This window comes from Solanum dulcamara, chromosome 5 (genome assembly GCF_947179165.1).
Source record: "Solanum dulcamara chromosome 5, daSolDulc1.2, whole genome shotgun sequence".
Classification (NCBI taxonomy): domain Eukaryota; kingdom Viridiplantae; phylum Streptophyta; class Magnoliopsida; order Solanales; family Solanaceae; genus Solanum; species Solanum dulcamara.
The window spans coordinates 11,594,741-11,666,829 of NC_077241.1; the positions used below are offsets into that span (position 1 = coordinate 11,594,741).

Consider the following 72,089-nt stretch of genomic DNA (forward strand, 5'->3'; position numbering starts at 1 on the left):
CGATAGTGGCGCGTCGCGCCCTTACAACGCCATGGCCATTATTCTGAGTTCTTGGAATTTGGCCTGAAAAACACTTCACAACTTTTAGTGGCGCATCACGCCAGGGGCCAAACTACTGAGGCATGATACACAGGTGATCATGATGATAATGATGATAGTATGTATGTCTTTATTTTATAGATGCAGTTATGGTGAAGAGCTAAACGTTATACTTTCCCCTTTCATCCCTGTTTTAACTGTAACTTCTTTATAGTATTGTATGCTTATATACTCAGTACATATTTCGTACTGACCCCCTTTTTCTAGGGGGGCTGCGTTTCATGCCCGCAAGTGTAGACACAGGTTTTGGGAGTCCACCAGCTTAGGATTCCGCTCAGCCAATTAAGAAGAAGCTCCATTATATCGGAGCCTAGTTTTTGGTACTGACCCTTGGTGTATATATTTACTTTTGTTTATTCAAAGGTACGGAGGGGGTCTTGTCCTGCCATATGTTATCGTCACTACTCTTAGAGGTCTGTAGACATGGGAGTGGGCTGTGTATATATGTGTACTTAATCGTGTTTGTATGAGGTATGTTTGGGATGTTCCCTCTATCGTGGAAGCCTTGTCGTCTTGGATGTATGCATATAATGGGACAACCCAACATGCTATGATAGCCTCATCGGCTTATGTGTTATGCTATCTGAATAATAAGTTGTAGCCTCTCAGGAGACAGGTTGGGCTAATACGTGATCATACGACATGCTTACTTACAGTTTACAGGTGTATATGTGAGTGTCCAGCTTAGGCACCCGGTCATGGCCCATGGGGTTGGATTATGACAAAAGTGATATTTGAGCAGTTCATCCTCAGAGTGTCTACAGACCGTGTCTAGTAGAAACTTGTTTATCAGTGTGTTGTGCACCACACCCATAAACAAGAGGCTATATGGCATTTAGGATGTTGTCTTTCCTTCTTATATTACATCATGCGATAGAGCTGCAATATTAAGATAATTTCTCCTTAACAGTTCATCATGTTTACAGCAATGCCTCCAAGGAAAGCGACCACTGCCTAGAAGGGAAATTCAACAGCGGGAGAAACTAGTTAGACCCTGAGAGTTATTAAGGCTCATGCCCAATATATGCCAGGGATTTTGCTGCAATCGGCGAGCTCTACTACACCGCCACCTTTAGAGGAGCCTAGAACAGCAGCAGCTGTAGATTCTGAAGCTCCAATGCCTGAGCCTCCAACTCCACAGCCAGGGTCAGAAGATTGGGCCATGAGGGATGCAGTATAACTACTGACTAGGATACTGGCAGGGCAGGCTCAAAGGTATGGGTTAGGAATAGATAATGTTGATAGACACAATAGTTTGAGGGTTCGTGACTTCTTGACTTGTAACCCTCCAGAGTTCTATGGGTCGAGGCTTGTAATGACCTACAGGAGTTTATTTGACAAATGCAGTGCATATTGAGAGTAATTAGGGATTCTGAGGCTGAGTCTATTGAGTTGGCTTCATATCGCCTACATGACGTAGTTGTTAACTGGTATGAGTCCTAGGAATTATCGAGGGGCGAGGGTGCTCCTCCAGCAGTCTAGGATGAGTTTGTGGAAGCCTTCTTTGGCCATTTTCTACCTCCAGAAATAAAACAAGCCAGATTTGATAAATTCTTGTAGCTGAGGTAGAATGGTAAGAGCATTAAAGACTATAGCCTTGAGTTTGACCCATTGGCGAGACATGCACCCACTATTGTGGCCGATATGGATAATATGGTGCATCGTTATGTGATGAGACTAGATCATCACTTGGTTGATAGCTGTATGGACATGGCTTCTCAAGATATTGCTCGGGTACAAGCGTATACATAAGGAGTGGATGATCGGCATAGAAGATGTTAGACCGAGAGAGATTTTGATAGAGGCCAGCGTAAGAGGACTAAATCAGCTAGTTATTATGACAGTTTTTAAGGCGGTCAGCCTCAACAGTATGGAAGATACCCTTCCCAGCCAGCCTAGAGTGCACCCTCACAATTCACAGGTAGGAGGTTTGATAGCACAGGGTATTCAGGAGTTGGTCAGAGCTCTAGGGTTTCAAGCTCACAGATGAATAGGGATTTGCGACAGTTGCGACCACCTTTGACTTAGTGCTCTCATTGTGGTAGGTCTTATTTCAGGGAATGCCGTGTTGTTCTGGGTGCTTGTTTCACTTGTGGACATCAAGGCAATTTTATGAGAGATTGCCCACTTAAGGGTAACCGAGGTGGTGCAACCCAGCCTACTAGGTCAATTGCTGGTTCTTCGTCTTCGGTGACTATGCACCCTATGGGGCAGGATATTCAGGTACCAGAAGGCTGTGGTAGAGGACGTGGTGGAGCTTCCAATTCTAGTGGCCCTGCAAATCGCATTTATGCCTTGTCTAGTACACAGGACCAGGAGGCGTCGCCAGATGTGGTTATAGGTATATTATCAATCTGTTCTTGGGATATATATGCATTAATAGATCTAGGTTCCACTTTATCATACATATCTCCTTTTGTTGCGAGCCGAGTCAGAATAAAACCTGAGTCATAGATCCATTCAAGGTGGCTACCCTGATAGGAGACTCTATTATAGTAGAGCAAGTGTATAGAAATTACTCAGTGGGTGTAGGTAGTCATCATACCTTGGCTGATTTACTGGAGTTAGATATGGTGGAGTTTGATGTTATTATGGGTATGGATTGGTTAGCTTCTTGTTATGCCAACATTGATTGTATAAACAAAGTAGTTCGGTTCCAGCTCCCAGACGAGCCAACTATCAAATGGTTGGGGAATATGGCATCGCCGAGGGGTAAGTTTATTTCATACCTCAAGTCAAGGAAAATGGTTCGAAAGGGGTATATTTACCATTTGGTATGGGTGCATGACCTGGAAGCAGAGGTACCGACTCTTCAGTCAGTACCAGTGGTCAATGAGTATCCAGATGTATTCTTAGATGAACTCTCAGGTCTTCCTCCTGAATGGGAGATCGAGTTCACTATAGATGTGTTACCAGATACTCAGCCTATATCTATCCCTCCTTATAGAATGGCACCTGCAGAATTGAAGGAATTAAAAGAGTAGTTGAGGGACTTGTTAGAAAAAGGCTTTATTAGTCCTAGTACATCACCTTGGGGGGCACTAGTACTGTTTTTGAAAAAAAAGGATGGGTCTCTACAAATGTGTGTTGACTATAGACAGCTGAATAAGACAACAATAAAGAACAGATACCCTCTCCCCAGGATTGATGATTTGTTTGACTAGTTGCAGGGTGCTAAGTGTTTCTCAAAGATAGACCTGCAGTTAGGCTACCATCAGGTACGGGTAAAAGAAGTAGCTATTCCAAAGACTACATTTAGAACCCGTAATGCCGGATGGTACTTAGGGTGGTTCAACACCAGAAATTGTATGCAAAATTATCTAAGTGTGAATTCTGGTTGACCTCGGTATCATTCTTGGGGCATGTTATCGGGGCAGATGACGTTCAGTAGATATACAGAAAATTGAGTCTGTAAGGGCGTGGCCTAGACTGATGACTCCCAGAGAAGTACATAGTTTTCTGGGGTTAGCAGGATATTACAGGAGGTTCGTAGAAAACTTCGTTTTAATTTCCGCACCTATAACCAGGCTAACTCAGAAAGCGACCAAGTTCTAGTGGACCGATACATACGAACGGAGCTTCTAGTTATTGAAGGACAAGTTGACTACGATCCCAGTCCTAACTCTTCCTGAGGGACCAGATGGCTACATTATTTATTGTGATGCCTCCGATATTGGGCTAGGTTGTGTGCTAATGCAGCATGGTAGAGTCATAGCCTATGCCTCCCGTCAGCTCAGGAAACACGAGAAGAACTATCCAACCCATGACTTGGAGCTAGCAACAGTAATTTATGCGTTGAAAATATGGAGGCACTACTTATACGGCGTACATGTTGATATCTATACAGATCATAAGAGCCTCTAATACATTTTCAAGTAGAAAGAACTGAATTTACGACAAAGGAGGTGGCTAGAATTTCTGAAAGATTATGATGTCGATATTCTATACCACCTAGGGAAAGCAAACGTGGTGGCTGATGCACTTAGCCATAAATCAATGGGTAGTTTGGCAAATGTACAACCAGAGCGTAAAGAGATAGTCCGCGAAATTTGCCAATTAGCTAGCCTTGGAGTCCGGTTGACCGCGTTGGAGGATGATAGAGTTTCACTTCGAAGAGTTGCCGAATTCTCTATAATGGAGGAGGTAAAGTGCTTCCAGTACAAGGACCCTGTCCTGGTACAGTATAGAGACGCAGCTCTTCACAAAGAAAAGACTCCATTCGAGATCACGCCAGGCGGGGTACTAAGATGTAAAGGCCGAATCTGTGTACCTGAAATTGTGGGGCTACATCAGCAGGTGATGGGGGAGGCACACCATGTCCACTACTCTATTCATCTAGGGTTGACCAAAATGTATCATGACCTCAAATGTCTGTATTGGAAGGATGGCATGAAAAATGATATCGTTGAATTCGTGGCCTAGTGCCCAAATTGTCAATAGGTTAAGATTGAACATTAGAAGCCTGGCGGGCTGTTACAGGAGATGGAAACCCTGACTTGGAAGTGGTAAGTAATCAATAAGGATTTCATTACAGGTTTACCTCGCATTCTGCGAAAATATGATTCCATATGGGTTATTGTGGATAGACTGAAGAAATCAACCCACTTCCTCCCAGTTAGGGCTACATACTCAGCTGAGGATTATGCGACATTATACATCAAGGAGGTGGTAAAACTTCATGGGGTCCCCATATCGATTATATCAGATAGGGGAGCTCAATTCACCGCTAACTTCTGGAGATCATTTCAAGAGGGATTAGGGACACAGGTAAATCTTAGTACAACTTTTACCCTTAGACGGATGGGCAGGCTGAATGTACCATTCAAACATTAGAAGACATGTTGTGGGCTTGTATTATTGACTTTAGAGGCAGTTGGGATGATCATCTACCACTTATCGAGTTTGCCTACAATAATAACTATTACTCTAGCATTCAAATGGCGTTGTACGAAGCTTTGTATGGCAGTAAGTGTAGGTCATCGATTGGCTGGTTTGATATTGGCGAAACACAACTAATAGGCCCAGATATGGTTCAGCAAGTGGTGGATAAAGTGAAGCTTATTTGGGAATGATTGTTAACAACTCAAAGTCGACAAAAGTCATATGCAGATAATCGACGTCGACCTTTAGAGTTTCAGGTGGATGATTGGGTGTTCTTGAAGGTGTTACCCATAAAGGGAGTATTGAGGTTCGGAAAGAAAGGGAAGCTTAGCCCAAGATACATTAGTTCTTATTGGATTATCTGAAAAATAGGCAAGGTTGCCTATAAGTTGGTCCTACCATCAGATCTGGAAGCAGTACACCCGGTCTTTTACGTATCGATGCTTTGCAAATGTGTTGGTGATCCTTCTAGAATATTCCCTGTGGATGATATCTAGGTGACTGGGGAACTCTCGTATGAGGAACGCCCTATAGCCGTACTGGATCGCCAAGTCAGGAGATTACGCACCAAAGACGTGGCCTCCGTCAAGGTGCTATGGCGAAATAAAAATAGAGAAGAGATGACTTGGGAAGCTGAGAAGAAGATGAAGAATAAATATCCGCACTTGTTCTAGATGTCTACAGGTAATCTCAACACCTGAAACTATTACATTGATTGCTTAGAAAAAAAATCATTTATGATTGTAGTAAATAAAAGTTCTCTGTAATCTGTCTAAGACCTTGAAGAGGGTTTTGCTTAACATTCGAGGACGAATGTGCTAAAGAGGGGGAAAATGTTATGCCCCGTACTTTTGTACTGTGAAACACTTCTTAAACTTCTTAAAAGATGCCCTGTGACCCAGATTATCTACAACCCTACCAAATAACTACAAGGAAGGGAGAATATGATGCCCCATAAGAGGGAAGATTAGAAATAGGTCTAGAGGGACTTGGAAGGAGTTGTGGGCCAAATAATGAGTTGTGGTACGCAATCTACTTGCGTAAGTTATCAACTTGGATGTACTACGTACTTAAATTACTTGAGTATACGTCAAGCTTAAATAGTGAGGAATACATAAGCTCCTAAAGTGAAATGAGATTACGAACCCACAGAAGAGGCAAAAAGAGGCGTAGCCCTAATTGGAAGCAAGCAGGTGATGCACCTACTTGGGATGGGTCTCACATGGACACATGGCAGCCTAGGAGAGGTTGCATGTTTGAGGTGGCCCAATGAGGGATTAACACGTGTCACCCTTAGGGGATGACACGTGTCACCTCCTAAGGAATAATATATACATGTCATTTGAATACTTATGTTCATTTAACTTCAGATTTTAACTTAGAAAATAAGAGAGAGTTGAGAGAAACCTAATGGAAAGAGAAGAGGGAGCTACGGGTTAAGAAAAACAAAAGGGTAAGTCCCAATTTTGTTTCATGAATTAATTATTTAAGGTATCCTACAGTGATATAGCAGTGTTTAATAATATAAATTATTGGTTTGGGTCAGCAAGGAAAGGTAACAAATGGTCCACTAATTTTCAGTCGTATTAAGGAACTTTCGAGGCTAGTATTTGCAAGTTTTGAACAAGGTAATTTCTTCCCTTTCAAGGTGGAGTTAATCATGTTGATATGGGGTGTATTACAGGTGTTAAATGAAGTTGAAAGTAGGAAAAATATATAAGTATGCTTGGTGTTAGAAACAAACTAAATTGAAGTCGTTCTAGCCAAATTAAAGTTGTTAAGGTTGTATAGTGTTGTTGTGATTGTGGCGTTGTCTTTGGAGATTGTTTTATGGCGTGTTGCAGGGATGGAACGTGGGTCAAAATAGGAGTGGGTACTGCTGGTTGCATCCACCTAACCCTCCATTCTGCGTGGTTAAAGATTTTATGAATTAACAATTGAAAACCTTATTTTGGTATTGTAGTTTTAAGCGAGTTGTGTAGAGTTTGTGCTGCGTAAAGTTGAAGTGGTTTACTTATATATGAGCTACTTAATGTTGTTGTTGGTTGTCTATAATAATTGAGTATGTAGTTGAAAGTTCGGATAGGGCAAGTTATAGGGCAAATGTTACTCGATTTCCGTTAACTTCTTAACCAAGTAATAAACTACGTTAGAAAGGCCTAAGGAAATAATTCCTATGGATACTTGGTTATAGTTTGAGAAGCTGGAAGGTTATTAATATTAGTATTAGCTTCGTGTTAAATATGTTCAGGAGGCAACGCGTCAAGAGTTGTTACGATTACTCGATAAAAGATATGTAAAGCTTATCTCTTCCTTTCTTTTGGCATGTCTTCAAGTTAAGTTATGTATGATATGAGCTTGGAGGTCATCCCATTCCTAAGTTCTGTATATAACTTATGACTCGTACTACTCGTGAATGTTAAAGGCCCTATAAGAGTAAAAGTCTCTAATTACATAAACTATATGGCATCGCCTTAACACATGTTTTTAATGCTTGAGCCTTCACTCGATATGATTTTTACTGACCGTTAGAGGGTACTTAAAATGACTACTACCCTGATCTTCAAGTGATGGTTCGCTTGATTACTCGATTGGGCCTCAGATAGTAATTTAGTTACATATGATTACACGCTGCCTTGCTCATGCATACTGTAATACATCTTACACTGAGTCCTGGGCAGGCTATAATATATGTGTATACGATCATATGATATGTGGATCAGGCCATCGTTCCTCGGTACTATTATTTGATATGTATGTATACGGATCGACCGTCGTTCCTCAGCACTAATATATGAGATACGAGTCGGGCCATCATTCCTCGGCATTATCATACGATATATGGATCGGACCATCGTTCCTCGGTATGTATTTGCTATATACATAGATCGGGCTGTACGTCCCACAATGCTAATAATACACAGGTGCTCATGATGACAGTGATGATAATATGTATGTATTTATTTTATAAATACAGGTATGGTGAAGGGCTAAACTTTATACTTTCCCCTTGCATCCCTGTTTTAACTGTAACTTCTTTATAGTGTTGTATGCTTACATACTCCGTACATATGTCGTATTGACCCCCTCTTTTCGGGGGGGGGGGGGTTGTGTTTCATGCCCGCAGGTGCAGACATAGGTTTTGGGAGTCCGCCAGCTTAGAATTCCGCTCAGCCAATTTTGAAGAAGCTCCATTATATTGGAGCCTAGGTTTTGGTACTGACCCTTAATGTATATATTTACTTTCGTTTATTCAAATATATGGCGGGGGACTTGTCCCGCCATATGTTATTGTTACTACTCTTAGAGGTCTGTAGATATGGGAATGGGTTGTGTATATATGTTTGCTTAATCGTGTTTGTATGAGGTATGTTTGGGATGTTCCCTCTATTGTGGCAGCCTTGTCGGCTCGCATGTATGTATATAATGGGACAACCCGACATGCTATGATAGCCTCATCGACTTATGTGTTATGCTGCCTGAACAATAAGTTGTAGCTTCTTAGGAGACGGGTTGGGCAAATACGTGATCATACGACAGGCTTACTTACAGTTTACAGGTGTATACGCGAGTGTCCGGCTTGGGAACCTGGTCATGGCCCATAGGGTTGGGTCGTGACAGCTACCATCCTTCTTCTTTACAAATAATACTGGAGCACCCCAAGGAGGGGTACTCGGTCTAATAAAACCTTGGGGTGTTCTATAAGATGGAATGGGAATAGAGCGAGTGTCGGGCTCCAAGTCGATACAAAAATCTATATCCCTATCGGTGACATATCAGGTAAGTCTGCAGGAAAAATATCCATAAACTCACGCACTATTGAAATAAAGTCAATCGATGGCACTTCAGAACTATCATCCCTAAGATGTGCTAGGAAGGCTAAACAATCCTTACTCACCAACCTCTTAGCACAAAGAAAAGAGATAATCCGAACTGGGGCGGGAAGATAGTCACCCTCCCACACCAACCAATCCATCCCAGGCTTGGCTAATGTCACAGTCTTAGTATTGTAATCTAAGATAGAAAAATTTGGAGAGAGCCAAGTCATACCCAAGATTACATCAATGTCAACCATCTCTAGAATAATCAAATTTACATAAGTTTTGCTTCCCACAAAAGTCACAAGGCAGGACCTATACACTTTCTCAACTAGCACAAATTCACTAACATGAGTAGAAACATGAATAGACATGTCAAGTAAGTCATAATATAAATCGATTCTATCAACAAATGCGGAAGATACATAAGAAAATGTGGATCCAGGATCAAACAATACGAAAGCCAAGTTATCGCAGACTAGAAGAGTACATGTGATAATAGCATTGGATGCCTCTACCTCTAACCTCTCGAGGAAAGCATAATAATAGGCTATGTCGCTTGTCTGATCATTTCCCTTGCCGGGCCATGCTCCAATAGTTCCAACCTTCCTGCCATCCCGATCGGACTGGCAACCACCACGACCTTGGCCACCACGTCCTCCAGAATGACAGACCCCCAAAGAAGACTGAAGATAACCCCCGAAATTAGAAAAGGGCTGACTAGTCTTTAACGGACCCCTATCTAAAATCTGCAATTAAGAATGAATAGGTCGGGTCGAATAATCTCTAGAACTCTGTCCTCTGAAGTAAGAACCACTAATCTCTCCTCTCTTATGAAACTTCTTGAACATTTTCTCTTTAGCGAAGTTATCTGGCTTCACCCCCTCCACCTCTATCACAAAATCAACCACATTCTGAAAAGATTTTGTTAAAGCAACCACCTGTAAAGCTGGAATCAGTAAATCTGACCTCAATCTCTTCCTAAAGCGTCGAACCCTCTCTTCTGGACTGAAGCAAAGTTGAGTAGCATATCTGGCTATGGCACGAATTTGGCCCCATAGGTGGAAACAAACATCCTCCCTTATTTTATATTTAGGAACTCATCTCTCCTCCTGTCCCTCAAGGTCCGGAGAATATACTTCTCCATGAAACAGTCAAAAAAAGTTGTCCAAGTCAGAGGTGGTGCCTCTACTAGTCGGCACTCCACATGAGACCGGATTTGACCCGCACCCTCTTTCTTTTTCTTTAAATAGAGAAAGTGGTGGCTAGATTCGCGTTCCCTTTCTAGACTATCAGTCCCCAAGTGAGCGTCTTATGGGGGGCCGTCAAGCACATACGGCAAGGACCAAGGGAGATCTCGTTGTTGCATAGCTCAGGTCGGAGCGGCTGGAAACAATCCTTATGGTTTGTTTTGATATCCGGGCAATGCAAGAGCCAAGAACGAAGCTAGAAGGTCCAAGAAGCTATCCTGCCGACTTTCCTAAGGGACGGAGTGAGTTGGTTAATCGCGATGGACCAGTATTTCGAACTAAAAGAGATTTCGGACCCGGAGCAGGTACGTTTCATTACCACGAAGTTGAAGAAAACAAAAAAGCAGGTTTATGGTGAGCACATGTACGACAGAAGTGCCGCTGTGCCAGTGGAAATCTACCAGTACCCGTTGAAGTGAAATCCGCTTCAGCATCATCAACAGAGGCAGAAAAAATAGACAAAATCTTATTTGTGGACTCGCCTCAGGATGGAGGGGAAGCTAGTCTATCAGAAGGCAGTTCTTGAGCAAGTGAGATTGGTTTTCACGCCGCCCGCCTTAAACAAATAGGAGGCGTGGGCCACAGGTCGCACATAAGCCGCCGGGTTGCACGACAGAAGAATACCCAACATAAAGATGCAGGCGGGAGAGTCTCAGTCCGTGTTCAACGCCTGCTTGACTAGCTCAAAAGGAAGCAGCTGGAGTGTGTAGATGGGCTTTGAATAAGAGTTGGGTGATTTTTTTCCAATAATGCCAACGATGGATAATATTATGGATTAATTGCCTGTCGGGAGCGTGTTACTTTTCAAAGCTTACCTTATATTATTAAAGAAAGGGGTCCCTTGGGCCACTTGACTGACTTCGCCGAGCCGACTAGCATCCCTTTCCACTGTGCATTTTTTGAACAAAGAAGACGACTATAGGATCGAATTCGCTCTTCAAGAAACTGCTCGTCCCATACCTTCTGCCTGTCTCATATGTGTGGAACCTGGTCTTTTTCGGTTCCAGCCTCTCCCGCAGTCGTTACACCATTCGTGCAGGTCGCTACTTATGTGACAAGGAATTTCGCTACCTTAGGACAATTAGAGTTACTGCCGCCGTTTACCGGGGCTTCCATTCAAAGCTTATAACACTTCTCCTTCCGACCTTCCAGCACCGGGCGGATCTTCTTCAGTGGATCCCTCTTGTTCCTGTTTAGTCCCCTTTATTTCGGAAGCTCTTTCTATTTCTACATCTCGGAAAGGATAGAAAAAAGCTCTATACGATACGCAAGTTGTTGGTGGAATACGAGTAAGGACTTTGTTTGCCGTGAAGTCCTTGGAGCATGTGCTATTTATTCAGGATCCTTATCAAGAAAGAAGTAAGTCCCTTATTCTTTATTTTATGTTAAAAGGTCTGGACTCGAAGAGCAGCTCGGCTAGATCAAAGACTGCCGTAAGTTGCATCTTGAGTCTTAAGAATTGGGTCCCTTAGCATAACTCTTTGCTCGCTTGCAGCGCCTCTTAGTTTTTTATTTTAGCCTGCCTTGTGAAGATCTGCATAAATCTTATCTTCCAGCCCAAAGGAGGATAATCTCTTTTGGCAGCTCAATCCTCACGGTAATAATTATGTGGATTCATACCCAACCATTCCTTATTCAGTAATGGACTAAGGCTATCTCGATCCACAGAATAGGTTGGAAAAATCGAATCTAGAAAGCTTCGCCCAAAGGTGCTCATTGAGCCGGTCACCGTTGCATCGGTGGATGAAGAATCGTGAACATAATAATTTCTAGTTGACCATGTTCCCAGAAAAAAGATACTTTCGAGAAAGGACGGATTTGAACCTGTGACATTTTTTACCAAAAAACCACATTTTGGCGTCTCCCTGAAACTAGTATATCACAAACTCAATACCAAATTGCTCTACTATATCCATCTTATGAAGAAGCTCATGATAATCAACAAGGAAATCATAGGCATACTCAGATTCAATACCCCTAAAGACTAGGGGTTGCAACTTCAAGAATTTAACAAAGAGATCATACTGGTCACTAGTCATTACCGACCCTGTAGTCAATCGAGGAAACATGCATATTCCAGAAGATGTAGTCATGCGGGGAGCTACAACATCTGTATGTTGAACTCCTGAAATATGAGGTGCTGGAGAGATTTTTCCTAATCGGATAACCCACTTAGATAGGTGAGAACCTGGTGGATCATCTCTGGACTAGGCTGGGGTGGTGCTTCTGTCTCATGAACCTTCTCGTCTTCCACCTCAACATCCTCTCTAGCTACCTCATCATCCGGTGGAGGGGTCGCTGCTCTTTCCCTAGCTGTCCCCTACCCCTAGTGGGCTTTCTCCCGCGACCTCTACCACGGCCTGTCGTTGCTATTCCTACTCTGGATACAGCCCCAATGGCTGGCTCAAGTGCTGCCGTTGCTCTAGTTCTAACCATATGCGAAAATAAAGTCAAGAAAGTCAGATACCAATTTGTATCACTTAGATACCAATTGGATTCAAGTAATAGTACAAAAGAAAAAAGGAATGGAGTTTTCTTAAAGTCCCATAGCCTCTCAAAGAAAAGTAAAAGCCTCTCCGTACTGTTCTGTAAGACTCTACTAGACCTGTCCTTATGTGATGAGACCACCGAACCTAAAGCTCTGATACCGAGTTTGTCACGATCCAAAATGGCCATGAGTGGCACCCACACTTAACCTCCTAGGTTTGAGAACCAACGATACAAACTCCAACTTATAAAATATGACAATAACACGGAAGCACAATTTATGAGAGTAAGAAGTAATTAAATCACTAAAGTCTATTAGGTACGTTTTCCCAAAACCTAAAAGTCATCACTTCAAGGACATCTAATTCTAAAATACTGAGTCTGAAAATATCAAACACCAGAGTAAATAAATAACTTAATGTGTCCGAAAATTAAGGATATCATGCCATGCCCGAGAGAATCCAACACGAGCTAGAAGGATGTACTGGAGACTGACTAGAGCTGAGGTCGAGTCAAAGTTGATGGAACACTCGCTGCACTCTACAAAATAAAATAAAGAAAAATATAAGTAGGGGTCAGTACAGGGCAACATGTACTGAGTAGGTATCATCGGCTGACTCAAAATAGAAATCAATATGCATAAAGTAATGGAGGAAAATCAGCCATAACACTTAATAGGTGAAAACCAACAAGATCAAGATCAAGTGACAATACAATGAACAATTTCATAACCAGTCAACAATATCAAGATCATTTATAAGGACTCAGACCTCCACATCAGGCTCTTTATGGGAAATGAGTTATTGGAGATTGGGTAGGATTAAGTCATTTTAATTTGTTTTTCTTTAATATTTTCGTGCCAGAATGTGATACCCGATCCAAATATACCATGCCAGAATATGACACCCGATCCAAATATACCATATCGCAATATGACATCCGATCCAAATATACCGTGTTGGAATATGACACCGATCCAAATATACCATTTCAGCTCATGACACCCGATTCAAATATAATTAATTTATGATTCTTTATTATTATAATCCACTTCATTAACAATATTTCATCAAGCCTTCTACATTCAAGACACCTTTTTTGATAGGGCAAGTTCAAGATTATGGATTTCACGATCTCGAAATTTCAGACCAATTACAATAACATATCAACCATCCATACCACAATAATTAAATGTATAGTGAACTTCACACATTACTCAATGACTATCAATCGTTATTAAGAGTCTATCTATGATATAGAATAAAATCAGATCTACCTCGACCGAAAACCGAAGTCGCACAAGCTAATTCACCAACGCTTTTCCTTTCTTCAATGTCTTAGAGTGTTCCCAATCTAACAATTATACAATATTCGTAAGTAAACGAGTTCGTAGACATACATACTATATATATGTTTAACCTAGCCCTAACGAATCACCCACATTTATAATCAATTCCCTAAAACTTAAGCCTAGAGTTAATTCTCAATTTCCCTAATGACATTAATCTAATGATATTCGTATAATATGATATCTTAATATTTAATTTCCTATCTAATTATACCAAAATTTAGAGTATAATATGCTAAACCGCGAGAAGTTTTCTTAACCGGACCATATGCTCAATACCTTAACTATGTAGCAATATTCTGTACCTTTTTACTTTCTGCAAATCTAAAGATTCCATCTATGATAATGTATAATTTCTAATAATTTTGTTCCTCAAGTGCCATTGTCAATTTGTCATCATTAGTTAATGATAGTCATTAACTAATTTGTCCACCCACAAAATTATAAACATCATAAACTGAGACTTAAACCCAAGTATTTCAATTATGTTTTCCTTTCTTTTCCTCTTTTTTTTTGCCACCACTCAAACAATAATTAAATAATTAATGATAATGGTGTATACCCCTACAACTAAGCATATAATTCTTGATTCTTAAATTTTCAAACAGGCAAGGAGATTACTACCGGTGCACACTTCTCCTAATTTCCTTATACAAGAATAATTTCATAGTAACAAAATGATACATTCATAATCAATAATTTCCTTAAAGAGTGAGATATCTGAAGCAATTTTTCTTTCTCCATTGAGGAGTACTCACGAATGCAACAACGTTGTGGGGTAACCATTATCAAATCCCTTTCTACTCTATTTCAATAATTATAGGATAAGTGGTATAGGGTGTTAACTAAATTATCACTTTCGCCCATTAATTAAATTAGCTATTTAAATTTACCCATCAACTAAATAATCATGGTTGTCGAATAGTCCAAAATATCCATTAAAAATTTATAAAATGAGTGTTTTATGATATAAACAATTCTAATTCTCAAAACGACTTAATGGGTCGTTACATATTTTGATCAAGAATCAAGAGAACGCCTAAATAGTTACTTGAGGGTCCGCATCTAGCTTAATTAGTCCGAACTAATGCACCGATTTGAGATGGTCCTATTCTAAAGTAAAGTGTATAGTGGTTGGATATAATAAGTCTAGCATATGCATCGGCTCCGAGAAATTCAGAATCTAATATATCGGTTACAAATTAGTATATGTAATATACACAACGTGTAGATAAAAGTTAAACGGTATGATAATGAGTTAGTAATTGCATATTTTAATTAAACATTGAACTTGGTGAATCATAACCATGTACTTTGACTGTCACAGCTGTATCGAAATCAACGCCTCCAGCTCCACAAGATAAAAGTAAGACTTCATACATATTATCTTCTCCAAATCTTGTGAGATTTCATTAAATTTATTATTGTTTCTTTTTATTTCTTGAAACACCTAAAATGATTCGCAATTACTATCTTTCAAGTGCACACAAGATGAATCCACTCTTGTGCAAGAGTTCACAAACCACAATTTTTGTTAATTATTATTATTTATTTTTTTATAAAGGACAAATATAATTAATGAGATTTTGTAATTAGCCTAGCTAACCTCTATAAAAAGGGCTTATTTAACTACATCATGTAATATCCTTAGAATAATCAATTATTCTTTCTCTTTCTGTCCATAAAACATTTGAGTGGAGATGGCCGACAAGGGAAATAATAGGAGCCGTGCAAGCTACCGAACGGCCGGGGTGCCAGTATCGTCGCTTCTGACCTTTTTTGCACATTTATTGTTCATAGCAATCACAACCCTACTGTTGGTCTGGCTGCTACACTTCAGAGAGGGACTTTCTTTCACTTCAAGCAACAAGCTCAAGCTTTTCAATGTAATGTTTCTAGTTTTATTATTATTCTCTCCGTCTCAATATGAATATGTTATGTTTCTTTTTGGTCCATCAGAAAAAGATTATCTTTTCATATTTAGTAAGTTTTTTAATTTTAATATAAATTTAAGATCACTAGATTGAAAGGACTAAATACATAATTAAGATCATAAAATTCAAAAATATTCATTTTTGGTTTTTAAACTCTGTGTTCAATCAAATTTTACATTCTTAAAATTTTGTTGTTTACTCCCTCCGGTCCTTTATTTCATTTTATTATATGGGACGCAAAATTTAAGGTAAACAGAAACGGCTTTCATGACATAATAAAATGTACCCTTTGAACTTGCTATCTTACATATTTCGTGAAGTTTTGTAGCATAAAAGTGTCAGTGTGGATTAAATAGAAATTTTTTGAGTTAAAAGAGCTTCTAAATATAAAAGAGATATTATTTTGGAACAGATAACTTTAAAAAGAAGTGCGACATAAGATGAAATATACTTTTTAGTATTGTACTTAAACTAGAATATATGTAGAGAAAGAAGGTTTTTTGAAAGAGTTAGACGTGAATTTGTCAGCTGCTTTTGTTGAGTTTTAGTGCTCAACGTGGAGTGAATTTTTATTTTTTAAAGTTTTGTGTGTTTAGTTTATTATTTAGGCCTGCCTCTTTTTGTCGTTAGCCAAATTTTATTAACAAAAAATTAGTGAAAGAAGGATAAAAGAAGGAATCAAACTTGATTAAAGATAGAGTGAACAAAACAAACATATCCAAATTTAAAAATAAAATGAATATACCACTATAGGCCAAGGCCTAATGGCTTATGTTTTTTTTTTTTTATTAATAATCAAAACAAAGAAGAAGATATTTCATCATGTTCAAAATATGAACTTGCTAAAATAAGTTAAGCTATGCCTAATATGGAGGAAGTACTCGAAAAAAATTCTAACTCAATCAATGTTCTATACAAAACTAATAATAGATAAGTCCTAACATTTATCTGTTGTACAATGATGCAACATTGAATATCTCTCTCTCTATATATATTAACAGTTCCCAGTATCCAATGAGTTCTGATTCTTCTTGATTCCATTAGGTTCGTCTTTTTTATCTTTATCAGCTGATCTTTTTGGCTTTAATCCTCGAAGTTGGGCAAGTACTTATAATCCATGTTAAAAATCTTCCTTTCCAGTAGAGGCAGTTCTGTAAATGATTTGAACTTTAGTGAGTCCGGAACTTAAATAATAGGAAAAAAAGTCTAAATAAACCAAAATGATCGGGTGTGTTTGGTATGAAGGAAATTGTTTTACATGAAAAATATTTTTCTTGGAAACAAGTTAGTTTCTAACTTATTTTTTTATTTTAGTTGGTTAGTGGAAAAATACTTTCCAGAAATTATCTTTTATTATTGGCTAGAGAGTAAAAAATACTTTTTAGAAAAAAATAGTTTCTAACCAAAAAACCAACCCCGATAACCAATCCAGTATCCGACTCCAATACCCGAACTAGGACACGACCTTGATAACCAATCCGAGATCTGATCCCGACATCCAACCCATGACTCAATATTTAATTTGGGACCCGATCTCGATACCCAAATCAGAACACGATCCCGACGGTCGATCTGAGATCCGACCCAGGACTTGACCCCAAATCCCGACCTGAAACCTGAGATTTGAACTGGGACTTGACCCAGCCCGACCTTGACACCAAAATCAGAACACGACCCCAATGATCTATCCGGAATCTGACCTAGAACCAGACCCAACTCCTGATTCGGGATTCAACATCCGAACTAAGACCCAACAATGACCTCGGCACTCAAATATGGACACGATCCAGACAACTGATCCAGGATCCAACCCATACACCTGATTCGAGATCTAAAATTCGAACTGAAATAGATAAGGACCATGACCCCAACACCGATATTCGAATCTGATGACTAATTTGGGACTCGATCCTAAAACTCGACCCGAATGACTAATTTATGACCCAATTACAATCCTGAACCTTTGCCTGGAACCCGACCCCGACCCAATATCCGACACCCAAATAAGACCCGACCTTGACACCTGATGGGGCACCTAACTTCTGAACAGGGGCTAGATCCAAATAACGGATTTGAACTCGATCCCGACTTCAAATCCAGGACTCGACGTTCAAAATGGGACTCGACCTTGAATCTGACTTAGGATCCAACTTTTCAACTAGGACCCAACACCCAATTTGTGACGCGACTTTCGGATGAGATCCAACCCCAACATTCAATCCGAGATCCGAACCTTACTTCTGATTCAAGACCCGACTTTCAAATCGAGATCCAACCTCTATTCTTGAATCGGATCCAACTTTTGAATTAGTACCCAACTCAAACACTTAATCCGGGACTCGATTTTCAAATTGGGATCTGATTCCTCCTTCCAACCTCGACGATTGATCCGACACACAACTCGACACTTGATATGGGAACCGAAATTGACTCTTGACTCAATACCTAACTCTGACACACATCTTGGAACTCCACCTGACATCTAACTTGGTACACGACCCCAACAACCAACTATGAATCCTTCTTCAAATTATGATCTGGTACTTGATATCTAAACTGGGATACAATTCTGACTTGACCTAAAACTCAAGAGTTGGATCTTAAATCGAGGTCGGAAGTCAAGTCCGAAATTGAGAATTATGAGTAGAATTTCAGATTAGCATAGGAAATCGGCATTTGAGACTTGAGTTAGGGTGAAAAGTTGAGGTTTAAAGTTGAATAAAGTTTTGAAAAAAGTTTTCCTTATTTTTTTGGAGGTAAGTCATTTTTCTTAAATTTGAGAAAAATAAGTTGATTTGAAAAAAATTTCTAAAAAAATTAAGCCAATCAAACATGAGAAAATATAATAATTTTTGATTTTCTCAAGTTTGGTTGGTTTAAATGATTTTCAAATAGACTTATTTTATCAAACATGAGAAAAGATAATGATTTTTGATTTTCTCAAGTTTGGTTGGTTTAAATGATTTTCAAATAGACTTATTTTATCAAACATGAGAAAAGATAATGATTTTTGATTTTCTCAAGTTTGGTTAATTTAAATGATTTTCAAATAGACTTATTTTTCTCAAATTTAAGGGAAATGACTTCCTTTTTATAAAGTAAGACAAATATTTTCCAAAACTCTCTTTCAACCTCACCCCCACTCCTACCCTCGACCCTAAACCCAAGTCTAACTCAAAACCCATCTTACAATCCCAAACCGAACTCATGTCAAGGTTGAGTCCTAAGTCAGTGTCGAGGTCGAGAATTGAATTTTGAGTCGAGATTGCATGTCGTGTGTCGAGATGGAGAGTCGGGTGTTACGAGTCTGTGTCTTAGGTCTAAATTAAGTCCCAATTCCGGATCAGGGATCTTTGTTAGGAGTTAGTACTCGAATCATGTCAGGATTGGGAGTCAAGTCTTGGGTTGTCACGACCCAAGCTAGACCCTAGACATGACACAGAAAATAGGATCCCGAGAGATCCTAAACAAGCTTCTTAGAATAACATGGCATGACTTAGAATAACATAAAATCAACGTAAGAGAAATGTGGAAGATAAGTCTCAAAATAGGGATCTCAATATAAAGAAAATCTAAACATAACATCCGATAAGCAAAAACATACTAATCCAACATTGCCTCTACTAACATAGACAGGACATATGATAATCCCTATCTCACCGCAAAGAAGCTGAAACTAGAATAAGTTTGAAGAAAAGACATCAAGAACTCATAATGGTTGTGTCCTCAAAGCATGATGATTCACGATTCAAGCAACATCGATAGAAAACCTATACTAGCAATGGAAGTGAGTAGGAGCATCATGACCTATATTATAAAATGATATAGGCAAAAGTATGCGTCAGTACTACAGGATGTACTAAGTATGGAGAATGTGCAATGCATGACTAAAAACATAATAATATAAAGATCAAGTTAAAACATGTTATAAAACGTTATTGGAAGCATAAAACATGGTCAATGCAAAATATATCAGGAGGTCATAGTTATATCATAACATAGGTGAGAGAAACCGTTAACCGACATAAATCATGTGATATATAACATGGAGTTTGGTGTCATACCTCTGAAATCAAAAATAGATTGTCCTACTTGCCAAAATAAGGACCATAAACATGAGCCATTGTGGAGCCACTAGCTAAGGACAATCCAGGTAATCCTCTAGGGGCACGTAGTTCTGGGACAATGGGATTGCTACTAGAGACTCGGCATATACTAGCGAGAGAACCTCCACCCTAATATCCACTCGGTGCTAGGTAAACTCTCAACAAGAACAAGCATGGTCATAACATAGTCATAGAAAAGCGGTAATAAACTTGTAAGGCCAAATTCATCATAATTACTTGAATATCATAAGAATAGCTCCTTGAAAAATTATGATATCATACATGTTCATAGTGATACTTATCTAAGCATTAAAATCATGATAAAATCATTCATAAAAAACTATGGAAAGCCTTCATAATAGCATTTTTTACAATGAAGCAATCTTTGTCTTCAAAGAAAATCGTAATTGACCTTTTCCATAAAAACATCCTGGAAATCGTAGTCATAAACTCATGATGCATGTATAGTCCTTAAACATAAGTCAATTTCATGAAAATAGGCATAATGCACGGATTCAAGTAAAACTCATCAAAAACATGCAATTAAGGTCCATTCATGTATAATAAGATCATATAGAGTGAATAAAAACATAATTGGATGAACTCAATACAAAATCATTAAGAATCTAGGATTTATGGAGAAATCATAAAAGAGGAATGATTTACTTTGGACTCCATGGATGAAATTTCTGCATACCTCAATGAAATCTAGCCTTAAAACTTGGAAGGATACTTGACTTCTTTGAAACCCTAGCTTGTTGGAGAAGATGACTTTGAGAGAGAATCCTTTGAGTGCCTTAAGAAATTTTAGGAGAATGAGAGTGAATGGAGGAAATTTGAAGGGTTTGGGTAGATATAGATCATCCAAAATAGTCCAAAATGATGTATCTTAGGTATTAAATGAATAGAAAATGTCTAAAATATCCCTAAATTAAATCTTCTAAAGTAACCTTACAGACCCTTCCTACCGGTTGTAGACACTCTACTATACGTTAGAAGCACTCATAGAAACCATATTCCAAAACTGAAGCTACTGGAATTGGCCCTTCTACCCTACGACCGTGGTCTACAGGTCATCAAGTATGATCGTCTTATACAACTCCAAATTCCCAACTTTCTGAATCTTTGAATCTTTACCTACGAGCCATCCTACGATATGTCAAACTTGCTATGTTCGTATGGACTCTTCGTCCTGCCAATTCTGAGAAACTTAGTCTCTGAATCCATCCTACAATTGCGTTTTATGGTCATGGGTCCTTCTACGGACAGTAAGTGGGCTCGTTCAAAACTTTTGAGACTTGTAAACATTCCCAATTCAGAGTCCTTCATAAACCCCCCTCTATTGATTGTATGACCTTGTACAGTCTGTCTATACTAGCACCAGAAACATTTTCTGCAATATTTTCCTGTATTTCAACTTTCCAACTTCCGGGGTCTTATAACACCTCCTCCTTATAAACATTTCTCCTCGAATGAGACTCAATTTAGCATAAATAGAAAAGAGAAAGAGATCTAACCACCTAACATGAATGCAAAGCACATCAAAAATGTATAAAACCAAGGAGTAATCAACCCCAAGCTAAAATATGACTTTAAAACCAATTTCATGAACATGTATGCATATGGAAACATGAGAATAACTAAGATGCATGAATCCAATAAAGTAAACATGAGGAACTAATAAATCAACAAAGAGGGAAATAGATGAGGAAAATCAGACATCATAAGGGCTTCGGCCTCCCAAGTAGCACCCTCAACTAATTGATTCCTCCAAAGAACTTTCACGGAAGCAAATTCTTTATTTCTTAAATTTCGGACTTGACGATCTAAAATCTCAACCAAAACCTTTTCACAAGAGAGACTTTTCTTCACACCAACACTCTCCAATGGCACAATGGAAGCAGGATCACCAATGCATTTCTTCAACAAAGAGACATAAAACACTGGATGCACCAATGTCAATTCTGAAGGAAAATCCAACTCATAATCCACTTTGTCGAAATACCTCAAAATCTTATATGGGACTATAAGTTAGGGACTAAACTTCTCCCTCTTACCAAAATGCATCACACCCTTCATAGGCAATATTTTCAAGTAAACTCAATCATTAACTTCAAATTCAAGTTCTCTTCTCGTTACATCCAAATAGGATTTCTGTAAGCTTTGGGCAGTATTCAATCTTTCTATAATGAGTCAAACTTCCCCATAACTTCACAAACTAACTCAGACTCTATCAAAATGACCTCATCAACCTCAAACCACCCAATAAGACATCTACATCTCCTACCATAGAGAGCCTTGAATGGAGCCATTTGAATACTTGAAAAGTAGCTACTATTCTAGGCAAACTCAATCAACCAAAAATGGTCATCTCAATTACCATTGGAGTCTATCACACAAGCTCTCAATATATCCTCCAAGGTTTGAATAGGCAGCTTGGCATGACCATCAGTCTGAGGGTGAAAAGTTATACTAAGATTAACTTTAGTACCAAGACCTTTTTCAAACAATCTTCAAAACTAAGAAGTAAACTGAGTACCTCAGTCTTAAATGATAGACAATGGGACACCATGAAGCTTAACCACCTCTCTAATGTAGATTCTGGCATAATCCTTAGCTGAATAAGAAGTCTTAACAGAAAGAAAATATGCCGACTTAGTCATTCAGTCCACAATAACCCAAATTGAGTCATGTTGCCTATCAGTATGAGTAAACTCATAATGAAATCCATATTCAAATCTTTCCAATTTCAAGTAGAAATATTAATGTCTTGAGTCAAACCTCCCCATTTTTGATGCTTAACCTTCACTTCTTGACAATTAGGACATTTAGCCACAAATTCTGCAATATCCTTTTTCATGCCATTACACCAATAAACTTCCATCAAATCACGATAAATCTTGGTAGATCTCTGGTGAATAGAATAACAAGAACTATGCGCTTCGCAGAATATCATTTCCTTCAAGCCATCAACATCGAAAATAGATAATCGACCTTGGTAATGAAGCACACTATCTCCTACTTGGGAGAAAGCCTCAATGGATTTTTAAGAAACCACTTTCTTCAATTTAACCAAAGTTGGATCACTATTTTGCTTTGCCTTCATATCCGACATAAGAGACGATTCAGATCCATTTTGTACAACAACACCACTATCCTCGAAATCAACCAAATGTACACTCAAATGAGCTAATATATACAAAGATGAAAAGAATTTTCTCGATCCATGTAAAATAGAAGTTTCGTATACTTGCTCTTCGTCATACTAGCTATGTTGATATGTAGCTTATTTGAATAGGACTAGTGTAGGCTACTTTATTGTATTCTCATGGAAAGGAAGAGTCTCCCTCATTTACGTTTTTTTCTTAGTCAAAGTGTACCGAGAGGAGTCCTCTCATTGGTTTATCTTTTTCTAGTTAGTAGATAGCACCTTTTTGTATCGGGGATGAGTTAGCCAACCTTAGTAGGTTAGCCGACTTGCGAACCAACTTAGGTTTGGAGGTAAGGTTTTATGTCCCCCTCCTTGTATCTTTTACTTTATGTATAATAAGACTTGGGGTGCTGCTTAACCCTGGCTGTGCACGAGAGGTGGAAGCCTCGTGTAGGGTCTATTCCCGCAAAAAAAAAGAGCTAATATATGCATATCCGAAGGTAACCATTCTTGTTTCGAACAAAAAAAATTGGAGCACCCTATGGAGATATACTCGGTCTAATGAAATCTTTATCCAAGAGATTATTTAACCGATCCTTCAACTTCTTCAGTTCTGTCAGAGTCATTCTATAAGGAAGAATAGATATAGACTAAGTATCTGAAAGAAGATCAATACCAAAGTATATTTCTCTTTCGGGAGGACTACTAGGAATATCATCAGGAAATACTTTCGTAAACTCATTCACAATAGAAACTGACTCAAGAGTATGGGTTTCAAAATTTGTATCCCTATTCTATACTAAATGATAGATGCAACCTTTAGAAATCATCTTCTAAGCTTTAAGGCACGCTATAAACTGACTCTTAAAAATAGAATTACTACCCTTCCACTCTATGACTGGTTCATTAGGGAATTGAAACTTGACCACTCGGGTTCTACAGTCACTAGAGGCATAACATGCATGAAGACAATCCATATCAAGAATAACATCAAAGTCACTCATATCTAACTCTACAAGATCAGCAAGGTGATTTTATAAAAAAAATGAGACCAGACAATTTTTGTACACCCACTTAGCTAAGACTTAATCACCAATAGTAGTATAGACTGAGAAAGACTCTAACAAGATTTTGGGACTGATATCAAACTTCATAGCAAGGTAAGAGTCACAAAACAAAGATTTTCTCTAGGATCTAAAAAAGCATAAACATCAAACTTAAAGACCTGTAACATACCAGTAACCTCATTCGGAGAACCCTCTAAATCCTGTCAAGTTTAAAGAGCATAAAACTTATTCTGGAGCTGACAACCAAAACCAGATGAAGTACCATGTTGAGCCGGGCGACCAAAAGAAGTAGTCTGAGTCTGGCGACCCTTTCTACCCAGGCTAGCAAGAGAAGGGCTATATATCACATTGTGACCCATCCTGCCACAGCCATAACATGCATCAGAGCTCGCCAAGAAATTATCTCAATGGTTCTTCCTACACTTCTTACATGCGGGGACAGCCTGACCACTCAAAGCACTCCCTTGAAACTTAGGATTAGACACCCTATCCATGTTGAATTTTTGATTCAAAGAACTAGATGAATTCTGACCGGAGAACCTTGGTCGAAACTTTGAGAGACCACCATTACTAGACCTTGAATGTGAAAAGTCACCACTATCGGTCCTAGCCCTCTTAGCTTCTCTAGCCTTTTCCTCCTCAATTTATTTGACATGAGTCATTAACCTTTAGATATCTATATCTTTGATCAACATTGTAGTTCTACATTATTTGACAACCATATTTGAAATACCCAAAACAAACCTGCTAATACGAGCTCTAGAATCTGCCACCAAATTCAGTGCATACTTGGACAATTGTGTGAACTTCAAAGCATACTCTCTCTCACTCATATTGCCTTGTCTTAAGTTTATAAACTCTTGCTCTTACACTTTTGCCTCCTTCAACTCAAGGGGAAAGATGCGGTCTAGGAAAGCATATTTGAACTTGCCCTAATCCAAGGGACCATCATCGATATCTCTCTACTCCTTTCATTGGTTTAACCAAACTTGAGCCACTCCCTTCAATTGATAAGTGTTCAAATCTGCCTTCTCTATCCGAGTCACCACATGATATCAATAATCTTTTGAATACCCTCAATGAGCTCTTGTGGATCTTTATCCAACTTAAACCTATAAAATTTTGGAGGATTTATTCTATGAAATCACAAACTTTTATAGCTGTCGTACCCATATTTGGGTTTATAGGAGATACTATCTCTTGGTTGTCTTGTGCCGCCATAGCTTGAAAACAAACTTGAAAAGCATACTTAAATTTGGCATAAGTATCTTGCTCGAACAATGTATCAATTGGAGCTTGAGATGCTTGACGCTCCTTATCTTCATTCACATTCAATTTTCTTCTCACGTAAGCTCTTCTTGAAGGCATGGTTCTCTAACACAAAGAACGAGAGATAGAAGGAAAACTTTATAGAGTTCAATTCTATTGCATAACTTAAGAGTGATGAAAGAAATAAAGTTTGTTAAATGCCTCATAGCCTCTCATTTATAAATGTGGTGCGCTTTATGTCCATGAACAAGACTCTACTCGACGTGACTTTGTCAGACACCCTAAGACACTTGAACTGAGACTTTGATACTAATTTTTTATGACCCAAACTAGAACCTAGATGTGACACGATGATTAAGATCCCGAGAGACATAAACAAGCCTCTTAGCATAACATGGTATGACTTAGGATAACATAAAATCAACATAAGAGAAATATGGAAGATTAGTCTCAATATAACATCCCATAAGCAAAAACATAGAAAAGGCATATGAAAAGCCTTAGATCCTTTAAAGATACTGAATCTGGAATAAATTTGAAGAAAAGACATAAAGAACTCATAATGGTCATGACCTCGAAGCATGATGACTCACCACGCAAACAATGTCAATAGAAACCTGTACTAGCCATGGGAGTGAGTAGGAATATCATTGCGTACATTATAAAATAATATAGGCAAAAGTATGTCTCAATACTATAGGATATACTGAGTATGGAGAATGTGCAATTCATGAAAAAAAATATGATAATGCAATAACCAAGGTAAAACATGTTAAAATCCTTTAAAACATCATTGGAAGCATAAAACATGGTCAATGCAAAATATATAAGGAATTCATAGTTAAATCATAACATAAGTGAGAGATCGTTAACCGACATAAATGATGTGAGCTACAAAAAGGATTCCGATGTCATACATCCCACATCAAAGAGAAATTGTCCTACTTATCAAGGTAATGACCATAAAGATGAGCCATGATGGATCCACTATCTAAGGCCAATTAAGACAATCTTATGGGGACACGTAGTTTTGGGACAAGGTGATTGCTACTAGAGATCCGACCTCTACTAACGGGAGAGCCTCCACCCTAATATCCACTCGGTGCTAGATAAACTCTCAACAACAACAAGAATAATCATAACATAGTCATAGAAAATTGGTAATAAATTTGTAAGGCCAAACTCATCATAATTACTTGAATATCATAAGAATAGTTCCTTGACAAATTATGATATCATAACATGTTCATAGTGATACATATCTAAGCATCAAAATCATGATAAGCTCATTCATAGAAAATCATAGAAAACCTTCATGATATCATTCTTTACAATGAAGCAATCTTTGTCTTCATAGAAAATCATAATTGATCATTTCCATAAAAATATCCTTGAAATCGTAGTCATAAACTCATGATGCATGCATAGTCCTTAAACATAGTTTAATTTAATAAAAATAGGCATAATGTATGGGTTCAAGTAAATTTCATAAAAAATGTGCAATTAAGATCCATTCATGCATAATAAGATCATATAGAGTGAATAAAAGCATCATTGGATGAACCCAATACAAAATCATTGAAAACCTAGGATTTAGGGGGAAATCATAAAAGAGGAATTGAGTTAACTTGGGACTCCATGGATGGAAGAGGATCTATGGATGAAATTCTCACATACCTAAAGGAAATCTAACCTTGAAATTTGGAAAAATACTTCACTTCTTTGAAACCCTAGCTTGTTGGAAAAGATGACTTTGAGAGAGAATCTTTTGAGTGCCTTAGGAAATTTTAGGAGAATAGGAGTGAACGGGGGAAATTTGAATGGCTTAAGTAGATATAGGGCTTCCAAAATAGTCCAAAACGACGTTAATTAGGTGTTAAAAGAATGAAAAATATATAAAATATCCCTGAATTAAATCTATCTAAGTGACCCTAATGACCCTTCCTACATGTCGTAGGTCACTCTACGGCCTGTCAGAAGCACTCGTAGAAACCAGTCCCAAAACTGAAGCTATAGGAATTGGCCCTTCGACACTACGACCCTGGTCTACGGGTCATCGAAGACCCTATGGGTCGTTAATCATTCTTGTCTACTACAACTCCAAATCCCCAAATTTCTAAATCTCTGAATCTTCACTTATGAGACATCCTCGACCGATCAAACTTACACGGTCCGTAGAGGCTCCTCGTCCTGCCAACTCTTAGAAGCTTAGTCTCTGAACCCATCCTAAGTTGCCTCCTATGGTCCATAGGTCCTTGCATGAACCATACGTGGGGCTGGTTCAAAACTTCTGAGACTTATAAAAATTACCAATTTAGAGTCCTTTCTACTATGGATCGTAGGACCTTGTACGGTCCATAGATGGATCTGTTGGCACCAGAAATATTTTCTGCAACATTTTCCTTTGTTTTAACTTTTCAACTTTCGGGGTCTTACATGGATCAAGGTTAAATATCTAATCTCATGTCGAGGTTGGCGGTCGGATATTGGATCTTGAGTCTTAGATTCGGAGTGAGGTAGAGAGTCGGGTCTCGAGTTATGATATAGATTTATCTTGGGTCCCGTGTCACAGTATTTGATTTGATTATAAGTAAATGCTTGGAACAATATTTTTTTCTTACTGTCAAACACTATAAGTACGAAAACTACCTATTTTCCCAAAAAATATTTTCCAGAAAAATATTTTCCAAAAAAAAACATTTTCCTTCATATAAGACACAAAAGTTTTACTTTAGTTCACAAATTTTGTATGTTATGTACTTTCCGACAATCGTCCTCAGCCTATTCAAGGCCGATTGACTTTAAGGCCACTAAATCAATGGCTTGGAAGTCAAAAAAATTGGGCCTGCCAATATTTCCATGTGCCGTTAAATTTAAAAAGGAAAATGGAATAATTTTAGGAAATTGTAGAATCATTTCTTACGTGTCTATCTATTTTATTGCCTCATTTATATTCTGACGATTTACATGAACCCACATTATTATTTTTATAGTTATCTTTTTCATTTCCATTTTACTATTTTTATTCTCTTATAATTAAATATTCTGAAAGTATCTGAAATGGTCCAACATTTTGCATTACGCAAAATATATTGTTATATGCTTACAAAAAGATGAAATTTGGTTTTTGATGTATTCTTCAAATTTCAAGCACTGCAACAAATCCACACCATTTAACCTCTTCCACCAATAGGCATTTGATAAATTTCCTCTAAAAATATATTTTACTCTCTTCAATTACTTGAGATATTTTAATATTATTTTTAATTCTTTTTATTTCATTCAACTAATAAAAAAATCAATGCATAGCAAAATTTGTATGTGATCATTTTTTAAGATAATAAAAATAATAGATTTAGCTTTTGTTTAGAATAATAATAATATCTCAGCCGTTTTAATTTAGGTGTCTTAATTTCATTTAAAAAAATATTTTTTAAATTTATTTTAGAATTTTTTTTCTTGTATAGATTTTTGTAGAAGAAACTTTGAGCCTCATTTTCCATGTCTTATGTTGTCGCTATCCATGTGCATACCTCATTATGAATTCTAGATAGTTTGAGCTTCCTCTTCGTTCAATTTACGTTGTAGTAAAAAACTTCATATTCATATCTCCATCATGAAGTTACTTTTTGTCAGTCTTTTGCCTCCGATATTTCTCTTGTTAATGAAGGTATCTTTGCATATGTACTCTTACTCCTGGTTATCAAAGCCTTTTTGACCTTTTTTATTTTGTGATGATAACTATGAAACAAAGAAGTTTTCAATAAACAACTTCTATCACTTCATTACCAACCTGATCTTTTGTTGGCTATATTGTATTATATTCTTGAGAATGTTTCTAACATGCGTGATCTTTTCCATCTGATTTTATATATAATACCATGTTCCTAAGCCTTTTTCTGACTTATTTAATCCTTTCAATCTTTCTTACTTTCCCAAAGAGGCCTCAATCCATTTCTTGGTAGATTCATTCACTATTTGCGAAGCTTCATGTTTGTCGATTTCACCAATTCATTATTCTTATCAGTTTAATAATTACCTTCCTTATTATTATTATCAAAACTCTTAACATGAGTTGGAGAGTTCACTTCTTTGTCAGCTTCTTCCAAAGAGAGTTGTGATTTTTTACCTGATTTCAAGTATCTTTTGGAAGCCTTAAGATATTCTTGATTCTCCCCTTGATCTTTGTGCATGAACTTCCTCTTGTCTATAAAGATGATAGCTTGTTGCTACTCCATCTACCGTCAATCACCAAATCAATATTCATCATTACCATTAGACATTATTTGCAATCATCACTATCAATCATTATTACATAAACTACTAATAATTACTATCATTAGTTAACATTATATATCGCTAATCGCAGTCATCTTAATGCACAATCTTAATATTGAGACGCGCATTCAGATTGAGACGTCTTTATCTTAATAAAAATAAATGAGGCTATATATATATATTTGATATTGATCCGTGTTAACATAATTTCTCCGGTGCCAGCCTAAATACTACTACAAGATCACTATCTTTTCATTTAATTTTTTTACTAGAAAACTGTTTAGTTGTTATGCTGTCATGATTCAAAAATCGAGATAATGATGACACACATCCCAAAATCGAACCTGATGAGTAAGACGAACAATAAATCATATATTCAAAGGAGAAGGTAGGCCACAAATGAAAAGAAAAGAAGCATAATGAAGAATTTCCCAAAACCCGATGTCATAAGTATAAAAAGCATCCAATACAACTTTTGAGTATGAAATACATCACAAGTCTCCGAATAGAAATAAAAAGAGTAAAATAGTGGATGAAACTGATGGTGATCCAAAATACATGATCTCACCACCACTCTGAACGTGAATCTTGAAAGCTAGATATGATCAACCCCCAGAAGAGATACCCTGACTAAAATTTGCATAAAAATAAAATAAAAGTAGGGGTGAGTACAATTCACATGCTCAGTAAATTTATCGACTGAGTATAAGAAATTGATCAAACTAAGGAATTAATCAAACTAATGAAATAAACTAAGAAACACCTCTACCTGCATACAAAAAAGTCTCATTCCGACATCAGTGCCTCCAATTTATAAAGGATGACGCGAGTAAAATAAACACATATGATTAGAATAGTTCCACATATCATCCGACAAGTCAAATAACTCAAAGATCAATGCAATGATGTGGTGGAATCAAGATTGTCACACAACCTGTCGTATACACCCTCTTAAGTTAAGGCTTTCAAAAAAGGACCCATGAGGGATCGCAGTACACACACCAAATCAAAATCTCCATATCTCATCAACTTGCCACGTAGCTCGTGGTCAAGGATATAAAAAAACATCTCATTTTCTTTATCAAAAAGAATTTTTACGTTTCTCAACTTCCCAAGAATCATAATATGAAGAATGAGGATGAATGTATCACAACACATATAAGATGTAGGCAACAATCAACTCAACATGTATCAAAAGGTTCAAAGTTCTCAAAACTACCCTAAATCATGATATACATCAAATGAAAAACAGTGGAAAAGAGTTAATTTAAAATAAGTGTTTACCTATTTGGAAAGCGTTTCATTTACTCAAAATTTGATCCAAATCCCAACTCAACCCCTCAGTCAGGCATTACAAGTCAATTAGTATTACAAGACTCTCTCACAAGAAATTCATGAGTCACATGCTTCCAAAACACATAGAATAACAAATAAGGCCCCAACATGGGATAAAACGCACAAATAAGCCCCCACATGGACATAAGAACGATTAATTATCCAATCTCAATCTCAAAGAGAGATAGTCAAATCTACCTCGAAAGTCGAAAACTTCACCCAAACACTCTACCGAAGATTTAACCTCAAATACCGACTTCAAAATAATCTCTAACTATCAAGAATGGAAAGAATTAATTAAAAGGAGTTCAACGACACCCATATTGCAAGGTTTAAGAACCAAAAAGTTTGTTGAAAATTAGGGTAAAACTAGAATTTTTGTTGAAAATTAGGTTCTACACATCAAGAAGAGTTCATGGTTAAAAATCCATTAAAATTGAGTTCGAAATCATGAATTTAATATTTTGAAATTTGAGAGAAAAATCTCAAAACCCACATTGAAATCTTTATTTTGAAATGTTTTGATGAAATCGTTAGGAAATGATTTAGAAATGATAAATAGACTTACTCCAACGAATTTTTTTAAAAGATTGCTTCAAAAATCATCTCTTGTAAGCTCCAATTGTGTAACAATAGTGGAAATGAGAAAAAGGAGGAAGAAACCCGAAATATGGGCTATTTTCAGCCAAAAAGGATTTGTTGACCGCAGTCAACTTGCACCAGCACCCTTCAAAACATGTGTTGACCCTCATAACTCATCCCGAACCTTATAAATATGAAATAATAGTGCAATTTGATCATAAAATATATTTCGAAGCCAATGAAATTGTCATATTTATGAGAAAAGATTTTTATGACAAAAACTCCCATAAACCTGTCTTAGGCCTAAAACTCAACTTTTAGCCTAAATACTCAAAATAAACTCTAAGGTCTCGGGGCTCTAACCAATTACCTTACTAGACCAAACTCAATGTTTCAGATGCAAAATAACTGATGGAATCACCATCTGATGCTCAGATCTTGTAAAGTTGACAAAGGTCAACTATCTCATAAAAATTCCACACAAAGTCTTAAAATCACCAAAATCTCTCTCAATCGCATCGGAGATCAAACAAATTATTTCCAATACACAAACAAAGCATGCAACTTCTAAGGGATAGGAAAAAATGGTCATTTTACATGAAAAAAACTAATTTCTAAAGTATTGGGACATTTTACTATCCACTACTAAAACACACGTTCATCCTCGAATGAAAAGAAAAGTAAGGTACTTGAAGGAGGGAAAAACTGAGGGCATCTTTGACGCATCTGAGAATCCATCTCCCACGGAGCTTTCTCAATAGGCTGGTGCCTCGACTTCACCTTCTCTGAAACAGTATGCTTTGATCTCAACTATCTAGTCTGTCTATCCAAGATAGCCACAGGCTACCCTTCAAAGGACACATCCTGATCCAAAGCAACCGAGTCTCACTGAATCACATGAGAATCATCATGTCGGTATCACTTAAGCATTAATACATGAAAAGTGAGATGAACTGCCAAAAGATTTGAAGGCAAGACCAATTTATAGGATACTTCTCCATACTTCGTTAATATCTCAAAATGACCAATAAACCTCAAACTAAGCTTCCCTTTCTTTCCAACCCTCATCACACCCTTAGTGGGTGACACCTTGAGAAACATTCTTTCACTAATGGAAAAGTACACATCATGAACACGCTTATATGTATAGCTTTTCTGCCTACTCTAGGTAGTCACAAGGCGCTGTTGAATCAATCTCACCCTATCCATTGATTCTGTTAACAAATTAGTACCCCAAGGTCGTACTCCAAAAAAATCAAACCATCCCATTGGAGATCTATACCTCCTCCCATAAAAAGCCTCAAACGGTGCCATCTGAATGTTGGAATGATAGTTGTTGTTATAGGCAAACTCCGTAAAAGGTGAGGATCATCCCAATGACTACCAAAATCTATGACACAAGCTCGAAGCATGTACTTAAGCACCTTAATAGTTCGCTCTGACTGACCATCGATCTGAGGATGAAAAATGGTACTCAACTCAAGCTTGGTACCCATCTGTTCGTGCATAGAACTCTAATAATGAGAGGCAAACTACATACCTCTATCAGACATAATAGAAATGGGCACCCAATGTCACCGAACAATCTTACAGATGTAGATTCTAGCCAACTGTCAACATTATAGCTTCTTCACCAGAATAAAATGAGTTAATTTGGTCAACCAATTCGTAATCACCCAAATAAATCATGCTTACCTAAAGTCAAGAGTAATCCAATCACAAAATCCATAGTAATACGCTCCCACTTCCATTTGGGAATGGATATCCTTTGCATAGAACCACCTGGCCTCTGATGCTCATACTTCACTTACTGGTAATTTATACAGTTGGCCACAAAATTCACAATGTCCCTCTTCATACCACACCACTGATAGTATTTTTTTGAGTTCTGAAACATTTTTGTAGCCTCTTGAAGTATAGTATACTTTGAATAATGAGCCTCCTCCAATATCATATGCACCCAATCACCAATTATTGGCACATAAATACGACCACTAATCCTCAAAACTCCCTCAAGATCAAGGGAAGCTGACTTAGCTTCACATTTTAACACTTTCTTCCAAATCATTCTCAACTTGTTATTATCAAACTGGCGGGCATGAATCTTATCCGTCAAAATAGTCCTAGCCTCTACAAAGGCCAAAATATCATGAGGTGCTGGAAATATAACGTCAAACTAACATTCTAGCCAATGAATGAACATCCAATGCTAATGGTCTCTCCTACGCCTTAAGAAAGTCTAAGCTACTTATCCTAGGTGTTTTACGTCTCTAAGCATCTGTCTCCTACACCTTAAGAAAGTCTAAGCTACTCATACTAGGTGTTTTTCGTCTAAAAGTATCTTTCACCATATTTGCCTTTTCCAGATGATAAAGAATGGTGATGTCACAATCCTTCAACAATTCTAACCACCTATACTACCTCATGTATAGGTTAAACTGAGAAAAGATATAGTTAAGCGTACGATGGTCAGTAAAGACCTCACAATGTACTCCAAAGATATAGTACCTCAGCAACTTCAAAATAAAAACCATCACTACTAACTCTAAATCATGATTAGGGTAGTTCTTCTTATGTGCCTACAGTTGTTGAGAAGCATAGGATATGACTCTCCCCATTTGCATCAACTCACTACCCAAACCAACACTCAAAGCATTACATAATATAATAAATGCAATACCTTTCTCGTGTAATTCTAAAATAGGTGCCGAAGTTAATAACTCCTTAAGATTTTGAAAGCTCTCCTCATACTTATCGGCCTATTGAAACACCACGGTCTTCTGAGTCAACTTAGTCAATGGAGTTGTGATGGAAGAGAAATTCTAAATAAACTAATGATAATAGCCTGCTAACCTAATAAAACTTCAAATCTTAGTAGCAGAAGTAAGTCTCACCTAATTAAGAACCACCGCAACCTTGGTTAGATGGACATAATTCTATTTTTGGTCACCATATGACCCAAGAAAGACACAAACTCAAGTCAAAACTCACACTTGAAGAACTTTGCATACAAATTCTCCTCTCGCAATCTCTAAAGTACTGCCCTCATGTGACGAATATGATCGGTCTCATTCTTGGAGTAAACCAAGATATTATCAATAAATACAATCACAAAGGAATCCATATTAGGTTAAAACACCTAGTTCAACAACTCCATAAAAGCAGTCGGGGTATTTTTCAGCCCAATAGACATGATCATAAATTCATAATACCCATAACTAGTGATGAAGTCGGTCTTCACAATATCAGAATCCTGAAATCTCAATTGATAGTAGTCCGACCACAAGTCAATCTTAAAAATAGTGATGCACCCTAAAGTTGGTCACATAAATCATCAATGCAAGGAAGAGGATACTTATTCTTGATCGTAACCTTGTTCAACTTTGGATAGTTGATACACATCCTCATAGTACCATCTTTCTTCTTCATAAATAAGATTGGTGCACCCTATGTGAAACACTAGGCAGAATAAACCCTTTCTTCGACAAATCTTCCAACTATTCCTTGAACTCAGATGGAGCCTACCGATAAGGAGAAATAGAAATGGGATTGATGTCCGACTCTAAATCAATCACAAAATCAATATCATTGTCTGGAGGAACACCCGATAAGTAGGTAGAAAACACGTTCATGGACTCTCTCACTACTCTCGTGGTCTCTAAAGGAGATGACTATCTAGTAAGATCATGAACATAAACTAAATAAGATAAGCATTCCATCATATGCCGAGCATAAATAAATGATATCAACCCCTTCGGATACGAACGTAGATTACTCTTCCACACTAACCGAGGTAAACTGATAAGCTAAGGTCATAGTCTTAGCATAACAATCTAGAATTGTATGATAGATAAATAACCAATTCATACCCCATATCACATCAAAGTCTAGCATATCAAGAACAACCAGGTCTGCCTGAGTCTTACTACCCAAAAATGTCACTACACACCGAATATACCCTATCCACCCTTAAGGAATTGTCTACCGGGGTAGAGACACTAATAGGTACTGTAAGGTACTCACACACAAGTTCAACATCCGTGGAAAGATAAGTCGAAACATAAGATTAGGTAGACCTGGGATCAAATAACACTGAAGTAGAGCGGTAGCAAACTAGAATGATACCGTTGATCACAAAATTGGAGGCCTCTACCTCATATCTACCTTGTATAGAATAACATAGTCTATGGTCACCACCAGTCTAAGAACCACCATAAGCACTGCCTTGAGCTCTACCTTTGGCACTCGTGGTGCCACCCCTAATATTTCGTGAAACATCTCGAGCAGTTGGGGCCAATGTAGCACAAACGACCTGTAACCTAGGCTGAACAACAAAAGAAGCACGTCTAGGTAAATCCTTTGCCTCATGCCTAAATTCATCACAAACAAATCAACCTTGAAGACCTAAACCCCATGGAGGATAACCAGAAGTGCCAATACATCCTCCTGAACCTGAAGAACCACCATGACTAATTTGAGCAGACCTGGATCTACATGCATATCCATACTTTGAATCCCCATATATACTATTCTACCCTGATAATCCTGGGTACCTGGACCCGAATACTCTCTACCTCTGGATAAATAGCCAATGAACTCACCCAGACAATGGAACCTCTTGGAGTTGCCCTATCTATCATGTCAAATACTCTTTATCATCCTGACATGGTCAATAATACTCTGAAATGAGCCACCCGATAACAAAAGAGAGGATATGGCCTCCTGAAGATAACTGGCGAACCCCTTCACTAACTTACGAATTTGCTCGAACTCAGTAGGAATAATCAATAAGAAAAAATGAGGCAACTCATGAAAATAAGCCTCATACTCAAAAACTTATAGAGAATAATACTCTAATCTACCAAACTCTTCCCTGCGCTAATCACGAAGACTATATGGCATAAACCTCTCAAGATACACCTTAGTAAATTGTTTCCAACTCATCATAGGAGAATTGACAAGCCTATAAGTAAGTACAAAACTCTACCATTCCTTAGCCACTCTTGTAAACTAAAAAGAGATGTAAGACACTCTATGTTTATCCAAAATACTCGGATTGAACAACCAATCCTGTCAATCGATCAAAAAGTCATAAGCCTCCTCAGTTGTCATCTCATTAAACTTGGGAGGCAATACTCTTGACGAATCTCTCAAAATTCTTTTGCTCCAAAGAAGACATAACAATAGTAGAAGAAATTGGTAGAGTCACGAATCTTGGAGGAATGATAAGCAGGGCTAATTAAATACCCAAAATTTGAAATCCAACACTTAGAGTCTAAGCTACCATTTTCCCCTCTCTTCAATCTGCTTCTTTACATCCTCATACTCATAATCAAGCTCGAGTGGGGCCTCAATGTATCATCCTCTAGCAAGAGCTCCTTCTTAAACCTGGCCATTACCTCTATCATGGAAAGAATAGATTTGAGGTTTATGACACTTGATATGAATAACTTGCATGAAAGGAATAAACAAAAGGAATTTCTCCTATTAATTATCTTTTATCCTTTCAAAGATAAGTACAGGTATTTATGTACTAATCTGCAAGACTTTACTAGACACCCTGCTTTTTAACTTATGAGACCGGTGAACCCAGTGCTCTACTACAAATTTGTCACAATCCAAAAACCAAGATCATAATGGCATACATACCAAAATCCAGTCTATGCAAGCCAAATAGTAAATCACATATGAGACTCTTAAAGGGGAAGTCAGACCACAAATGAAAAGAAAAGAAGTATAACAAAGAATTTTCCATAATCTGGTATCATAAGTATAAAAACATCTAATAAAATTTTGGAGTATGAAGTACATCACAAATCTCCGAATAGAAATAATGATTGAAATAGTAGATGGAACTGATGGTGATCCAGAACACAGGATATCACAACCACTCCAAACGTGAATCTTGAAAGCTAGATATGATCAACATCATGAGCGATAACTTGACTAAAATTTGCATAAAAAATAACACAGAAGTAAGGGTGAGTATAATTCACATGTTCTCAGTAGGTTTGACCGACTGAGAATAAGGAATTAATCAAACTTATTAAATAAACAAAGGAATGTTCTACCTACATACAAAAAAGTCTCACTTTGACATCAATGCTGCCAATTTATAAAGAACAATGTGAGTAAAGTAAACACATATGATCAGAACAGTCCCACATATCATCAGACAAGTCAAATAACTCAAAGATCAATGGAATGTAATATGATAATGCAGTAATGTGGTGGCATGGTGGAATCAATTTTGTTTCACAACCTGTAGAGCTAAGGCTTTCACACAAGGACCAATGGGGGACTCGCAGTCTATATACCAAATCAAAATCTCAATATCTCATGTATTTGCCACCTAACTCATGGTCAAGGATATACAAAGGTGTCTTATTTTCTTTCTTAAAAAGAATTTCTACATTTCTCAACTTTCTAAGAACCATGATATGATGAATAAGAATAAATGCATCACAACACATATAAGATGGAAGAAACAATCAACTCAACATGTATCAAAAAGTTCAAAGTTCTCAAAACTTGACCAAATCATGATATACGCCTTTATATGAAAATAGTGGAAAAGAGTTCATTTGAAATAAGTTTTCACCTATTTGGAAAGCTTTTTATTTACTCAAAATTTGATCCAAACCCCAACTTAACTCCTCATTCGGGCATTACAAGTCAAATAGTGTTAAAACCTTTCTCACGGGCAATTTATGAGTCACATGCTTCCAAAATACATAGAATAACAAATAAGGACCCACATGGGCTAAACTGTACAAATAAGTCCCCATATGAGCAACACAATATACTCAAGCCCCCATACGAGCATCACAATATAATCAATAATCCCAATTTATATTACAGTTTCATCTTAAGGCCTATGACATAAGAATGATTAATTATCCAATCCAGTCTCAAAGAACGATTGCCAAACCTACCTCAAAGGAGGAAAATATCACCCGAACACTCTACCAGAGCTTTAACCTCAAATACCAACTCTGAAAAGATCCCTAATTATCAAGAATTGAAAGAATTCATCAAAAACAGTTCAATTCTTACTGAACCTTAAGAGGATGGGTATAAGGGATAGAAATACTCAATCGACGTCTGAATGGACTATATTAGCACACCGTCTAAACATGACTCTAGTCTAGTCTTTGATGGAGGCTTAAGACAAACCCCTAGCTCATTCAAAATAATAGAATAAAAGTCAAGTAAACAACGAAAATGAAATTCATGTCCTCAATAGAATGAGGACTCACCAACTCTATGATATCTAAAGCAACTCTAGCCACGAAGAAGATGGTCGATGTCCGCCCCTACATTATGAGACAATGTAGGAAAATTATGCTTTAGTACATAAAAGGTACTAAGTATGTGAGATATGCATGAACAAGTAAAGAAACGTGAACAATATGCCATAAGATACATAACCAATCATAAAGAACTCGATTAAGGCTTAAAAGCATTTGAAAACATATGAAAACTCATGCTAAATGCATATCATAAAACTCATAGCTTAAATTTCAACTAGTATGGGATAAGACCTTTAACCGAAATCTTATAACCATGCGAGCTATAACATGAAATTTGATGGAACCCTCATCGAGAAGGGGGAGGCTACCTTGCTAGGAAATACTCTGTCATGGTACTAAACTCAACTCAAATATTCTATATGTGAATCCACTAGCTAGGCCATGAAGGCAATCCTACACGGGCAATGTAGGTTGGGACTTTAGGTTGCTACTAGAATTTCCTTGGATAACTAACTGCGTTACCAGATCGAACCCCACCTAGAAGTCATCTCGGTGCTTAGTCAATATACCAACGGAAACTCATAAAAGCATGATCATAACATAATAGGAAAAGATAGTAACTACTTATCAATCCATCTTTACAAAACATATTAGGAGTAGCTTACTATCTTTAGTGATTTATAAGAATCCATAACTTCGGTGAGAATTGTCCTTATCACCATCTTTAAACATGATTGTGCGAGAATTTTACTTATCACACCATAATAACTTTCTTTGATCATAACTTGACCATCATCATAACTTCATCATTAAATCATAATCTCAACTTTAAATCATAGAAACTTTCCTTAAAAATCATTGAACTCAAAATCAACTCATGAAAATCATCTTTGAACCTTAAAATCATAATTGGGACAGCTTATTGCATGAGCATTCATAATTCAACTTGAAATCATGCAATTCATGTACATAAATGCTTAGAATAATCATTGATAACCATTTAAAATGAAATTGAGACAACCTAATACAATTCATCAAAACTAGGGTTAATACACCATTAAAAATTTAAGGAAACTTTGAAAAACGTCTGGTTCTCCAAGGGTTAAAGAAATTCTCAGATCAATCCCAAATACCTTGAGTGAATTCACTTAGAATTGAAGAAGAAACTTTGGTGAAATCTAAAACCCTACCTTGAAACTTGGAGAGGAATCCTTGAGAGAATTTAGTTCTTGCCTTAGAGAAGTTTAGAAGAATGATTTAGAATGAGGTAAATTTTAAAGGATTGGGTAAATTTAGGCTTGAATTAGCCATAATTGTGTCTAGGTTCACTAAACCAAACTTGAAAAATAACACAAATACCCTTCATTAAAAAAGATCAGATTTGCACCTACAAATCAACCTTACGATTAGACCTCAAGTCTACAATTCATAGACTTGAGTTGTAGTGAAGGTGCTTAGTTTCTGGGATTTCAGGAATCTCTTGAGGTTGGGTTGATGAGTCGTGTCTATGACTCATCTTCAAGATTATGAGTCCTCATTGGGACTCGTCCTGCAGGTCTAAGAAAGGTCTTGAAAATAGGTCTTTGAAGTTTGCATATGACTCACTTCTATGAGTCGTCAAAACTTCTACGATTCGTCCTGTCTAGTTGTAGACTCAACCCTGAGAAAATCTAAAACATGAGCCTTTGAAGTTTAATTATGAGTCCACTTTATGACTCGTCAATAGGAATAGGATGATGACTCATCCTGTTGAATCGTAAGAACTCCTTCAGAGACTTATCCTGAACAAGTCCAAGGAATGCCTCTAAGACTCGTTTCTAAGAGTTGTAGGAACCTCTACGAATCGTAGAGTGGTCGTAGACCTAAAATTTATTCCTTTTCTTGAGATTTCTCCTTTATTCTAACTTTTCTACTTCCAGGGTCTTACACTCATAGAGTGAAACTTCACATTTATATGCTTGCTACAACCATGTTGCACTGGATTTCTGTCCATATATATTGTTGAGTTATTTTCAACCTTAATGACAATAGCTTCAATGTTATTTGGCTCCAGATCACATAGAATCTTTCTTAACCATAGAGCCTGATTGGTTGCACTAGTAGCGGCGACATATTCAGATCTGCAGAAGATTGAGCTACCATATCTTTCTTCTTTGAATTCCATGAGAACATGCCTGAACCAAGTGTAAAAGCATATCTAGATGTGATTTTCATATCATCAACGCTTCCTGCCCAATCACTATCTGAATAACCTATCAATTTACCTTGTTCTTTCTTTTTAAATCAAATACCATAATTAGTTGTTCCTTTGATATATTTCAACGTTTATTTAGCAATACCAAGATAAACTTGACTTGGATCTTGCATAAACCTCGACAAAAGATTTGTCGCGAACATGAGATCAAGTCTTGGTGTTGTCAAATACGTCAAACTACCAATTAGACTTCTATAAACTACTTGGATCAGCCCTATCACCTCCTTCAAACTTCAAAATCTTTTCATTGTTAATCAGTGAGGTCAATACAGGCTTGCACCTCTCCCTCTTGAACCTTTTAAGAATATCCAATGCATATTTTCTTTGAGAAACAAAGATTCTATCATTAGCTTGATGAATCTCAATTCTCATAAAGTAACTCATTTCACTCAAATATGACATGTCAAACTTGGTCTTCATTTCTTGCTTGAACTGATTCACCATAACATCATTGCTTCCTGTTAACAAAAGATCATCAACATAGAGTGACACCACAAGAGCATCTCCTCCTTTAACCTTCTTCACATATAAAGTGGCTTGATTTTCACTTCTTTTGAAGCCACAATAAGTGAGATGAACATCAATCTCACTATAACAGGTCGAGGAGCCTGTTTTAATCCATACAATGCCTTATGTAGCTTGTAGACTTTATCCTCCATTCCTGCAACTTGAAAGCCTTCTGGTTGGTCGACATAAATCTCCTCCTGCGACTATTCAAAAGGTTAAGCAGAAGCCTTTTTTTTCATTCATCATAGATTGCAAAAGGCATAGACATATATCTACATAAGTTTACAAAAGTTAGTAGAGGACCATACCTATCCATCTACTATTGTACTTTTTTACAAGACATATTTCATAAAATAAGGGCTACCAGGCATTTACCAACTAAACATAATATTCAAAAAAATAAATAATTAAACTAAAGACTATTTAGAAAATTTTCATTTTCTAACAACCCATATTGCAAGGTTTAAGAACTAGGGTCAAAATCGTCCAAAATCACCTAAAAATGACAAGGGTAAAACTAGAATATTTGTTGAAAATTAAGTTCTACACGTCAAGAGGAGTTTGTGATTGAAAAACTCATTAAAATCGAGTTCGAAATCATGAAATTATCAATTTTGAAATTTGGGAGAAAAACCCCAAACCCACATTGAAATTTTGAGTTTGAAATGTTTTTGGAAGATGAAATCTCTAGAAAATGATTTTAAAATGATAAAGAGACTTACCCAAACGAATTTCCTCAAAAGATTGCTTAAAAAATCGCCTCTCCTAAGCTCCAATTGAGTAACAATGGTGGAAACGAGAAAAAGGAGGAAGAAACCCGAAATATGGGCTATTTTCAACCCAAAAAGGTTTGTTGATTGCGGTCAACTTGCACCAGCACATTTCAAAACATGTTTTTGACCCTCAGAACTCATTCGAAATTCTATAAACATGAACAAATAGTGCAAATTGACCCTAAATTTTCGGAGCCAATGAAATCGTCAATTTTTTGAGAAAAGTTTGTTATGACCAAAACAAACCACAAACCTCTCTTATGCCTAAAACTCAACTTTTAGCCTAAATACTCAAAACAAACTCTAAGGTCTCGGGGCTCTAACCAACCACCTGACTAGATAAAACTCGACGTTTCGGATGCAAAAAAACTGAAAAAATCATCATCCGATGATCGAATCTCGTAATGTTGACAAAAGTCAACTATCTCGTAAAAATTCCATCGAAAGTCTCAAAATCATCAAAATCTCTCCTGATCGCATCGGGGACCACACAAATTATTCTCAAAACACAAACAAAGCATGAAACGACTTAAGGGGAAGGGCAAAATGATAATTTCACATAAAAAAATAATTTCTCAATAATTAGGACATTACATATGCCCACTAATATTTTGAGTGACTCAGTTAAAAAGAAAAAAAATTGTACTAGTATTTTTACACGGAAACATTAGAAAGCTTTCTTGATCTCATTGAGAATCTATTGTTCATCATGAGTTTTTTCAATGAACTAATCATAAAAAATAAGTGAAAAAAATTATATTTTATAACACAAATTTTCTATTACTAACGATGAAAAAAAGTATTTATTTCTTGCTGTGAAAAAACCTTAAAAGATTAGACATCATACGTTGCTTTGTCTTCTTTCTGCCAGACTAGGAAATGGAGTTTGGGCGATGATGGAAGGCAGAAGAAATTGGTGGAATTTGGGTAAATGACAACATAGCTCATATACATAGGAGTTGACACACAAAATAGCAAAACACACCTATACACAATGTAATTTCACAATAATATATTCAATGTAATTCCACGAAGTAAATTTTTTAATAAAAAATAATTCATAAATATTTTTAGTTCATCTTTATCTTTTGCCATGAGCTGAATACTATGAGGATTGAGGCCACCTTACTTGATTATGATGCTAGTCAACCTGTTATATAAAATATTTTCATTCAAATCACTTGCATTAATGATGCTAACTTTATTCCCTCTTTGTTCAATTATAGTAGCAAACTTTTGTCATTTTCCCTTTACTTCTGATTTGGGTGATCCTCTGTTTTCAGCTTCATCCATTCTTTATGATCATTGGATTTGTCCTAATTTCCGGAGAAGGTATATCCTCCTTAATTATTCTGTGCTCCCTTATCTGTTTGTTATAAAAAAAACATAATTTCTTGATATTCATGAGTCATGACTCATGTGAAAAATCATTTTTCTAGCTTATATGTGATACAAATCCTATCTAGAGGTGTTAAATAAGTAAGTCGGGCTAAATTTGGGTGGGTCAAAGTATTTTAGTTAATAAATGAATGAGCTATTAATCTGTCCAAAAAATTTTGGACTAATTTGAGTTAAAATGCAGGTCATAATTAAATTCAATTTTTACTAGTAAATTTTAATTGCTGCAATTTATTTGTTCTTTTATAATTTTTTAATACCTACTAAAACTATTTTTATATCTCATATCAAATAAAAAATATATCTTTTAAAAATATTTTGACAAGATTATTCATGCAAGGTCAATTTGAGCAACATGTCAAACCAATATTTGATGGGATAAAATGAAATCAGAAAAAATGAGCTAATCTTATAAATAGCTACATCAATAACCCGCATAAACTTGGACGAGTTGAATAAGTTATATTTTCATGGACTATTTTGTCCTCTCTAATCCTACCCTACCCGTATTAACTTCCAACATAATTGGGGTTTAAAAAATAAAACAAAATTTCAAGAATGCCAGTCGGTTTCGACTAAATCATGGATGTGCTTTTATTACAGCTATAATGGCATTTACCACTATCCCAGCAAGGAGGAGGACAAGAAAATACTTCCACATGTTTCTGCATTTCATAGGTCTTGGTTCTAGCATTGTGGGTTTATTTGCAATTTTCAAATTTCAGCATGATACTGGAAAAGTTGACCTCCTTACTTTGCATTCCTGGATTGGCATTTCCACCGTTAGCTTATATGTCCTGCTGGTAAGAAATAAATAAACAAGTACTCAAATATAATTTGATTTCTTTCATCAAGAAGGACACTCACAACATGTTTCTCTTTGTTACATCGTTTTTGCAACACACTATTATTGCATATCCTTATGTTCAAGTAACCTTGATACTCATGTCCCAATTAATGTGACATAGGTTTTTTTTAAGGCAGGAAAAAAAATGACACATTTTTATACGTAATAATAATTTAACTTTGAAAAGTTCATTTCATGTACTCTTAATGAATGATTTATAGTCATACAAACATTTATGACATGTTTTAGACTATAATTCTGAAAAGCCTTTCGTTCTTCTTTAAACTCCATTCCAAATTAAATAACATCACAAAAATACATAATTAGGACAGAGGAAGTAGGAAATAGCAACCTACTTAACTGAACAAGCTCTACTTTAACTAGCTAAGAAGTAGGAACTAAATTCGGCTCATTTTGAAGCATTAACCAGCATAGAGTCAGTCCATGCTTCCTTACAATAGAACCTTCCCGTTGCCTGATCCTTCACAAAACACGTATGAGGATGATACTCAAAATAAGCATGATTGTCCACTATAAATTGTGAAACACTTGACAAGTTGTTGGTAGTCAACTAGTCATAGGAACATGTAAAATATTATTGAGTTGTAGGGCGCGTGATAATAAAACGAAGGTAAAATGAGATTACAAATGTAAGCAATTAAATTCATATTGTTGAGATCGTATGTGAGGTGATGTGTAAGGAATGCTGAGAAATGTTGCCATGACCTATGGTATGATAGTTTTCTACAGAATGACCAGGTTTATTCAGAAGTGCAAGCATGGATTGAAATGTGGTATTTTTTGTGATGATTTTAATTTGACCATTAAAATCACAACCACCTCTCCCATGACCTTGATCATGCCTGCCTCCTTGATATTGATTAAAGGAATATCCTTTTCTTGGTTCATTCTTGTTCTGGCTAGGATTAGGGTTCTTTGATGGTGAAGTTGACTTGTGCAAGTGTTTGTTCAATAACATTAGCTTGTTACAAGCAATATAAGCAATTCACGATTGCTCTAGACGTTAAAGAGACAAACGTAATCATAATCTGGCTCTAATATTGTGATTTATCATCAAATAATAACTTAATTTAACTCAACTCATAGACAGACTTAAACATGCATTTCTACTGTTCTAATAACTATATTTCATCTTCATTTCATCACGCATGTGGTTAACATAACATCTATCAAAGATGACTTGATTTATAATGTATAATTAATATTCATCAATTAGAAAAGTTAATTTCCTAACAAAACTCTTAATTTTTTACAGTACATTGTTTCCTTCTTGGTCTTTTTCTTCCCCGGGGCACAAAATTGGAGAAGGGCAAGGTTGGCTCCATGGCATGTTCTCTATGGAATTGCCATTTTTTTCATGGCAATAGTAAGTACAGAGACTGGTTTGATTGAGAAATTCATGGTAGTAGGACTTCAGAAGGGCCAAGAAGCACTCATAATCAATTTCACTGGCTTATTAGTTCTTCTCTTTGGGATATCTATTGGCCTAGTTGTTCTTATCCCTGTTTCATATTATTAGTGATCTCTGTTTTTTTTTTTTGTAATTCTTATGAACTTTGCAATAAGCTAGTTATTTTTTTCCCATTTAAATTATATCACGAAGAGAATAGTTTTCCTTGCTCGATTATTTGCATTATTATGATGTTTTTATTTTTCTGGAACTTCTTCCTAGTTTCGTCCTGCAATATATCCAGAAGAAGCCTAAAAGTGGCTTTAATGCATTATATTCTATTCATGTCCCAGTTCCAATATATTTCTCCCTATTTATGGGGTAAAAGTAGTTTTTTTTTGAACAAAAAAATTCAAGTTTTTGGCAAATGTGTCTGAATATGGAATTGATAAAATGATCTAATGGACCCTCTGCGTACTTGTATATTTTTGTATTTTGGATCCTTTTACTTAATTCCTTATCAATTGTATCCTTAAATTAATTGGTTTCAATTTTTAACATATGTATGTATGTTTTTCACTTATTCTCATACTTATTTATTGTTTAGTTTGGGTTTCATCTTCTATTTATGCTTGTTTGGTTTTAGGGGTTTAGTCAATTTACATTGATTTTGTTGGAAATATTTGGGGGTTTTGCATTGTTTCTTCCCTAATGTTAGTGCAAGATATTTTTGTAGTAGTGTTATGTCACGACCCATGCTACTCTCTAGACGTGACACGACTAATAGGATCTCGAAAGGCCCTAAACAAGACTCTTGACATAAGCATGCCACTAAGATAAGCAACATAAACAAATAATTTGAAAAGCGGAAGATAAGTCTCAAAATAACAATATCAACATAAGGAGAATCTGAGTATAACAACTGAAAATGGGAAAATCATACTAAGTCTAACAATAAGCCTCTACTATCATAAGTGTGGCATAGGACAAGCCCTAACTCACGAAATAAATCTGAAACTGAAAGAAGTCTGAAAAATACATAATATAACTCATAAAATGGCCATGCCCTCGAACCATGAGGACTCACCGAAGCAGTGTACGCTGACAAGATCCAATACTAACCATGGGCGTGAGATGAGCGCCGTTGTAACACCCTGACATTTCGAAATGTCTAAATTAATCAATGTCTTCGTGGTAAGATGAAGAGTGATTAATAAATTAAGAATTATGTGGTATGTCACATTTTAAATGTTCAAGGTTCGTATTTTAAGTTTTGAATTAAAGAGAGTTGCGAAATAAAATTTGGCAAAATGTATCACAAGTTTCGTTTTAAAATTTTCTTTAAAATTATAGTTAAATGTCTCAGAAATATTTTCCTAGTTGAACCTCTCCCTAGACCAAAATACTCCCTAAAGTTTACCCACTTAAGATAGTTATACAGAAGCTGCCATAAATCATTATTTGCCTAGAGATACTAGGAATGCCAAGGTTGATCAATTTCTGAACCTCCAACATGATAACATGAGTGTCCGGGAGTACGGGCTGAGATTTGATTAATTGGCTAGATATGCACTAGCATTTGTTGATACGATGTATGACATGGTGCGTAAATTTGATAAAAGGCTTGACTCAGACTATATCAATGCTTGTTCTACCGCTACACTGAATGATAATATGGATATATCGCAAATTCAGGATTTTGCACAAGACATAGAGAAGTATGTGAGTTAGAGGGCCGAGACAGAGCAATAGAAGAGAGCTAGGCCCACTGGTTCATAGAGAGAGTTTTAGGGTAGTCGTAGACCTTGATATTCTAGTAGGCCACCTAGACTTCCACCACAATAGTTTAGGATAGTTGACTTGATCATCGGGGAAGTTAGGCTCAGGTGAGGGTTCAAGAGCATCAAGATCTCATCAGTAGAGAAGTTCAGGCCAAGCTAGGCTAGACCTCACCACGTTGTGTTATTTGTGGTAGGATATATTTCAGGAGATGCATTTAGGGTTGGACAGGTTGTTATTTTTGTAGACAGAAGAGGCATGGGTGGAGGAACTTCCCAACCGTGGGTCAAGGTAGTATAGGTCAGCTGATTGGGTCAACAATAGGTTCTTCTTCATCCGCACGGTCTACTGGGCATAGACCCGAGGCTTTAACAGGTAGAGGCAAAGGCAGATATGGAGCATCTAATTCTAGTAGTAGCCAGAACCGTACATATGTGTAAGACTCTAGAAGCTGCAAAGTCAAATTACGGACAAAAAACTTGGAAAAATGGACTGGTTTAGAGTCTACGACTCAACCTATGAGTCGTAGGAGGGACTCGTAGGGTTGATGCTGAGGGTTGGAAATTTAGCTAAGTATGGATAAGGGATTACGAGTTGTCTTACGACCTATCTAAGCTGTTATAACTCGTAGAAGGGAATCGTAGGGTCAGTGACCGAGTCTGTACACGACAAGTTTCAGTACCTTTTAAACGACTCGGTAGAATGAGTCATAGAAGAGATGGCGACTTGTAAGAAAGACTCATAGGGAAACTTCAGAGGCTCAAGATTTTAGGGATTGCCAGGATCTACAATATGAGTCATTTCTATGACTCGTCAAACCGTGTACGACTCGTAAAGAGTGATTTTTAGGGTCTTCTGACTAGGTTTAATGAGGGGTTGTTTGGTCTTTTCTCTATACTTCATTAATGTATGTGGACGTTTTGGGACTAGAGTATTACTTATTAACTAATCCTAATTACTTCTAAACCTTTCATTCTCACATTAACTCTCAAACTCACAAAACCTTATCTCTTAAGGTTCCTCTAAAAGGTCTTCTTCTTTATCAAGAAATTTCTAGGGTTTTTTCAACATCAAGTCTCCCTCTTCAGTCTGTAGGTCAAAATTCATCAAGGTATGTGGGACTTCATCCATGTGTACCTTTCACCCATGGAAATTCCAAGTTTTCTCTCCAAAATTCTTTATGAATTTTATTCAAAAATCCCTAATTTCAATAATTATGCATTAGGCCTTCTTATTCATAGAGTATTATATGAGTGTTGATTAAATTATGCATCTAATTGATATTATTTTCATGAATTATGTATGGATTGGTATGAGGAATATAGTCATGCATGTTTTAAATCAAATTTTATGATTTTCAAGTAAATTGTCCATGTATTCAAGTTTCTACTCCAATTTCAACTATAATATGCTCATGAATTTAAAGTATGAAAGCAAATTTATGACAAAAAGTAACTTAGGATCCTTAAATGGTGACCTAGGGACCTAATGCTATTTTTCATGCAAGCTTATGAAAGAAAACAGATGACTTAAGGTCCTAAATGGTAACTTAAGATCCTAATGATATTTCCTATGATGATATGATGTATGAAATTGAGATATTCTATGAATTATTAACTTTATGAACAATCTTATGAATATATGTTAAGTATGATTTATGATATATTCCATGAGATTTTACTTAGCACCGAATAAGGCTTGAGGTGGGGGCTTGACCTACGGGGTTCTTATATAAAGTCTCTTGTCTCATAACTACGTGCCATCGTAGATTTACCTTTTGACCTAGCTAGTGGATCCATAACACATGTTCATGAGCCACCCAGTGGGGTAGAGTTCTACCTTGGCTAGTAGGGCTCTCTTTTCCCTGATATACGAGTAGACATTGGGATTTCATGATATAGTTCACATGGACTTATTGTCGGTTATAATTTTATCCCACATATGTGTACTCTCCTTATGTACTCTTTATGATATCACTTATGCCTATCACATGCTTTTATCAATTATGATTTTCTTATGAGTCTACTTATCATATTATTAAGCATGTACGTTATTTGATAATTGCATCTCATATTTTATATTGCATAGCATGCCCGCATACTTAGTACATTCAAGCGTAATAATGCATACTTTTGCCTATATTGTATCATAATATAGGGATTCACGAGCACATCCAACCTCCACATGGTTAGAGTTGAGTTCCTACTTCAGCTATTGGTGACTCCTCATTTGTTGAGGGATGGATTATGGTTTCTTCCTTTCATTTCAAAGACTTTGGTTAGGGACATGTCTTATCCCCCATGCATATTGTTATGTAGATGCTTGTTGGAACCAAATATAGAAGTCTATGTTGTCTTGATTCTTTTGAGTTTATGCTACTTCTATTGGAATTTTATGAGTTTCCACTTATTGTTTAACTTACGTATACATATGATATGCTAAGAGGCTTGGTTGGGGTTTCTTCGGGAATACTGTGTCACGGCTAGGCCCTAGTTCGGGTTGTGACAAACTTGATATCAGAGAAAGAGGTCTTAAGAGTGTCCTAGGGAGTCTAACATACCACGTCAAGTAGAGTCTTATTCATGGGTGTGAAGTGCGACACATCTATGAATAAGAGGTTATAAGGTATTTTAGGAAATCTTCGTTTGTTTCATGACCTATGTCGTGCCATAGAGTGTAATATAAGACTCTTTCTCCGTAATGATTGTTCTTTGCAATTTTTAAGAAATTCCTCCAACAAGAGCACTTATACAAAGAGGAGTCAATGCTAATGGAAACCAAGCTCTTTCGATTCCCCCAAGAAAATGGTCCTTTGCCCAACCAAGTGACTAATGCTGAGTTTCGAATTGTTATCACTATGCTAGCTCATGTTGTGCCAAAGGGTTGTTGCTCTTCCTTATGCTCCTACTTTGGCTTCTAGATTGAGGGATTTTGTAAGGATGAACCGTCATGAATTTCATGGTTCAAAGGTGGATGAATATCCTCAAGAATTGATTGATGAAGTGTAAAATATAGTGGCTATTATGGGGGTATAAGAAAAACCGGAGTTAGAAGCCTACCAACTCAAACATGTTTCCTAAGTTTGGTATACCCAATGGAAGTCCAAGAGGATTGATGAGGGTCACATAGGTTGGGAAGATTTCAATGGAAAGTGAAAGCGGACATGATGAAGCAATATCCATATATCTTTCCTTCCACTCAAGCCAAAGGTATTAGGTGGTTCTTGCTCAAATCGCCTAAATTACAATATTTCAGTTTTGCTATGTCTTTCATATGAATGAATGTTCATGAAGTTGATTTTTAAAGTCATGTTTTATGTTAAGTTAATCTCATGGTTTGTGCATCTCTATGTGTCATCACATTCATGTTGGGTTGCTAGTCCTCTTTCAGTGTCCTTTCTATGCTAGTTGAATCTTATTCAAAGATGAAGGTTCCTATGGGGAGATATTGTAAGGCCCCAGAAGCTGCAAAGTCTAAATAAGGGAAACTTAGGAAAATGGACTAGTTTAGAGTTTATGACTCAACCTACCAGTCGTAGGGACTCCCACGAGTCATACGAGGGACTCGTAGGGTTGATGTTGAGGATTGGAAATTTGGATAGATCTGGATGAGGGGTTATGAGTTGTATTACAACTTGTCTAAGTTGTTATGACTCGTAGAAGGGAGTCGTAGGGCCAGTGCCTAAGTTTGCACATAACAAGTTTCAGAACCTTTTAATCAACTCGACAAGACGAGTCGTAGAACAGATGATGACTCATAAGAATGAGTCGTAGGGAAACTTTAGAGGCTCAAGATTTCAGGGATTTTCAGGTTCTGCAAGATGAATCGTGTCTGCGACTCATCAAATCGTGTACAACTCATAAAGAGTGATTCGTATAGTTTTTCGACTAGGTTTAATAAGGGGTAGTTCGGTCTTTTCCATATTCTTCATTAATGTATGTGGATGCTTTTGGGACTAGATTCTTACTTATTAACTAACCCTAAGTACTCCTAAATATTTCACTCTCACATTAACTCTGAAACTCACAAAAGATTCTCTCCTAAGGTTCCTCTCAAAAGTTTTCTTCTTCATCAAGAAATTTCTACGGTTTCTTCAATATCAAATCTCCTTTTTTAGTTTCAAGGTCAAAATTCATCAAGTTATGTGGGACTTCATTCATGGGTACCTTTCACCCATGGAAATACCAAGTTTTCTATCTAAAATTCCTTATGATTTTTTTTAAAAAGCCCTAATTTCAATGATTATGCATTGGATCTTCATATTCATGGAGTATTATATAATTATTGATTACATTATGCATCTAATTGATATTATTTTCATGAATTATGTATGGGTTGGTATGAGGAATAACATCATGCATCTTTTAAATCAAATTTTATAATTTTCAAGTAAATTGTGCATGTATTCAAGTTTCTTCTCCAATTTCAAGTATAAGTTATGATCATGAATTTCAAGTATGAAAGCAAGTTTATGACAAGAGGTAACTTAAGATTCTTAAATGGTGACCTAGGGACCTAATGCTATTTTTCATGCAAGTTTATGAAAAAAACAGATGACGTAGGGTCCTTAAATGGTGACCTAAGATCCTAATCATACTTCCTATGATGATATTATGTATGAAATTGAGCTTTTCTATGAATTATGAACTTTCTCGGGCCGACTTCATACATCATTTTACTTATAGAAATAGTCATCCAACACAACCAACTATTCATAAAAGAGAAATAAATTACAGAAATCAGTGAATACAATAAGGCAATCCATTTATTCATAGTAGCTGTCCAGCGATAAGCTTAAGAATATATTTTAAGTATGATTTATGATATATTTTGTGGGATTTGACTTAGCATCGAATGAGGATTAAGGTGGGGGCTCGACCTATGGGGTACTTATATAAAGTCTCTTATCTCATAAATACGTGCCTCCATAGTTTTGTCTTATGACCTAGCTAGTGGATCCATATATAGCACATATTTATGACCCACAATGTGGGTTAGAGTTCTACCTTGGCAGGTAGGGCTCTCTTTTCCCTCCATGTACGAGTAGACATTGGGATTCCATAATATATCTCAAATGGTCTTATAATCAGTTGCGGTTCTATCCCACATATTTATACTCTTCTTATGTACTCTTTATGGTCTCACTTATGCCTATCACATGCTTTGATCCATAGGGATTTCTCATGACTCTACTTATCATCTTATTTATGATGTACATTATTTGATCATTGCATCTTATATTTTACATTGTATAGCACGCCCGCATACTTAGTACATTCGAACATACTAATGCATACTTTTGCCTATATTGTATCATAATGTAGGCTTGATGAGCACATATACCCTCCATGTGGTTAGAGTTGAGTTCGTAATTCTGCTATTGGTGAATCCTCATTTGTCGAGGGATGAATAATGGTTTTTTCTGTTTATTCAAAGACTTTGGTTACTTTGAGGGTGAGCTAGGGACATATCTTAGCCTCCACCCATATTGACTATGTAGAGGCTTGTTGGACACAAATGTAGAAGTCTCTTTTGTCTTGATTCTTTTGAGTTTATGCTATATCTATTGGACTTTTATGAGTTTTCACTTATTGTTTACCTTATGTATGCTTCTAACCTCTTTTTATGCTTTTATTGAGCTGAGAGTCTTTTGGAAAAGCCGTCCTACCTTGGTAGGAGTAAGGTCTACGTACACTTTACCCTTTTCAGAACCCACATTGTATGATTTCACTGGGTTGTTGCTGTTGTTGTTTACCTTATGTATGCTTATGATATGCTAAGAGTCTTGGTTGGGGTTTCTTCGGGAATCCTAATCTCCTTGTCACGGCTAGGACCTAGTTCGATTCGTGATAATATACTCTTTCTCAATGAAAGGCCTTAGAGTCATCACCAGATGTTGTGACATGTACATTGATTATTTGCTTCTATTGTGTTTATGCTTTCATGGATCCTGAATCTACTCTATCATATGTTACTCCATTAATTACGGGGAAGTTGGATATAGTAGCAGAGTCATTAAATTGATCCTTTATTATGCCTACACAAGTTGGTTAGTACATTATTTCTAGGAGAGTTTATCAAGGTTGTACGGTAGAAATTATCGACTATCAGACCTTAGTAGACCTGGTAGAGTTAGAGATGGTTGATTTTGACGTCATCATGAGTATGGACTTGTTATTTAAGACCCCGGATATCACGACCCGATTTTTCAAGTCATGATAGAGCCTACTATGACCCACCAGTAGGCAAGCCAACCATATCGTGGAAATTTGAGTAATGAGATGTCAGGGTAAAAGAATAACAATACACTCTAAAAATAGTATAGAAATAATAGAAGCATACATGAACGGGAGGAAACAACTAAATATATACAAACAAAAAGGATCCTTCCTAAAATCTGGAAGTCACAGTTACAGAGTTACTAGTAAAAGAGTACAAATTCCAAAGGGGACCACGGGAATAGAGTTGTCTCAAAAGCAAAAGACAGGGCATGAAGTAAATATAGGTATGTACACGAGCATACTAACGAACAAAGAAAAATAATATAACTAAATTCACCGGACTCCCATTAACCCAATGGGTACGGTCGTGCACAAGTAAAGAGTAACCACCTGCATGGACTCTCATAAACCCGACAGATGCAAGAATAGTTGAAGGAAAAAAATGAACCGAGCCAAAAGGATTCCAATTATATCACTATTTCCCGGACTTGAACCAAACCATTTCCAAACTCTAATGCCTTAACCCAAAGCTGAGAGTAGATAAAGACTTAAACCGAAGATTCATCAGGGAGTTGAGAATTGAACCACATGTAAGATGGACCACGGACTACAAATGGGTAACTGTAGCTAATGAGTCGATACAAGTAAGCTAGACCACGGACTTCAACCTAGTAAATTTAGCCAAGGGTCTAACATGGGTAAGATAGACCACAGACTTCAACTGAGTATCTGTAACTAAGGAGCCTGATCACAAGTAAGCTAGACCACGGACTTCAACCGGGTAACTGTATCTAAGGAGCCAGACAAAAGTAAGCTTGACCATGGACTTTAACCTGGTAACTGTTGCTAAAGGAGTGAACCGGATTAGAATCAGCGACCCATCATGCATCACAGGGAGTATCCCCAAATCGAGTATCATCAATGCACCACCCCAACCCAAAAAAATAAAACCTATATGTGACACCCCGGAAATTTTTTCGCAAAGACTCGAACATTTCTTCACGTGTGGGTAGACTCGAACCAGAGGACTTGTAATTCTACACATGATTTAAGATTAATTCCTAAGTATTTTAAGTGTGTGAGATGTGTTTAGGGGTCATAAGGGATCTCTAACACCAAGTCGAGTCCAAAGAACTCCAATCGACTAAGTTTTCGGACGAGTTAGTATAAGGATCAACTTCAAACGACTATATCTCCTAGTATATAAAGAACTAGGTGGAACACGACCTACCAAATTAAAGGTCTTTGAGTCTTCGTTCCAACGCCACCAAGATTGCAATTTTTGGAGTTCGGAGTCAAACGTTATGGCCATTTTACTACGGACTAGCACAGTAGAGATTTTCAGGCCTGGGTTGCAATATTGGACTTGGCGCTGTAAGGGTGCGACGCACCATTATCGCGACAAGAATGTGACTCAGTAGTTTGGTCCTTGGCACGGCGCGCCACTAGGAGGTGTGCAGGTTTTTAGGCATAATCAGCCTGGCGTTGCAAGGGCGCGATGTGCCACTATCGCGCCAGGTGCATGTTTAGCCTATTTTCAAAACTTTTGAGGAGGGGTGATTTGGGAACTTACCCAAATTATATATGTATCACCCTAGACTATTTTGAGATGATATTTTCAGCCCCCACTCTCTCTCTAAAAGCCCTAGGAGCTTCTCTCTCTCTTTCTTCTTCTTCTTCTCTATTTCCAACAAGAAGGGTTCAAGAGCTTCGAGAATTCAAGCTTTCCATTGAAGACCTAACATCAAGTTCCTTCAAAGTCTTCAAACAAGGTATGTAAGGCTAACCTAAAATATGGATTGAGTTCTTCCATATGCCCATAGATGTATTGGTTAGGAGTTGTGAAAGAGTTGCACCTTCTAGAAAGGTTTTCTTGAAAGTTTTCCCTAAACTATGGAATATTTTTAGATACAAATGGTTAATTGATGATTTTAATGACTTGAGTTACTAAATAGTTATTTTTCATATTATTAACTATAAATGTATCTTTGTATATAGATTTATAGGTATTGACGATATTCTTGAGTTGAGTTTTGTTGAGAGTATGGATTCATGTTTCATTCACATGAACCCAAGATGAGGTTTCTTTGGTCATAATTTGTCTTGAGTTGAGGTGGATGGTTTTGTGTATATATGTATTGATTGAATAGTTAAGAATGTCCTTTTTTCCTATAAAATGAACATAGGACTAAAATAAGGATTTCGGAGTGGATGTTTGACGATTGATGTGATGATGATATTTGATGATGATGTGATGATAATGTTTGATGATGATGTGAATGATGATATATGATGATGATGTTTGATGACGATGTGAATAATGATATTTGACGATGATGTAAATAAAGAGGTTATGTTAAGGAGGATATTGTGCGATGAAGGGGATTGGAGTCTAATGTGATTTTGTGGTATATGATGTGCATAATTTGAGTTGATTGGAGTCTTAGGAATATTTTGAGTCTAAAGAATTATTAGTTTCATCTTTGATTTAGAAAGGAGTTTAAGTATGAGTTGAGTATGAGGAGCCTTTAAATGAGTTGAGTATTTTTACATTAAAGTATCTATTTTGAGTTTGAGTTGAGGAGTTGAAATTATATTTTATTGTACATAATATTTTCTGCATTCATTGAGTTGAGATTGTATAAATTTTTAAAGAGAAGAGTTTGATGGTTTGAGATGAGTTGATTTGTAAGAAGGTCCAATAAGGCTTGATTGAGTTGAAATGAGAACAAAGTTGATGAGGTGGCAATGTACCACATGAAACTATCTGTGAGGGCATGTTTGAGATGATTGGAGGAGTTTTATGAGCATGGAGTCATGGGAGGAGTATCGAGCACCGAATTGGGCAAGAGTATAGTCCATACTCGAACCCAATACCTATGTTGCCAAACGTAGGAGGGATTGAACCGTTAAAGTCGGATGCTTCCCCGAGAGATTTTTCCTGACATTATAGGACTTGGTTGGATTGGATCCATGAGTGTTTGATTCATTCATACTTTGGCAAAGTATGAACGGGCGGGCAACAACGTCCTTTTGTTGTACTGTCACTAGCTCATAAGTGATGGTTGTCGGTTAGAAAAACTCCCATTTAGGTCTTGATAGTGCTCTAAGTCAGTTGAGTTGAGTGAGTTGCTATATGCTTATGAGTTAGTCCTGTCTAAACTATTTCTTGTTAGACTTAGGACACTTGAGTGAGTTGTTACATATTTATTTAGTTGAGTCCTTCGAGTTGAATTGTAAAACGTTGCATAATTTAATTTGCATATTTTACTGAGTTGAGTCCTTTGAGCTGATTGTTGAGTTGAATGTTTGAGTAGAGTGTATATAATCGGATTATACATGATTGAAAGGGATCGAATTATAAATGATTTGATTGAACTGTATTATACATAATTGGATTGGATTGTATGGTATATGATTGGTCTCTGTCTAAACTGTATCCTTACTTTAGATTTACGACGCTTTATTTGAGTCCCTCTTATCTTTCTGATTTGAGATATGTGGACCGATGTTATTCTTCCTCGAGGTATGTTTCATTCTGCCATTTTATATACTCGTACATTCCATGTACTGACATCCATTTGGACTTGCATCATTTCATGATGCAGAGACAGGTTTAAGAGATCGTCATTAGGAGCACCATTGAGGATCTATACACACTCAACATATTGGTGAGTCCTTCCCTACATTCGGAGGACACCGCTTATGTATTCTTGCGTTGATTTAGCCCTTTCTATTTTGATTTGAGGTAGCCATGAACATGTCATTGGCACCAATTAGATAGTAGTGATAGAGGCTTCATAGACTAGACAGTGAAGGGTCGATGGAGTATTTCTTTCCTTAAATTATTCTTGTCAAACTACTTTTAATGACAAATATTTTAGTTGATCTGTTGGCCCATGGCCTTTATTCTTCGAGTTGGATGGGTGATTTGAGTTGCCCGCTAAATTATTCTTTACTTTTAAACTTTCCGCTGAATGAATGAATGAAAGGATGTGTGATCAGGCTATGTGGTTCGCTTGGGAGCCAGAAATGGTTTCTGAGTGCCGGTTACGTCTAGGGTACCCTCCCGGGGCGTGACAAACTTAGTATCAGAGCTCAGAGTTCAAGTGTCCTAGGTAGTCTATGAAGCCGTGTCAAGTAGAGTCTTGCTTATGGATGTGTTGTGCACCACACTTATAAGCAGGAGGCTATAGGACATTAAGAATGTGTTTCCCTTCTTTCATATTCTAGATTCGTGCGATAGAGTTTAACTCTATGAATGTTCCCTTCTAATTCGTGCATTGCTCAAATCCATTTGACTACCCCTCATACTCAAGGTAGTTGAAACGGTAGATATGATATTCTTGTTGATGAGTTAAGATAAAGTCTTGAGGAAGGGAAGAGATGGCACAAGGCTTGAGAGGAGCCAATTTTTGTGCTTAACTCTATTGATCTGGAAAGATGTACTCTCATTCATATGGATCGTGCGTTGAGTCAGAGTGAGATGTATCCGAGAAATCTCATCTCTACATCTCCATTCGAATGTTACCTTCGAGGGGGAAGTTGCGTGTCTGAGTGATAAGTATCACCATCAGACGGAATGTGATCCGAGGCAGGGAGAGCTATGGTTAGGATGATGGTTGTAGAGTTAGAAAGAGGGAGTTAGAGGAGTAGAACTCAAATAGTGAGAATGGTGGTTGATTGAGACCTGTAGCTAGGGTGGAGTATTTATAAAGTGAGTAATGAGGTGTAGTGAATGATTATGATAATGCTAGTTTAAGGTTTGATTCAGTAGGCTTGACATGACATATGCAAGAGATTAGGATATTAACTCATGAGGAGTACATGTCATGGAAGGAGGGGTATGTGACCCTCAAATGTAAGTAGTGAGTTGAGGCTAAGTCATTTAGTAAGAAGAGGCTTAAGATGTATGTATAAAACAGTATAGATTTGAATAGGGTTCTAAATTTGTGAGTTGCTTTGAGTGACTAGTTAGTGTCCTTTAGTTGATGCCTTTAAGCTAAGGGGGAGATGATGGGGTAATGATCCAAAGTAAGTCTTGAGTTTCCGATAGTGATGAGTTGGCCAAGATGATAGTAGACGGAGTTGAGAAAGAGTAGATGAGAGAGAGTGAGTGCTTTCTGATTGTGTTAGTTGTGTTGTACTTGTCTAGTCAAGGATAAATGTGTGGAGGAGGAGCGAGATGAGAACTTGTGATGAGCAATAGATAGGTAAGAGTATGTTATTGTGTCTCTGGGAAAGAGCTTATACGATGATGAGGGTATAAGTGTTAAAGTAAGCTCGACAACTCTTAGATATGAGTGAGGTAGTTAAAGTGATAAGCTTGAGGGTATGGTGGTCACTGTGAGAGTGATGGTAGTAGACTGATGATTGCATCTGGGGGAAAGATTGGAGGTACGTGAAGGGTGTTATGAGGCTTGGAAAGGAAAGGAAGTTCGGACACCGATATATTGACCTCATGAAATGGTGAAGAGGATTGGAAATGTCGCTCATGAATTGGAATTCGAAGGTTGAGTATGTAGATGCTTGAATGATTCGGTTGATGGAGTTTCGATGTTCTATTTGTGCCAAATGATGAGAATGATGAAGGCGATGTCCCTATTCCTGAGTGGAAATGATTTGTCTATTCTTGAGTTTGAATAGCCAATTGTCTAAATTGCTCGATTCGATTGAGTTTTGATTTTTATTCATTCCTCGAGTCCACCATTGGTTTACTCATCATTCGAGGACGAATGATCCCAAGGGGGAGATAATGTGACACCCCGGAATTTTTTTTGCAAAGACTCAAACATTTCTTCACATGTGGGTAGACTCAGACCGGAGGACTTGTAATTCTACACATGAGTTAAGATTAATTCCTAAGTATTTTAAGTGTGTGAGATGTGTTTAGGGGTCATAAGGGATCTCTAACATCAAGTTGAGTCCAAAGAACTCGAATCGACTAAGTTTTTGGACGAGTTAGTATAAGGGTCGACTTCAAACGACCATATCTCCTAGTATATAAAGAACTAGGTGGAACCCGACCTATCAAATTAAAGGTATTTGAGTCTTCTTTCCGACACCACCAAGATTGCTATTTTTGGAGTTTGGAGTCAAAATTTATGGCTATTTTACTACGGACTAGCACAGTAGAAATTTTCAGGCCTGGGTTGCAATTGCTGGAAAACTGGGCTTGGCGCCGCAGTGGCGCAATGCGCCACTATCGCGCCAGAAACATGCCTCAGTAGTTTGGGCTTTGGCGCGGCGCACCACTAAAAGGTGTGCAGGGTTTTTCAAGCCAATTTCCAGAACCCAGAAAATATAGGCCTTGGCGCTGTAAGGGCGCGACGCGCCACTATCGCGCCAAGAATGTGCCTCAGTAGTTTGGTCCTTGGCGCGGCGCGCCAGTACGAGGTGTGCAGGTTTTTAGGCGTAATCAGCCTGGCGCTTCAAGGGCGCGATGCGCCACTATCGCGCCAGGTGCATTTTTAGCCTATTTTCAGAACTTTTAAGGAGGGGTAATTTGGGAACTTACCCAAATTATATATGTATCACCCTAGACTATTTTGAGATCATATTTTCAGCCCCCACTCTCTCTCTAAAAGCCCTTGGAGCTTCTCTTTCTCTTTCTTCTTCTTCTTCTCTATTTCCAACAAGAAGGGTTCAAGAGCTTCAAGAATTCAAGCCTTCCATTGAAGACCTAACATAAAGTTCCTTTAAAGTCTTCAAACAAGGTATGTAAGGCTAACCTAAAATATGGATTGAGTTCTTCCATATGCCCATAGATGTGTTGGTTAGGAGTTGTGAAAGAGTTGCACCTTCTAGAAAAGTTTTCTTGAAAGTTTTCCCTAAACTATGGAATGTTTTTAGATACAAATGGTTAATTGATGATTTTAATGACTTGAGTTACTAAATAGTTATTTTTCATATTATTAACTACAAATGTATCTTTGTATATAGATTTATAGGTATTGACGATATTCTTGAGTTGAGTTTTGTTGAGAGTATGGATTCATGTTTCATTCACATGAACCCAAGATGAGGTTTCTTTGGTCATAATTTGTCTTGAGTTGAGGTGGATGGTTTTCTGTATATATGTATTGATTGAATAGTTAAGAATGCCCTTTTGTTTTCTATAAAATGAACATAGGACTACAATAAGGATTTCGGAGTGGATGTTTGACGATTGATGTGATGATGATATTTGATGATGATGTTTTGATAATGTTTGATGATGATGTGAATGATGATGATGTTTGATGATGATGTGAATGCTGATATTTGACAATGATATAAATGAAGAGGTTATGTTGAGGAGGATATTGTATGATGAAATGGATTGGAGTCTAATGTGATTTTGTGGTATATGATGTGCATAATTTTAGTTGATTGGAGTCTTAGGAATATTTTGAGTCTAAAGAATTATTAGTTTCATCTTTTATTTAGAAAGGAGTTTAAGTATGAGTTGAGTATGAAGAGCCTTTAAATGAGTTGAGTATTTTTACATTAAAGTATCTATTTTGAGTTTGAGTTGAGGAGTTGAAATTATATTTTAATGTACATAATATTTTCTGCATTCATTGAGTTGAGATTGTATAAATTTTTAAAGAGAAGAGTTTGATGATTTGAGATGAGTCGATTTGAAAGAAGGTCCAATGAGGCTTGATTGAGTTGAAATGAGAACAGAGTTGATGAGGTGGCAATGTACCACATAAAACTAGCCGTGAGGGCATCTTTGAGATGATTGGAGGAGTTTTATGAGCATGGAGTCATGGGAGGAGTATCGAGCACCGAATTGGGCAAGAGTATAATCCATACTCGAACCCAATACCTATGTTGCCAAACGTAGGGGGGATTGAACCGTTAAAGTTGGATGATTCCCCGAGAGATTTGTCCTGACATTATAGGACTTGGTTGGATTAGATCCATGAGTGTTTGATTCGTTCATACCCTGACAAAGTATGAACAGGCGCGGCAACAACGTCGTTTTGTTGTACTTTCACTGGCTCATAAGTGATGGTTGTCGGTTAGAGAAACTCCCAATTAGGTCTTGATAGTGCTCTGAGTCAGTTGAGTTGAGTGAGTTGCTATATGCTTATGAGTTAGTCCTGTCTAAACTATTTCTTGTTATACTTAGGACACTTGAGTGAGTTGTTACATATTTATTGAGTTGAGTCCTTTGAGTTGAATTGTAAAACGTTGCATAATTTAATTTGCATATTTTACTGAGTTGAGTCCTTTGAGCTGATTGTTGAGTTGAATGTTTGAGTAGAGTGTATATAATCGGATTGTACATGATTGAAAGGGGTCGAATTGTAAATGATTTGATTGAACTGTATTATACATAATTGGATTGGATTGTATGGTATATGATTGGTCTCTGTCTAAACTGTATCCTTACTTTAGATTTACGACACTTTATTTGAGTCCCTCTTATCTTTCTGATTTGAGATATGTGGACCGATGTTATTCTTCCTCGAGGTATGTTTTATTCTGCCATTTTATATACTCGTACATTCCATGTACCGACATCCATTTGGACCTGCATCGTTTTATGATGCAGAGACAGGTTTAAGAGATCGTCATTAGGAGCACCATTGAGGATCTATACACACTCAGCGTATTGGTGAGTCCTTTCCTACATTCAGAGGACACCGCTTATGTATTCTTGCGTTGAGTTAGCCCTTTCTATTTTGATTTGAGGTAGCCATGAACATGTCATTGGCACCAATTAGATAGTAGTGATAGAGGCTTCATAGACTAGATAGTGAAGGGTCGATTGAGTATTTCTTTCCTTAAATTATTCTTGTCAAACTACTTTTAATGACAAATATTTTAGTTGATCTGTTGGCCCATGGCCTTTATTCTTCGAGTTGGATGGGTGATTTGAGTTGCCCACTAAATTATTCTTTACTTTTAAACTTTCCGCTGAATGAATGAATGAACGGATGTGTGATCAGGCTATGTGGTTCGCTTGGGAGACAGAAATTGTTTCTGAGTGCCGGTTACGTCTAGGGTACCCTCCCGGGGCATGACACTATATTGTCGAGAAGACTCCCAAGAATCAAGAACTAAGCGATACAAGACCGATATGAAAGTAAGACATTATGGAGGTATGGTCACAAGCAGTGTTAACGCCTAGATAAAGCTCAAACTATCAGACTCAAGTCTTCTATATCAATCTCTAGGGACATGACCGTCCGTAATGACATTAGAGAAGTTTTAATGCCCCACGACACCGAAATCTCACAAGTTTAAGGAAATCACTAGCCTAAGCCTAGACTAAGGCCAAAAATTCTTCCAAACATATAACCACAGACACAACATTCATCAAAAAATGGGAACAACCAACAACCATATGATTTATGCTTAAACAGTCTAACAATTTCCCAAAAATAACATCTACGACATGGATTCTAGGAATTTAGCATGCTCGACACCCATCCCCTCCAAAATCATAAAAATCAATATCTAATTACCTAAACAAGCTTAGTCTTATGAGGGAAAAATCGTAGCCTACCTGTAGGCCGATCGCGAGCACCCCAGCTCACGAAACCATATTTGTTCCCTTCCGAGTGGCCTCCAAATGATGCCACGCTATCTAAACTAGAACCACAACATTAACACAGTCGTTATGATACTAAAATTATTGAATTCAAAGATGGGCCACTTTTAGAATTGTGGGACCTGCTCCGTAACTATGGAATTGACTCCGATAGTAGGTTCTAACTATTACCCCCAGCTTATGTTCCACAAAGGAAAACAATTCACACACCAAATCAATCTCAAACCTATCATGCATTCATGATCAACTGCGAGCTCAAGAACACTAGACGCACAGAAAAAGGGGAAATTACCTCAAAGGACACCTCAAGTCCTAATTTTGAAACACTACTAGGTTCCCCTCAAATATCTGCGCAAGTAAGCCTTTTGAATCGCCCAAATTGTCCAAGAATTGAAGGAGAAAACCAACTTTGAAATTTTATATAAAATCTGAAATTTGGGTCTTAAGAACGACCCTTAAGTGTCTCTTTAGTGACCACCCGGGGATCGCTTAAGAGACACCCACCTAAGTGGAGGGCATCGCTTTAGCGACGCCTTGTCTCTTAAACGACCAGCTGCTTTAGCGACATGTCTGTCGCTTAAGTGACACCCATCCAAAAGGGCTGGTTTCTTTTGAGAGCTCCTAGCCGCTTAAGAAAAACTCAATTTAGAGACAAGGGGTCGCTTAAGCATTTCACCAGACACAGCTGGTGCAGGAAAAAGCTTAGCATGCTAAATCCTTCGATAGGGTACTCGGGATTCGTTCAGAACCCCGTGCGTGCAAATGATATATGCTACCCCACCAAATTTGATATTTCGAACTCAATGGCATAATCAAAATTTCCATACGAGGTCGTTATGACTGAAAGTTGGTTCCACACTCAAGGGACATTTTGAGAAAAAATCTACAACAGGCCTCAGAATTAGACTGGAATCCTCGAAAAGCAAATGAAGGATCACTCTAGACCAAACTTGACATACTGTTAGAATTTTTATCTGAGCATATTTTCAAAGAATGTTGACCAAAGTCAACTATAGGCCAAATTTCAAAGGCAAAAATGCCAAATGGTCCTAAACTCATACCGATTTCCTCGATACTTATGCCAATATGCTACTAGATTAATTTGGTCATTCCAGAGCTGATAGAACCATCAGAATTTTGTTCTAAGGTCGTTTAGCTAAAGTTTTGATCGAAGTCAACCTTTCACGTTATAAGAACTCCAAAAAAGGAAAACAGGCCTAAAACCTAAATGAACGACCAAGCGATCGAACATTCAGTGCCAGCAAGTAATAAATGACTTGGGGTTGCTACAGAAATGCTCTAAACAATGGAAAAATGCTTTAATTCAAAAATGACCTAGAGGGTCATTACTACAGCCACTACTAAAACAACTTTCGTCTGCGAAAGTAAGAGTCAAGAAGTACCTGAAGGATCAAAAAGTCGGGGAACTGTGCCCGCATCTCTTGCTTGGTCTCCCAGGTAGCCACCTCAATTGGGTGATGCCTCAAATGGACTATAACCACAGGAATGACTCTAGAATGTGACTGTCTAATATCTATGGCCAAAATAGCAACTGGCTCCTCAATATAGCTCAAACAATTATCTAAGTCAACCTCATCATACAGAAGCACATAGGACTCGTCTGGAATATATCGGCGCAACATTGAAATATGGAAAACTAGATGAATAGTTGAAAAGGCCGGGGGAAAAGCTAACTCATATGCAACCTTGCCAACTGTCCTCAATATCTAGAAAGGTCTAATATACCTAGGGCTAAGTTTGCCCCACCTACCAAATCTCATCACGCCCTTCATGGGAGATACATGAAGGAATACTCTGTCACCAACAATGAACCTCATCGGTTGATTCATACGATCTGTATAGCTCTGATATCTATTTTGAGATCTCTTGAGTCTATCCTAAATCACCCTCACATGATCTAAGGCCTCCTGTATCAAGTCTGTTCCACACGGCCTAGGCTTTGCATACTCAAACCAATAATCTGGAGAGTGATAATGCCTACCATATAAGGCCTCAAACGCGGCCATATGAACATTGGAGTGATAGCTGTTGTTGTATATAAAATCCACCAAGGGTAAGAACTGACCCCACTAAACTCTAAAATCTATAACACAAGCCCGCAACATCTTTAAAAACCAGTATAGTTCACCCCGACTGACCATCAGTCTCCATGGTGATCCACTCCCATTTCCACTTGGGAATGAGTAATCTTTGAAGGTCGCCAGTAGGCCTCAAATACTCATCTTTAACCTGTTGGAAACTCAAGCAACATGATGCATGATCCGTAATATCTCTCCTCATGCGACTCCACCAGTAGTGCTGCCTCAAGTGACGATACATTTTAGCGGTGCCCGAATGAATAGAATACTTGGAGTCATGGGCCAGACTAAGGATCATATGAATCAAACCTCCAACTCTCAGAACATAGAGACGACCACCAAACCTAAAAACCCCAACTAAAACTAAGGTGTCTAGAATGGAGTCACCTCTCAAAACCCAATCTAGTAGTGAAACTAACTCCTCATCCTCAAATTGATGGTTGCAAATCCGATCAAATAGAGATGAATGATCCCTCACATAAGATAACATGCATGGGGAATCAAAGATATCAAGTTGAATCATCCGGTTAGCTAAGGACTAGATGTCCAAAGCTAATGGTCACTCCATAGTATAAAGGAAGGCTAGACTACCCATAGTCACCGCTTTTCGACTCTAGGCATCTGCTACTACATAGTCTCGTATGAGCTCAATCCAGCGGTGCTGCCTCGAATTAAGATAACTCTGGATCATAATGTACTAAAGGATCCTATGATCAGTGTAAATATCGCATCAAACTCCATATAGGCAGTGCCTCTAAATATTAAGCCTAAAAACTATCATTGCCAACTCCAAGTCATAAGGAGGGTAGTTTTGATCATATAGCTAAAGTTGCCTCGATGCATTAGAAATAACCCGGCCCTGCTGCATCAGTAAACAACCCAAACCAATGCCGGATACATCACAATAAATGGTGAATCCCTCGCCCTTAATTGGAAGAGTCAATACATGAGCGGTGGTAAGCAACTTCTTAAGCCTAAAAAATCTCATCTCATACTCCTCTGACCACACACACGGGACATCCTAAAGAGTCAACTGAGTAGGTACCGTTATTAACCCTTTAACAAAGGGCCTGTAGTACCCTACCAATCCGAAAAAGCTACAAATCACTGTCACAGATATGGGTCTGGCCCAATCATGAATAGCCTCAATTTTCTCTGGATCTACCATAATGCCATCTATGGATACCACATGCTCCAAGAATACTATAGACTCTAGCCAAAACTTGCACTTTGAGAACTTGGCATAAAGCTGCTGATCTCTCAAAGTCTTGAGCACTACTCTAAAATGCTGCTTATGCTCCTCCCGGCTCTGCGAGTATACCAGAATATCATCGATGAAGACTATGGCAAATGAGTCAAAGTACAGCCTAAGCACATGGGTCATCAAGTTTATGAATGTGTTAGGGGCATTAGTCAACCCAAAAGACATCACTAGAAACTCATAGTGGTCGCAATGAGTCCTAAATGCGGACTTAGGGATGTATGTTGCTCTAATCCTCAAATAGTGGTAGTTGGATCTCAAATCGATCTTAGAAAATGCCATGGCATCCTGAAGCTGGTTGAATAGGTCATCTTCACCTTGTTCAACTGCCTGTAGTTGATGTATATCCATATAGTACCGTCTTTCTTCTCAATGAACAGGATTGAGGAACCCTAAGGTGATACACTAGGCTGAATGAATCCCATATCCAAGAGATCCTGAAGTTGAACATTTAGCTCCTAGCTCTATGGGGTCTATATGGTATGGTGGTATGGAAATAGGATGAGTACCCAGCTCTACGTCAATATCGAAGTCAATATCACGGTCAAGAGGGAGGCCAGGTAGATCAACAAGAAACACATCTGCAAAATCTCAGACTGTCACTACTGAATCAACTACAGTGCCCTCCTTACTCACATCTCTAGCATAAGCCAAGTATTCCAAACACCTGCTAGCCACTAGCCTTCGGTCCGAACAAAAATATCATTCCAACTGGTGTGCAACTGTAAGAGCCCTGCCACACCACCGGTGGAATACTATGCATAGTTAAGGTATCAGTCTTGGCAAAGCAATCCAAGACCGCACGGTGTGGGGTTAACTGGTGCATGCCCAGAATCAAATAAAAATACACTATATCAAGCAAAATGAGATCAATTGTAGTGTCACGCCCTTGAATAGTAACCACACAAGATCTAAAGACCTGATCCACTACTAAAGAATCACGTACCATGGTCAAAACATGCAATGGATCAACTAATGGCTTCAGGCTCATACTCAGTCGAAGGGAAAAATGAGCCGATATATAAGAATATATAGAGCTTGGATAAAATAAAGCAGATGTGGGCTGATGGTATAATAAAACCATACCTGTGATCACATCGTTTGTGGCCTCAACCTCTACTTTAGCTAGAGATGCATAAAAATAAGCCTAGGATCCTCTACCCTGCGTATCGACTCTGCCTCCTGACCTACTTCCCTAGGGACCTCTCTATGCACCTTCATGACCACCTCTACGGTCCTAGCTCTGGCCTCCACCCTAACTAAAGGTGTTGATTTTGGCATAAGTCTATCTACTTATGCGGCTAGTAAGGCTAGCCTGCACTGAGGGAACTCGCAGGACCAATCATCCAGATCCCCATACTTGTAGCACCCCCTGTAAATATCATCTGAAAGCTGGAGGTCAGCCACCTCAGCTGAGAGAACCCATTTACAAAACACTCGGCCCTGAATCAAACCAACACTAGATCCAACGTAATGGTGTTGACCACTATCTGAAGTCTGAAGAGAGGAATGGAAGAGGCGGGTGGACTGACCCGACTAAAATCTCTAGCGAGATCTATCATATGACTCTTTGGGTCTAAAGTGGCGCCCATCATGGCTATTATCCTATCTAGCTTTCTTATAGCTGAGCCCTTGAGCCTCGCGATGGAGCTGCTCGAGCGTGCAGTCATAGTATACTACATCCCATAATGGGTAGCCCGCTGTGACTAAAGACTGTATCTCGATCCATAACTAGAGCCTCAATCCTTTGATGAAGCACTGAAATTTCTCTTCCTCTGTAGGTAAGATCATGGCGGCATGCCTGGAGATCTTGTAGAATCAGGCCTCGTACTCCGATACTTTCATGAAGCCCTACCCCAATTATGAAAAATGATTCCGAAGGGGACATCTAAAGCTCTTGGGGATAAATCGAGCCAAGAAGGCTCTAAAAACTCAGGCCATGTCACTGGTAGGGACCCAACTGGCATGGTATCTAGTTATGTATGCCACGACTGTTGGGTGGGACCGTATAGATGATAAGTGGTGAAGTCAGCTCCTCCCGACTCCTCTAAACCCAAGGTATGCAGCCGTTTGTGGCAAGTAAGTAGAAACTCATGGGCATTCTCACCCACAGCTAAAAAAAATCTCGGTCGTGATAGTCTAAGGAACACCCCAAGCATCTTCTTCTCCTGGAGTGGCATGACGTCAGGCAAATCATTGGCTGAGCGTTGGGCACCGGTAGCTGCCGAACAATCAGTGCCGCTAAAGTAGGCTGGTCCTGCGATGCTGGGGTGGCTAGAGCTAGGGCCTGCTTCATACCCCTAATGGTAGCCAAAATTTTAGCGAACATCGCTTGTAAGTTCAGAGCTGTGACTGGCTCGGGATGTGGCTAGGCTAGTCTTGGGCCAACCGGCTGCTGCTGTACTAGAGATATTGGAGCCTCCATCTTTGGCTCCTGAGCTAGTGCTGCAGCCTTGGCACAAACCCTAAATCGGCCTCTACCCCCAACGCGTGTGCAATCCATCTTGTAAAAAAGTGGAACAAATGAGATTTACAGAAACCAACAAGACACATATTGCACGACAGCGATACAAAAGAGACACATTCCTAAAGACATCTTATAGCCTCCCAAGGATAAGTCACAGATATCTCTGCGCTAATCCGTAGGACTCTACTAGATGTTAGCTCTGTACAAGTGAGTCCTGTGAACCTGGGGCTCTGATATCAACTTGTCATGACCCAATTTCTCAGTTCATGATAGCGCCTACTATGACCCACTAGTAGATAAGCCAACCCATATCCCGTATTTGCGAGGAATGTAATGTCTAGGTAGAAGACTAGCAATACACTCTAAAAATAGTAAAGAAATAATAGGAGCATACATGAACGGGCGAAAGAAACTAAATATATACAAAATAAAATGATCCTTTCCAAAACCTGAAATCACAAGTACAAAGCTACAAGTAAAAGAGTACAAGTCCAAAAACTGGACCACAGGAACAAAGCTGTCTCAAAATCAAAAGATAGGAAAAATATATATACAACAAGATATGGGTAAGTATAAGACGCAATGTGCTCACCCTCGCCTTCGAACAGGACAATAGCTGGCGCAAATCAACGCCGGTAGCTAGTACTCAAACCTGCATCATAGTATCAAATACAGAGTGTAGTATAAGTACCAAAACAACAGGTACCTAGTAGGCATCATAGGACGACTGAGCAAGATAAGCAAAAGTAAACTGAAATGTGAGTAAGAGATCATAACCAAAGATAGGGCAAGAAGTACATATAGGTATGCACACCAGCTTACTAACAAATAAAGAGAAATAATCTAACTAAATTTGCCGGGCTCCTATAAACCCGATGGGTATACTCATGCTCAAGTAAAAAGTAGCCACCTACATAGACTCCTATAAGCTCGGCAGATGCAAGAATAGTTGAAGGAAAAAAATAAAAGGAACCAAAAGGATTCTAATTATATCACCATTTACCATACTTGAACTGAACCATTTCTAAACTCTAATGCCTTAACCCAAGGATGAGAGTAGATAAAGAACTAAACCGAAGATTCATCAGAGAGTCAGTAATTGAACCACGTATAAGTTGGACCACAGACTACAAATGGGTAACTATAACTAATGAATTGACACGAGTAAGCTAGACCATAGACTTTAACTTGGTAACTTTAGCCAAGGGTCAAACACAGGTAAACTAGACCATGGACTTCAACCGGGTATCTGTATCTAAGGAGCCTGATCACACGTAAGCTAGACCATGGACTTCTACCGGGTAACTGTAGCTCAAGAGCCGAACACAAGAAAGTTGGACCATGGACTTTAACTATGTAACTGTAGCTAAAGGAGTGAACCAGATTAGAATCATCAAACCAACGTGCATCATAGAGAGTACTCCCAAACTAAGTATCATCTTTAACACCCCTCAAAATGTTTCCTTAAGATTTAGACCTTCCTTGTACATGTGTAGGGTCTAACTCAATTATTGTGAAGTATATGCTTGATATAAGATGAGTCCCTGAGTAATTGAAGAGTGTTGGAGGTGATGTGGGTCATAGAGGACCCCTAGGACCAAGCTAAGTCCAAAAAGGTTCGTCGTGGCTAAGATAGGATGAGTTCATAAAGGGGTCGACTTCTAACGACCCCATCTTTTGAAAGGAGACAATATGGTTGGACCACGACCTATTAAATTAAAGGTCGTCGAGTCTTCTTTCCAATGCCACCAAGAATGTAACTTTTGGAGTTCGGAGTCAAAAGATATGTCGATCCTAAGATGAACTAGCTCAACAGGGATTTTCAGGCCTGGGGTTCAACTACTGGGAATCTGGGCTTGGCGCCGCAATGGCGCGATGCGCCATTATCGCGCCAGGAACACGCCTCAGTAGTTTGGCCCCTGGCGCGGCGCGCCACTACGAGGTGTGCAGAGTTTTCAAACCAATTTCCAGAACCCAAAAAGATTTGGTCTTGGCGCTATAAGGGCGCGATGCGCCACTATCGCGCCAAGAATCTGCCTCAGTTGTTCAGTGCTTTGTGCGGAGCGCCACTAATCGATGTTTAGGTTTTAGGTGTAATCGGCCTGGCGCGACGCGCCACTATCGCGCCAGGAGAATTTTTAGCCTATTTTCAAAACTTTTGAGAAGGGGCAATTTGGGAATTCACCCAAATTATATATGTATCATCCTTGGGCATTTTGGGATCACAATTTATAGCCTCACTCTCTCTCTCTATAAAGCCTTAGAAATCCCTCTCTCTTCTTCTTCTTCTCTATTTCCATCAAGAATTGTTCCAAGAGCTTCAAGATTTGAGTTCTCCATTGAAGACCCAACCACAAGGTTTTCTTCAAGTCTTCACTAAGGTATGTAAGGCTATCCAAAACATGGGTTGAGTCCACCCATGTTCCCTACTCTCGCTTTGAGGTTAGATGTCCATAAAAATGGAGTTCCTTGGTGTGGTTTATGCTTGAACGAGTTTTGTCTCCTATTTATTTGATTCTTTATGTGTTGAGGTTGTTGAGATAAGAAGTTCCGAAAATCTTCATGTTAGTATAAGTTGATGGAGATGACTTGTTAATATGCTTTGTTGATTTCCTTAACCATGTGTTCATGTTGAATGTGTTAATTTTCTTAAATGTAATATCCCCC

General features: G+C 37.7%; 1 protein-coding gene across 1 annotated transcript; it reads left to right on the forward strand.

Moving 5' to 3' along the window:
- The first annotated feature begins 15,583 nt into the window (after positions 1–15,583).
- Positions 15,584–46,177, forward strand: LOC129890466 (probable ascorbate-specific transmembrane electron transporter 1). The gene is made up of 4 exons (XM_055966015.1): positions 15,584–15,769; positions 43,676–43,724; positions 44,394–44,593; positions 45,914–46,177. The coding sequence occupies exons 1-4, from the start codon at positions 15,584–15,586 to the stop codon at positions 46,175–46,177; spliced, it is 699 nt and encodes a 232-aa protein (XP_055821990.1).
- Positions 46,178–72,089: the final 25,912 nt, after the last annotated feature.

Bases quoted from the DNA above. Each gene is read 5' to 3' on its own strand.
- LOC129890466 (XM_055966015.1), top strand. From the start codon at position 15,584: ATGGCCGACAAGGGAAATAATAGGAGCCGTGCAAGCTACCGAACGGCC. The intron at 15,770-43,675 runs GTAATGTTTCTA...CTCTGTTTTCAG, and splicing joins ACAAGCTCAAGCTTTTCAAT to CTTCATCCATTCTTTATGAT. The intron at 44,594-45,913 runs GTAAGAAATAAA...AATTTTTTACAG, and splicing joins TTAGCTTATATGTCCTGCTG to TACATTGTTTCCTTCTTGGT.